At 63.0% G+C, this 63,672-nt stretch overlaps 8 non-coding genes and 1 pseudogene across 8 annotated transcripts; all 9 read left to right on the top strand.

Moving 5' to 3' along the window:
* Positions 1-1,864: 1,864 nt before the first annotated feature.
* On the top strand, positions 1,865-1,983 carry LOC142866978 (5S ribosomal RNA). The gene has a single exon (XR_012916710.1). It is a non-coding gene; the product is annotated as a 5S ribosomal RNA (ribosomal RNA).
* Positions 1,984-5,524: 3,541 nt separating this feature from the next.
* Positions 5,525-5,643, top strand: LOC142866977 (5S ribosomal RNA). Its single transcript, XR_012916709.1, has one exon. It is a non-coding gene; the product is annotated as a 5S ribosomal RNA (ribosomal RNA).
* Positions 5,644-9,187: 3,544 nt separating this feature from the next.
* Positions 9,188-9,306, top strand: LOC142866976 (5S ribosomal RNA). The gene has a single exon (XR_012916708.1). It is a non-coding gene; the product is annotated as a 5S ribosomal RNA (ribosomal RNA).
* Positions 9,307-12,838: 3,532 nt separating this feature from the next.
* Positions 12,839-12,957, top strand: LOC142866975 (5S ribosomal RNA). The gene has a single exon (XR_012916707.1). It is a non-coding gene; the product is annotated as a 5S ribosomal RNA (ribosomal RNA).
* Positions 12,958-16,489: 3,532 nt separating this feature from the next.
* LOC142867018 (5S ribosomal RNA) lies at positions 16,490-16,608 on the top strand. The gene has a single exon (XR_012916750.1). It is a non-coding gene; the product is annotated as a 5S ribosomal RNA (ribosomal RNA).
* A 3,534-nt stretch (positions 16,609-20,142) lies between these two features.
* On the top strand, positions 20,143-20,261 carry LOC142867007 (5S ribosomal RNA). Its single transcript, XR_012916739.1, has one exon. It is a non-coding gene; the product is annotated as a 5S ribosomal RNA (ribosomal RNA).
* A 3,535-nt stretch (positions 20,262-23,796) lies between these two features.
* LOC142866996 (5S ribosomal RNA) lies at positions 23,797-23,915 on the top strand. Its single transcript, XR_012916728.1, has one exon. It is a non-coding gene; the product is annotated as a 5S ribosomal RNA (ribosomal RNA).
* Positions 23,916-27,453: 3,538 nt separating this feature from the next.
* Positions 27,454-27,572, top strand: LOC142867009 (5S ribosomal RNA). The gene has a single exon (XR_012916741.1). It is a non-coding gene; the product is annotated as a 5S ribosomal RNA (ribosomal RNA).
* A 7,507-nt stretch (positions 27,573-35,079) lies between these two features.
* Positions 35,080-35,198, top strand: LOC142867022 (uncharacterized; annotated as a pseudogene).
* Positions 35,199-63,672: the final 28,474 nt, after the last annotated feature.

The following is a 63,672-nucleotide window of genomic DNA, read 5'->3' as shown; positions in this document are numbered from 1 at the left end:
GTTTGGAGGAGCAACTGATGCCCTTTGCACTTTGGGTAGCAAGTGTCTGAGGTGTCTCTGAGCCCTGCGCCATGTCGGGGGGTGGGGTGGGGGGGTGGGAGGTCGGGGGGGGGGTGGAGGAGCAGGAGGAGGAGGAGGAGGAGGTGGGAAGGGCCGTGGCCTGCAGTCGTGTTCCCGGGGTGGCTTCTTCCACAGGCTGCTTGGCCTGGGCTCCCTGCACCTGGGCCTTTGGAGGACTGGCCCTGTGCTTGCCAACGCTTCCCCTGCAGGGACCCAGAGCTGGGAGGTTGCATCTCTCAGCCCTGGGTCGGGCAGAGCCCCAGCGGGCCATGCCCACAACCTCTCTCAGCACGGGTCCCCCAGAAGGCTCCTTTGGGACCAGGATTCTCTTGCGGGTGACTCTTTAAGGTCTGGCCCCTGGATGGAGGGGCACCAGGAGTAGAGGAGCAGGAAGGGGAAGGGGGTGGCCATGCGAGGGGACACTTTCAGGCCAAGTCCCAGCTTCAGCCTGATCCTCCTGGGAACCCCGGGGTGTACGTCACACCTCCTGGTTGTCCCGCTCTGAGACAAGGGCTCTGAGACAAGGAGCCGGGCTGCGCATTCCCCCAGCAGCCAGTCGTGGGCTGAGGACACCTGGGGCGTTGGGAACTCCCTGGCTTCTCCTTGGCTTAACATCTGGAGCTGCTTGTGAATCGTGCCGCCACACACACCCGAGTGCAGGTGTCTTCTGCACAGACTGCGGGCCTCGCTCTTCTGAATGCCGCTAGCTCGCCACCCACCCACGGGTGAACCTGGTCAGGGTACTTTCTCTCGGGGGCAGACTCTGATCCTGGCGGGCTACCGGTGTTTCTGTTTGCTCGTTTCTTTCTTCCATTTCGGGAAAGGCTTCCTTACTGGGTGTGGAAATCTCCTATGCCTTTCCTCGCCTATTCTGTCAGCTTTAAAATTCTCTTTCAGTTGCCACCCTCACAGATGGATTAGGAAACTCTTTCCGGTGCACTCATTAGTGAAATGACCTCAATGAAGCTGGAATCCAATATCTAATCGCCGATTTTTAGCGAGTCCACACGCCAGGGTGGTCGGGGTCCAATGCAGCCCCGGCCAGGCCCAGGCCCCTTGGACTGGGCCACAGGAGGACACAGAGGAGGGTCCCGGCCCCCACGGTCGCGTTGCCGGCAGTTCTCCAAGGGCTTGGGCGTTTTCCAGAGGTAGGAGATGGAGGGGACTGATTTCTTCAGCGCCCCACAAACCACGCCACCCCACCCATGGGACACATCCCTAGAGAGAGAGAGAGACGCCCCATACACTCGCTCCCCTCCCCCATGCGCTGTGCCCCAGCCCGGGCCCGGGGGAATAGGCGGCAGCCCACCCACAGGGTGGGGGGCGCAGCTGAAAGGGGTTGTCGGGGATGGCGGACCCTGCCTGGGGTCAAAGGGCGGGCGACCCGCGCGTGCGCAATCGGCGGCGGCGGCGGCGGCGGCGGCGGCCACGAGCTGGGGGTGGGCCAGGCGAGGAGAGGAAGGGGGCTGGAAGGTCTCCACCTTGGCGAGTCCAGCCGTGGAGGCGCATCTTGTGTGAGTGTGAGTGAGTGAGTGTGAGTGTGAGTCTGTGTGTGTGTGTGTGTGTGTGTGTATAGAGAGACAGCCCCCCACCCCGGCCCGCCGCTCCCTGCCCGCCCCGCCCCGCCCCGCCCCGCCCCGCCTGTCACCCCCGTCCCTCGGAGCCCGCCGGACCCGGCCGGTGAACTCAACAGGCCCGGCCCGGTGCGGGTCAGCGCCGGCGCGGGGCCTGGGGCGGGGGGAGGAGGCGGCGGGGAAGCGCAGAGAGGCTCGGCTTCTTGAGCGGGGCAGGGGCGCCCTCCGCCGTCTAGGGCCACACCACCCTGAACGCGCCCGATCTCGTCTGGTCTCGGAAGCTAAGCAGGGTCGGGCCTGGTTAGTACTTGGATGGGAGACCGCCTGGGAATACCGGGTGCCGTAGGCTTCTTCTTTTTTTTTTTTTTTTGTTTTGCCTCTTGTTCTGTCCCCTTTCTGGGAGCGAGTCGGCGGCCCGGGGTGGGGGTCACCCCCACCCTCAGCGCCCGCCGCGGTGCCTGGCGCCCCAGCCCGCACCGTGGGGCCTCCTCTTGTCCCAAGCCGCGACACCGCCGTCACGCGGCAGCATGCGTGGCTTCTGGACTGTCAGGTCTCAGACCAAAGGTCTGCTCTGTGGGAACCGACACGCTGGAGGAAACCTTGAGAGTCTGAGAGGGGAGGGAGTTCCAGAAGAAGGCCAGGATGTCATTTTGAGGGAGTATGTGACCAGAACTCGTCCCGTTGCTTTTGGGGTTCTATGGGCTACACGTAGGAATCTTTGGTGGTGGCACCTGATGTTGGGGGATCCGGAGTCACACCCAGACCTGCTCCACAGGCCTCCTTTTACTTTTCTCTTCGGATTCATTATGTTTAAAAAGTGTCTCTTATCTCTATGATTGCATTTTCTTTTCTCTCTCTTTTCAAGCAGATGATGGGAGTCCAAGTATTAAGGTGACATGTGTTGCCCGTGCCCCCCTCCCCCCTGTGTTCTTATTCATTTACCTCTGATGTTGTTCCAGCGTATTGTGGGGGTACCAATGTTAAGGTCGGGTACGTTGCCCTCTCCCAGCCTCCCCCCTCGGGTCAGAGCCTCAAGTGCGCCCATCCCCCAGTCGGTGCGCACCCACCCCATTCCTAATGGAGGTGTATGCCCATCCCCTCCCCCCACCCGCCCGACACCCACCCGATGAAGGTGATTCCTCTGTGTCCACTTAGGTGTCCATCGGTTCGTACCCATTTGCTGGTGAGCGCGAGCACGTGGTGCTCGTGTGTCCATTCTTGGGCTACCTGGCTTACTGGAACGGGTTCCAGCTCTGGCCAGGAGAACCACGAGAGGTGCCCTCTCACCGCTGCTCCTCCTAGCTGAATAGCACTCCGTGGTGTCCACGCGCCACATTTCATTTACGCACTCGTGGGTCGATGGGCACTCGGGTCGCTTCCAGGTCTTTGCGATTGTGACTTGTGCCCTGACTCTAACCCTAACCCTTACCCAGCCCGTCTCCTCCTCGGCCCCTGCCTGACTGACTCCTTCCCGCCCGGCCTGTCACCTGTCACCGTCCTCTGCCCCTGCCTGACACGCTCCTCCCCGCCCGGGCCGTCACCGTCCTCGGCCCCTGCCTGACGGGGCTCCTCCGTCGCCTGGGCCTTCCAAGGGCTTGGTGTGGACGCTGGTTCCAGGACGCCCTCCCAGGGACCCGGTAGCAGGGCGGCCGCAGCGTCTCGCGCCACCCAACCGTCCGCCGGCCGGCGGCCGGCGCTAAGTGGCCTGCGGGGGACGTGCCCCCACTGTGGGGCGGGCGCCCAGCCTGGTGTCTTCTCTGAGGCCCCGTGGCTGCTTTTCCCCCCCGCAAGGGGAGAGCCGCGGAGGTGGGGACCGCCTCCTCGTGGGGACGTACACCCAGCTCTCCACGTCGGATTCCGGGGCTCTCTGTCCTGCCAGAAGGCCCAGCTGGCCTGCGGGTCCTTAGAGTGGCAAAAACATCCGAAAACTGAGATTGAGGGTCCGGTGGTTGTCTGCACTTTTGTGCTGGGCACCCCAGGGAGGCCCGGGGGCTGGCTGGACAACGCGGTCTGCTGGGCAGGGGGGGCGGTTTGGAGGAGCAACTGATGCCCTTTGCACTTTGGGTAGCAAGTGTCTGAGGTGTCTCTGAGCCCTGCGCCATGTCGGGGGGTGGGGTGGGGGGGTGGGAGGTCGGGGGGGGGTGGAGGAGCAGGAGGAGGAGGAGGAGGAGGTGGGAAGGGCCGTGGCCTGCAGTCGTGTTCCCGGGGTGGCTTCTTCCACAGGCTGCTTGGCCTGGGCTCCCTGCACCTGGGCCTTTGGAGGACTGGCCCTGTGCTTGCCAACGCTTCCCCTGCAGGGACCCAGAGCTGGGAGGTTGCATCTCTCAGCCCTGGGTCGGGCAGAGCCCCAGCGGGCCATGCCCACAACCTCTCTCAGCACGGGTCCCCCAGAAGGCTCCTTTGGGACCAGGATTCTCTTGCGGGTGACTCTTTAAGGTCTGGCCCCTGGATGGAGGGGCACCAGGAGTAGAGGAGCAGGAAGGGGAAGGGGGTGGCCATGCGAGGGGACACTTTCAGGCCAAGTCCCAGCTTCAGCCTGATCCTCCTGGGAACCCCGGGGTGTACGTCACACCTCCTGGTTGTCCCGCTCTGAGACAAGGGCTCTGAGACAAGGAGCCGGGCTGCGCATTCCCCCAGCAGCCAGTCGTGGGCTGAGGACACCTGGGGCGTTGGGAACTCCCTGGCTTCTCCTTGGCTTAACATCTGGAGCTGCTTGTGAATCGTGCCGCCACACACACCCGAGTGCAGGTGTCTTCTGCACAGACTGCGGGCCTCGCTCTTCTGAATGCCGCTAGCTCGCCACCCACCCACGGGTGAACCTGGTCAGGGTACTTTCTCTCGGGGGCAGACTCTGATCCTGGCGGGCTACCGGTGTTTCTGTTTGCTCGTTTCTTTCTTCCATTTCCGGAAAGGCTTCCTTACTGGGTGTGGAAATCTCCTATGCCTTTCCTCGCCTATTCTGTCAGCTTTAAAATTCTCTTTCAGTTGCCACCCTCACAGATGGATTAGGAAACTCTTTCCGGTGCACTCATTAGTGAAATGACCTCAATGAAGCTGGAATCCAATATCTAATCGCCGATTTTTAGCGAGTCCACACGCCAGGGTGGTCGGGGTCCAATGCAGCCCCGGCCAGGCCCAGGCCCCTTGGACTGGGCCACAGGAGGACACAGAGGAGGGTCCCGGCCCCCACGGTCGCGTTGCCGGCAGTTCTCCAAGGGCTTGGGCGTTTTCCAGAGGTAGGAGATGGAGGGGACTGATTTCTTCAGCGCCCCACAAACCACGCCACCCCACCCATGGGACACATCCCTAGAGAGAGAGAGAGACGCCCCATACACTCGCTCCCCTCCCCCATGCGCTGTGCCCCAGCCCGGGCCCGGGGGAATAGGCGGCAGCCCACCCACAGGGTGGGGGGCGCAGCTGAAAGGGGTTGTCGGGGATGGCGGACCCTGCCTGGGGTCAAAGGGCGGGCGACCCGCGCGTGCGCAATCGGCGGCGGCGGCGGCGGCGGCGGCGGCCACGAGCTGGGGGTGGGCCAGGCGAGGAGAGGAAGGGGGCTGGAAGGTCTCCACCTTGGCGAGTCCAGCCGTGGAGGCGCATCTTGTGTGAGTGTGAGTGAGTGAGTGTGAGTGTGAGTGTGTGTGTGTGTGTGTGTGTGTGTATAGAGAGACAGCCCCCCACCCCGGCCCGCCGCTCCCTGCCCGCCCCGCCCCGCCCCGCCCCGCCCCGCCTGTCACCCCCGTCCCTCGGAGCCCGCCGGACCCGGCCGGTGAACTCAACAGGCCCGGCCCGGTGCGGGTCAGCGCCGGCGCGGGGCCTGGGGCGGGGGGAGGAGGCGGCGGGGAAGCGCAGAGAGGCTCGGCTTCTTGAGCGGGGCAGGGGCGCCCTCCGCCGTCTAGGGCCACACCACCCTGAACGCGCCCGATCTCGTCTGGTCTCGGAAGCTAAGCAGGGTCGGGCCTGGTTAGTACTTGGATGGGAGACCGCCTGGGAATACCGGGTGCCGTAGGCTTCTTCTTTTTTTTTTTTTTTTGTTTTGCCTCTTGTTCTGTCCCCTTTCTGGGAGCGAGTCGGCGGCCCGGGGTGGGGGTCACCCCCACCCTCAGCGCCCGCCGCGGTGCCTGGCGCCCCAGCCCGCACCGTGGGGCCTCCTCTTGTCCCAAGCCGCGACACCGCCGTCACGCGGCAGCATGCGTGGCTTCTGGACTGTCAGGTCTCAGACCAAAGGTCTGCTCTGTGGGAACCGACACGCTGGAGGAAACCTTGAGAGTCTGAGAGGGGAGGGAGTTCCAGAAGAAGGCCAGGATGTCATTTTGAGGGAGTATGTGACCAGAACTCGTCCCGTTGCTTTTGGGGTTCTATGGGCTACACGTAGGAATCTTTGGTGGTGGCACCTGATGTTGGGGGATCCGGAGTCACACCCAGACCTGCTCCACAGGCCTCCTTTTACTTTTCTCTTCGGATTCATTATGTTTAAAAAGTGTCTCTTATCTCTATGATTGCATTTTCTTTTCTCTCTCTTTTCAAGCAGATGATGGGAGTCCAAGTATTAAGGTGACATGTGTTGCCCGTGCCCCCCTCCCCCCTGTGTTCTTATTCATTTACCTCTGATGTTGTTCCAGCGTATTGTGGGGGTACCAATGTTAAGGTCGGGTACGTTGCCCTCTCCCAGCCTCCCCCCTCGGGTCAGAGCCTCAAGTGCGCCCATCCCCCAGTCGGTGCGCACCCACCCCATTCCTAATGGAGGTGTATGCCCATCCCCTCCCCCCACCCGCCCGACACCCACCCGATGAAGGTGATTCCTCTGTGTCCACTTAGGTGTCCATCGGTTCGTACCCATTTGCTGGTGAGCGCGAGCACGTGGTGCTCGTGTGTCCATTCTTGGGCTACCTGGCTTACTGGAACGGGTTCCAGCTCTGGCCAGGAGAACCACGAGAGGTGCCCTCTCACCGCTGCTCCTCCTAGCTGAATAGCACTCCGTGGTGTCCACGCGCCACATTTCATTTACGCACTCGTGGGTCGATGGGCACTCGGGTCGCTTCCAGGTCTTTGCGATTGTGACTTGTGCCCTGACTCTAACCCTAACAACCCTTACCCAGCCCGTCTCCTCCTCGGCCCCTGCCTGACTGACTCCTTCCCGCCCGGCCTGTCACCTGTCACCGTCCTCTGCCCCTGCCTGACACGCTCCTCCCCGCCCGGGCCGTCACCGTCCTCGGCCCCTGCCTGACGGGGCTCCTCCGTCGCCTGGGCCTTCCAAGGGCTTGGTGTGGACGCTGGTTCCAGGACGCCCTCCCAGGGACCCGGTAGCAGGGCGGCCGCAGCGTCTCGCGCCACCCAACCGTCCGCCGGCCGGCGGCCGGCGCTAAGTGGCCTGCGGGGGACGTGCCCCCACTGTGGGGCGGGCGCCCAGCCTGGTGTCTTCTCTGAGGCCCCGTGGCTGCTTTTCCCCCCCGCAAGGGGAGAGCCGCGGAGGTGGGGACCGCCTCCTCGTGGGGACGTACACCCAGCTCTCCACGTCGGATTCCGGGGCTCTCTGTCCTGCCAGAAGGCCCAGCTGGCCTGCGGGTCCTTAGAGTGGCAAAAACATCCGAAAACTGAGATTGAGGGTCCGGTGGTTGTCTGCACTTTTGTGCTGGGCACCCCAGGGAGGCCCGGGGGCTAGCTGGACAACGCGGTCTGCTGGGCAGGGGGGGCGGTTTGGAGGAGCAACTGATGCCCTTTGCACTTTGGGTAGCAAGTGTCTGAGGTGTCTCTGAGCCCTGCGCCATGTCGGGGGGTGGGGTGGGGGGGTGGGAGGTCGGGGGGGGGTGGAGGAGCAGGAGGAGGAGGAGGAGGAGGTGGGAAGGGCCGTGGCCTGCAGTCGTGTTCCCGGGGTGGCTTCTTCCACAGGCTGCTTGGCCTGGGCTCCCTGCACCTGGGCCTTTGGAGGACTGGCCCTGTGCTTGCCAACGCTTCCCCTGCAGGGACCCAGAGCTGGGAGGTTGCATCTCTCAGCCCTGGGTCGGGCAGAGCCCCAGCGGGCCATGCCCACAACCTCTCTCAGCACGGGTCCCCCAGAAGGCTCCTTTGGGACCAGGATTCTCTTGCGGGTGACTCTTTAAGGTCTGGCCCCTGGATGGAGGGGCACCAGGAGTAGAGGAGCAGGAAGGGGAAGGGGGTGGCCATGCGAGGGGACACTTTCAGGCCAAGTCCCAGCTTCAGCCTGATCCTCCTGGGAACCCCGGGGTGTACGTCACACCTCCTGGTTGTCCCGCTCTGAGACAAGGGCTCTGAGACAAGGAGCCGGGCTGCGCATTCCCCCAGCAGCCAGTCGTGGGCTGAGGACACCTGGGGCGTTGGGAACTCCCTGGCTTCTCCTTGGCTTAACATCTGGAGCTGCTTGTGAATCGTGCCGCCACACACACCCGAGTGCAGGTGTCTTCTGCACAGACTGCGGGCCTCGCTCTTCTGAATGCCGCTAGCTCGCCACCCACCCACGGGTGAACCTGGTCAGGGTACTTTCTCTCGGGGGCAGACTCTGATCCTGGCGGGCTACCGGTGTTTCTGTTTGCTCGTTTCTTTCTTCCATTTCGGGAAAGGCTTCCTTACTGGGTGTGGAAATCTCCTATGCCTTTCCTCGCCTATTCTGTCAGCTTTAAAATTCTCTTTCAGTTGCCACCCTCACAGATGGATTAGGAAACTCTTTCCGGTGCACTCATTAGTGAAATGACCTCAATGAAGCTGGAATCCAATATCTAATCGCCGATTTTTAGCGAGTCCACACGCCAGGGTGGTCGGGGTCCAATGCAGCCCCGGCCAGGCCCAGGCCCCTTGGACTGGGCCACAGGAGGACACAGAGGAGGGTCCCGGCCCCCACGGTCGCGTTGCCGGCAGTTCTCCAAGGGCTTGGGCGTTTTCCAGAGGTAGGAGATGGAGGGGACTGATTTCTTCAGCGCCCCACAAACCACGCCACCCCACCCATGGGACACATCCCTAGAGAGAGAGAGAGACGCCCCATACACTCGCTCCCCTCCCCCATGCGCTGTGCCCCAGCCCGGGCCCGGGGGAATAGGCGGCAGCCCACCCACAGGGTGGGGGGCGCAGCTGAAAGGGGTTGTCGGGGATGGCGGACCCTGCCTGGGGTCAAAGGGCGGGCGACCCGCGCGTGCGCAATCGGCGGCGGCGGCGGCGGCGGCGGCGGCCACGAGCTGGGGGTGGGCCAGGCGAGGAGAGGAAGGGGGCTGGAAGGTCTCCACCTTGGCGAGTCCAGCCGTGGAGGCGCATCTTGTGTGAGTGTGAGTGAGTGAGTGTGAGTGTGAGTGTGTGTGTGTGTGTGTGTGTGTGTATAGAGAGACAGCCCCCCACCCCGGCCCGCCGCTCCCTGCCCGCCCCGCCCCGCCCCGCCCCGCCCCGCCTGTCACCCCCGTCCCTCGGAGCCCGCCGGACCCGGCCGGTGAACTCAACAGGCCCGGCCCGGTGCGGGTCAGCGCCGGCGCGGGGCCTGGGGCGGGGGGAGGAGGCGGCGGGGAAGCGCAGAGAGGCTCGGCTTCTTGAGCGGGGCAGGGGCGCCCTCCGCCGTCTAGGGCCACACCACCCTGAACGCGCCCGATCTCGTCTGGTCTCGGAAGCTAAGCAGGGTCGGGCCTGGTTAGTACTTGGATGGGAGACCGCCTGGGAATACCGGGTGCCGTAGGCTTCTTCTTTTTTTTTTTTTTGTTTTGCCTCTTGTTCTGTCCCCTTTCTGGGAGCGAGTCGGCGGCCCGGGGTGGGGGTCACCCCCACCCTCAGCGCCCGCCGCGGTGCCTGGCGCCCCAGCCCGCACCGTGGGGCCTCCTCTTGTCCCAAGCCGCGACACCGCCGTCACGCGGCAGCATGCGTGGCTTCTGGACTGTCAGGTCTCAGACCAAAGGTCTGCTCTGTGGGAACCGACACGCTGGAGGAAACCTTGAGAGTCTGAGAGGGGAGGGAGTTCCAGAAGAAGGCCAGGATGTCATTTTGAGGGAGTATGTGACCAGAACTCGTCCCGTTGCTTTTGGGGTTCTATGGGCTACACGTAGGAATCTTTGGTGGTGGCACCTGATGTTGGGGGATCCGGAGTCACACCCAGACCTGCTCCACAGGCCTCCTTTTACTTTTCTCTTCGGATTCATTATGTTTAAAAAGTGTCTCTTATCTCTATGATTGCATTTTCTTTTCTCTCTCTTTTCAAGCAGATGATGGGAGTCCAAGTATTAAGGTGACATGTGTTGCCCGTGCCCCCCTCCCCCCTGTGTTCTTATTCATTTACCTCTGATGTTGTTCCAGCGTATTGTGGGGGTACCAATGTTAAGGTCGGGTACGTTGCCCTCTCCCAGCCTCCCCCCTCGGGTCAGAGCCTCAAGTGCGCCCATCCCCCAGTCGGTGCGCACCCACCCCATTCCTAATGGAGGTGTATGCCCATCCCCTCCCCCCACCCGCCCGACACCCACCCGATGAAGGTGATTCCTCTGTGTCCACTTAGGTGTCCATCGGTTCGTACCCATTTGCTGGTGAGCGCGAGCACGTGGTGCTCGTGTGTCCATTCTTGGGCTACCTGGCTTACTGGAACGGGTTCCAGCTCTGGCCAGGAGAACCACGAGAGGTGCCCTCTCACCGCTGCTCCTCCTAGCTGAATAGCACTCCGTGGTGTCCACGCGCCACATTTCATTTACGCACTCGTGGGTCGATGGGCACTCGGGTCGCTTCCAGGTCTTTGCGATTGTGACTTGTGCCCTGACTCTAACCCTAACCCTTACCCAGCCCGTCTCCTCCTCGGCCCCTGCCTGACTGACTCCTTCCCGCCCGGCCTGTCACCTGTCACCGTCCTCTGCCCCTGCCTGACACGCTCCTCCCCGCCCGGGCCGTCACCGTCCTCGGCCCCTGCCTGACGGGGCTCCTCCGTCGCCTGGGCCTTCCAAGGGCTTGGTGTGGACGCTGGTTCCAGGACGCCCTCCCAGGGACCCGGTAGCAGGGCGGCCGCAGCGTCTCGCGCCACCCAACCGTCCGCCGGCCGGCGGCCGGCGCTAAGTGGCCTGCGGGGGACGTGCCCCCACTGTGGGGCGGGCGCCCAGCCTGGTGTCTTCTCTGAGGCCCCGTGGCTGCTTTTCCCCCCCGCAAGGGGAGAGCCGCGGAGGTGGGGACCGCCTCCTCGTGGGGACGTACACCCAGCTCTCCACGTCGGATTCCGGGGCTCTCTGTCCTGCCAGAAGGCCCAGCTGGCCTGCGGGTCCTTAGAGTGGCAAAAACATCCGAAAACTGAGATTGAGGGTCCGGTGGTTGTCTGCACTTTTGTGCTGGGCACCCCAGGGAGGCCCGGGGGCTAGCTGGACAACGCGGTCTGCTGGGCAGGGGGGGCGGTTTGGAGGAGCAACTGATGCCCTTTGCACTTTGGGTAGCAAGTGTCTGAGGTGTCTCTGAGCCCTGCGCCATGTCGGGGGGTGGGGTGGGGGGGTGGGAGGTCGGGGGGGGGGTGGAGGAGCAGGAGGAGGAGGAGGAGGAGGTGGGAAGGGCCGTGGCCTGCAGTCGTGTTCCCGGGGTGGCTTCTTCCACAGGCTGCTTGGCCTGGGCTCCCTGCACCTGGGCCTTTGGAGGACTGGCCCTGTGCTTGCCAACGCTTCCCCTGCAGGGACCCAGAGCTGGGAGGTTGCATCTCTCAGCCCTGGGTCGGGCAGAGCCCCAGCGGGCCATGCCCACAACCTCTCTCAGCACGGGTCCCCCAGAAGGCTCCTTTGGGACCAGGATTCTCTTGCGGGTGACTCTTTAAGGTCTGGCCCCTGGATGGAGGGGCACCAGGAGTAGAGGAGCAGGAAGGGGAAGGGGGTGGCCATGCGAGGGGACACTTTCAGGCCAAGTCCCAGCTTCAGCCTGATCCTCCTGGGAACCCCGGGGTGTACGTCACACCTCCTGGTTGTCCCGCTCTGAGACAAGGGCTCTGAGACAAGGAGCCGGGCTGCGCATTCCCCCAGCAGCCAGTCGTGGGCTGAGGACACCTGGGGCGTTGGGAACTCCCTGGCTTCTCCTTGGCTTAACATCTGGAGCTGCTTGTGAATCGTGCCGCCACACACACCCGAGTGCAGGTGTCTTCTGCACAGACTGCGGGCCTCGCTCTTCTGAATGCCGCTAGCTCGCCACCCACCCACGGGTGAACCTGGTCAGGGTACTTTCTCTCGGGGGCAGACTCTGATCCTGGCGGGCTACCGGTGTTTCTGTTTGCTCGTTTCTTTCTTCCATTTCCGGAAAGGCTTCCTTACTGGGTGTGGAAATCTCCTATGCCTTTCCTCGCCTATTCTGTCAGCTTTAAAATTCTCTTTCAGTTGCCACCCTCACAGATGGATTAGGAAACTCTTTCCGGTGCACTCATTAGTGAAATGACCTCAATGAAGCTGGAATCCAATATCTAATCGCCGATTTTTAGCAAGTCCACACGCCAGGGTGGTCGGGGTCCAATGCAGCCCCGGCCAGGCCCAGGCCCCTTGGACTGGGCCACAGGAGGACACAGAGGAGGGTCCCGGCCCCCACGGTCGCGTTGCCGGCAGTTCTCCAAGGGCTTGGGCGTTTTCCAGAGGTAGGAGATGGAGGGGACTGATTTCTTCAGCGCCCCACAAACCACGCCACCCCACCCATGGGACACATCCCTAGAGAGAGAGAGAGACGCCCCATACACTCGCTCCCCTCCCCCATGCGCTGTGCCCCAGCCCGGGCCCGGGGGAATAGGCGGCAGCCCACCCACAGGGTGGGGGGCGCAGCTGAAAGGGGTTGTCGGGGATGGCGGACCCTGCCTGGGGTCAAAGGGCGGGCGACCCGCGCGTGCGCAATCGGCGGCGGCGGCGGCGGCGGCGGCGGCCACGAGCTGGGGGTGGGCCAGGCGAGGAGAGGAAGGGGGCTGGAAGGTCTCCACCTTGGCGAGTCCAGCCGTGGAGGCGCATCTTGTGTGAGTGTGAGTGAGTGAGTGTGAGTGTGTGTGTGTGTGTGTGTGTGTATAGAGAGACAGCCCCCCACCCCGGCCCGCCGCTCCCTGCCCGCCCCGCCCCGCCCCGCCCCGCCCCGCCTGTCACCCCCGTCCCTCGGAGCCCGCCGGACCCGGCCGGTGAACTCAACAGGCCCGGCCCGGTGCGGGTCAGCGCCGGCGCGGGGCCTGGGGCGGGGGGAGGAGGCGGCGGGGAAGCGCAGAGAGGCTCGGCTTCTTGAGCGGGGCAGGGGCGCCCTCCGCCGTCTAGGGCCACACCACCCTGAACGCGCCCGATCTCGTCTGGTCTCGGAAGCTAAGCAGGGTCGGGCCTGGTTAGTACTTGGATGGGAGACCGCCTGGGAATACCGGGTGCCGTAGGCTTCTTCTTTTTTTTTTTTTTGTTTTGCCTCTTGTTCTGTCCCCTTTCTGGGAGCGAGTCGGCGGCCCGGGGTGGGGGTCACCCCCACCCTCAGCGCCCGCCGCGGTGCCTGGCGCCCCAGCCCGCACCGTGGGGCCTCCTCTTGTCCCAAGCCGCGACACCGCCGTCACGCGGCAGCATGCGTGGCTTCTGGACTGTCAGGTCTCAGACCAAAGGTCTGCTCTGTGGGAACCGACACGCTGGAGGAAACCTTGAGAGTCTGAGAGGGGAGGGAGTTCCAGAAGAAGGCCAGGATGTCATTTTGAGGGAGTATGTGACCAGAACTCGTCCCGTTGCTTTTGGGGTTCTATGGGCTACACGTAGGAATCTTTGGTGGTGGCACCTGATGTTGGGGGATCCGGAGTCACACCCAGACCTGCTCCACAGGCCTCCTTTTACTTTTCTCTTCGGATTCATTATGTTTAAAAAGTGTCTCTTATCTCTATGATTGCATTTTCTTTTCTCTCTCTTTTCAAGCAGATGATGGGAGTCCAAGTATTAAGGTGACATGTGTTGCCCGTGCCCCCCTCCCCCCTGTGTTCTTATTCATTTACCTCTGATGTTGTTCCAGCGTATTGTGGGGGTACCAATGTTAAGGTCGGGTACGTTGCCCTCTCCCAGCCTCCCCCCTCGGGTCAGAGCCTCAAGTGCGCCCATCCCCCAGTCGGTGCGCACCCACCCCATTCCTAATGGAGGTGTATGCCCATCCCCTCCCCCCACCCGCCCGACACCCACCCGATGAAGGTGATTCCTCTGTGTCCACTTAGGTGTCCATCGGTTCGTACCCATTTGCTGGTGAGCGCGAGCACGTGGTGCTCGTGTGTCCATTCTTGGGCTACCTGGCTTACTGGAACGGGTTCCAGCTCTGGCCAGGAGAACCACGAGAGGTGCCCTCTCACCGCTGCTCCTCCTAGCTGAATAGCACTCCGTGGTGTCCACGCGCCACATTTCATTTACGCACTCGTGGGTCGATGGGCACTCGGGTCGCTTCCAGGTCTTTGCGATTGTGACTTGTGCCCTGACTCTAACCCTAACCCTTACCCAGCCCGTCTCCTCCTCGGCCCCTGCCTGACTGACTCCTTCCCGCCCGGCCTGTCACCTGTCACCGTCCTCTGCCCCTGCCTGACACGCTCCTCCCCGCCCGGGCCGTCACCGTCCTCGGCCCCTGCCTGACGGGGCTCCTCCGTCGCCTGGGCCTTCCAAGGGCTTGGTGTGGACGCTGGTTCCAGGACGCCCTCCCAGGGACCCGGTAGCAGGGCGGCCGCAGCGTCTCGCGCCACCCAACCGTCCGCCGGCCGGCGGCCGGCGCTAAGTGGCCTGCGGGGGACGTGCCCCCACTGTGGGGCGGGCGCCCAGCCTGGTGTCTTCTCTGAGGCCCCGTGGCTGCTTTTCCCCCCCGCAAGGGGAGAGCCGCGGAGGTGGGGACCGCCTCCTCGTGGGGACGTACACCCAGCTCTCCACGTCGGATTCCGGGGCTCTCTGTCCTGCCAGAAGGCCCAGCTGGCCTGCGGGTCCTTAGAGTGGCAAAAACATCCGAAAACTGAGATTGAGGGTCCGGTGGTTGTCTGCACTTTTGTGCTGGGCACCCCAGGGAGGCCCGGGGGCTAGCTGGACAACGCGGTCTGCTGGGCAGGGGGGGCGGTTTGGAGGAGCAACTGATGCCCTTTGCACTTTGGGTAGCAAGTGTCTGAGGTGTCTCTGAGCCCTGCGCCATGTCGGGGGGTGGGGTGGGGGGGTGGGAGGTCGGGGGGGGGGTGGAGGAGCAGGAGGAGGAGGAGGAGGAGGTGGGAAGGGCCGTGGCCTGCAGTCGTGTTCCCGGGGTGGCTTCTTCCACAGGCTGCTTGGCCTGGGCTCCCTGCACCTGGGCCTTTGGAGGACTGGCCCTGTGCTTGCCAACGCTTCCCCTGCAGGGACCCAGAGCTGGGAGGTTGCATCTCTCAGCCCTGGGTCGGGCAGAGCCCCAGCGGGCCATGCCCACAACCTCTCTCAGCACGGGTCCCCCAGAAGGCTCCTTTGGGACCAGGATTCTCTTGCGGGTGACTCTTTAAGGTCTGGCCCCTGGATGGAGGGGCACCAGGAGTAGAGGAGCAGGAAGGGGAAGGGGGTGGCCATGCGAGGGGACACTTTCAGGCCAAGTCCCAGCTTCAGCCTGATCCTCCTGGGAACCCCGGGGTGTACGTCACACCTCCTGGTTGTCCCGCTCTGAGACAAGGGCTCTGAGACAAGGAGCCGGGCTGCGCATTCCCCCAGCAGCCAGTCGTGGGCTGAGGACACCTGGGGCGTTGGGAACTCCCTGGCTTCTCCTTGGCTTAACATCTGGAGCTGCTTGTGAATCGTGCCGCCACACACACCCGAGTGCAGGTGTCTTCTGCACAGACTGCGGGCCTCGCTCTTCTGAATGCCGCTAGCTCGCCACCCACCCACGGGTGAACCTGGTCAGGGTACTTTCTCTCGGGGGCAGACTCTGATCCTGGCGGGCTACCGGTGTTTCTGTTTGCTCGTTTCTTTCTTCCATTTCCGGAAAGGCTTCCTTACTGGGTGTGGAAATCTCCTATGCCTTTCCTCGCCTATTCTGTCAGCTTTAAAATTCTCTTTCAGTTGCCACCCTCACAGATGGATTAGGAAACTCTTTCCGGTGCACTCATTAGTGAAATGACCTCAATGAAGCTGGAATCCAATATCTAATCGCCGATTTTTAGCAAGTCCACACGCCAGGGTGGTCGGGGTCCAATGCAGCCCCGGCCAGGCCCAGGCCCCTTGGACTGGGCCACAGGAGGACACAGAGGAGGGTCCCGGCCCCCACGGTCGCGTTGCCGGCAGTTCTCCAAGGGCTTGGGCGTTTTCCAGAGGTAGGAGATGGAGGGGACTGATTTCTTCAGCGCCCCACAAACCACGCCACCCCACCCATGGGACACATCCCTAGAGAGAGAGAGAGACGCCCCATACACTCGCTCCCCTCCCCCATGCGCTGTGCCCCAGCCCGGGCCCGGGGGAATAGGCGGCAGCCCACCCACAGGGTGGGGGGCGCAGCTGAAAGGGGTTGTCGGGGATGGCGGACCCTGCCTGGGGTCAAAGGGCGGGCGACCCGCGCGTGCGCAATCGGCGGCGGCGGCGGCGGCGGCGGCGGCCACGAGCTGGGGGTGGGCCAGGCGAGGAGAGGAAGGGGGCTGGAAGGTCTCCACCTTGGCGAGTCCAGCCGTGGAGGCGCATCTTGTGTGAGTGTGAGTGAGTGAGTGTGAGTGTGTGTGTGTGTGTGTGTGTGTATAGAGAGACAGCCCCCCACCCCGGCCCGCCGCTCCCTGCCCGCCCCGCCCCGCCCCGCCCCGCCCCGCCTGTCACCCCCGTCCCTCGGAGCCCGCCGGACCCGGCCGGTGAACTCAACAGGCCCGGCCCGGTGCGGGTCAGCGCCGGCGCGGGGCCTGGGGCGGGGGGAGGAGGCGGCGGGGAAGCGCAGAGAGGCTCGGCTTCTTGAGCGGGGCAGGGGCGCCCTCCGCCGTCTAGGGCCACACCACCCTGAACGCGCCCGATCTCGTCTGGTCTCGGAAGCTAAGCAGGGTCGGGCCTGGTTAGTACTTGGATGGGAGACCGCCTGGGAATACCGGGTGCCGTAGGCTTCTTCTTTTTTTTTTTTTTGTTTTGCCTCTTGTTCTGTCCCCTTTCTGGGAGCGAGTCGGCGGCCCGGGGTGGGGGTCACCCCCACCCTCAGCGCCCGCCGCGGTGCCTGGCGCCCCAGCCCGCACCGTGGGGCCTCCTCTTGTCCCAAGCCGCGACACCGCCGTCACGCGGCAGCATGCGTGGCTTCTGGACTGTCAGGTCTCAGACCAAAGGTCTGCTCTGTGGGAACCGACACGCTGGAGGAAACCTTGAGAGTCTGAGAGGGGAGGGAGTTCCAGAAGAAGGCCAGGATGTCATTTTGAGGGAGTATGTGACCAGAACTCGTCCCGTTGCTTTTGGGGTTCTATGGGCTACACGTAGGAATCTTTGGTGGTGGCACCTGATGTTGGGGGATCCGGAGTCACACCCAGACCTGCTCCACAGGCCTCCTTTTACTTTTCTCTTCGGATTCATTATGTTTAAAAAGTGTCTCTTATCTCTATGATTGCATTTTCTTTTCTCTCTCTTTTCAAGCAGATGATGGGAGTCCAAGTATTAAGGTGACATGTGTTGCCCGTGCCCCCCTCCCCCCTGTGTTCTTATTCATTTACCTCTGATGTTGTTCCAGCGTATTGTGGGGGTACCAATGTTAAGGTCGGGTACGTTGCCCTCTCCCAGCCTCCCCCCTCGGGTCAGAGCCTCAAGTGCGCCCATCCCCCAGTCGGTGCGCACCCACCCCATTCCTAATGGAGGTGTATGCCCATCCCCTCCCCCCACCCGCCCGACACCCACCCGATGAAGGTGATTCCTCTGTGTCCACTTAGGTGTCCATCGGTTCGTACCCATTTGCTGGTGAGCGCGAGCACGTGGTGCTCGTGTGTCCATTCTTGGGCTACCTGGCTTACTGGAACGGGTTCCAGCTCTGGCCAGGAGAACCACGAGAGGTGCCCTCTCACCGCTGCTCCTCCTAGCTGAATAGCACTCCGTGGTGTCCACGCGCCACATTTCATTTACGCACTCGTGGGTCGATGGGCACTCGGGTCGCTTCCAGGTCTTTGCGATTGTGACTTGTGCCCTGACTCTAACCCTAACCCTTACCCAGCCCGTCTCCTCCTCGGCCCCTGCCTGACTGACTCCTTCCCGCCCGGCCTGTCACCTGTCACCGTCCTCTGCCCCTGCCTGACACGCTCCTCCCCGCCCGGGCCGTCACCGTCCTCGGCCCCTGCCTGACGGGGCTCCTCCGTCGCCTGGGCCTTCCAAGGGCTTGGTGTGGACGCTGGTTCCAGGACGCCCTCCCAGGGACCCGGTAGCAGGGCGGCCGCAGCGTCTCGCGCCACCCAACCGTCCGCCGGCCGGCGGCCGGCGCTAAGTGGCCTGCGGGGGACGTGCCCCCACTGTGGGGCGGGCGCCCAGCCTGGTGTCTTCTCTGAGGCCCCGTGGCTGCTTTTCCCCCCCGCAAGGGGAGAGCCGCGGAGGTGGGGACCGCCTCCTCGTGGGGACGTACACCCAGCTCTCCACGTCGGATTCCGGGGCTCTCTGTCCTGCCAGAAGGCCCAGCTGGCCTGCGGGTCCTTAGAGTGGCAAAAACATCCGAAAACTGAGATTGAGGGTCCGGTGGTTGTCTGCACTTTTGTGCTGGGCACCCCAGGGAGGCCCGGGGGCTAGCTGGACAACGCGGTCTGCTGGGCAGGGGGGGCGGTTTGGAGGAGCAACTGATGCCCTTTGCACTTTGGGTAGCAAGTGTCTGAGGTGTCTCTGAGCCCTGCGCCATGTCGGGGGGTGGGGTGGGGGGGTGGGAGGTCGGGGGGGGGGTGGAGGAGCAGGAGGAGGAGGAGGAGGAGGTGGGAAGGGCCGTGGCCTGCAGTCGTGTTCCCGGGGTGGCTTCTTCCACAGGCTGCTTGGCCTGGGCTCCCTGCACCTGGGCCTTTGGAGGACTGGCCCTGTGCTTGCCAACGCTTCCCCTGCAGGGACCCAGAGCTGGGAGGTTGCATCTCTCAGCCCTGGGTCGGGCAGAGCCCCAGCGGGCCATGCCCACAACCTCTCTCAGCACGGGTCCCCCAGAAGGCTCCTTTGGGACCAGGATTCTCTTGCGGGTGACTCTTTAAGGTCTGGCCCCTGGATGGAGGGGCACCAGGAGTAGAGGAGCAGGAAGGGGAAGGGGGTGGCCATGCGAGGGGACACTTTCAGGCCAAGTCCCAGCTTCAGCCTGATCCTCCTGGGAACCCCGGGGTGTACGTCACACCTCCTGGTTGTCCCGCTCTGAGACAAGGGCTCTGAGACAAGGAGCCGGGCTGCGCATTCCCCCAGCAGCCAGTCGTGGGCTGAGGACACCTGGGGCGTTGGGAACTCCCTGGCTTCTCCTTGGCTTAACATCTGGAGCTGCTTGTGAATCGTGCCGCCACACACACCCGAGTGCAGGTGTCTTCTGCACAGACTGCGGGCCTCGCTCTTCTGAATGCCGCTAGCTCGCCACCCACCCACGGGTGAACCTGGTCAGGGTACTTTCTCTCGGGGGCAGACTCTGATCCTGGCGGGCTACCGGTGTTTCTGTTTGCTCGTTTCTTTCTTCCATTTCGGGAAAGGCTTCCTTACTGGGTGTGGAAATCTCCTATGCCTTTCCTCGCCTATTCTGTCAGCTTTAAAATTCTCTTTCAGTTGCCACCCTCACAGATGGATTAGGAAACTCTTTCCGGTGCACTCATTAGTGAAATGACCTCAATGAAGCTGGAATCCAATATCTAATCGCCGATTTTTAGCGAGTCCACACGCCAGGGTGGTCGGGGTCCAATGCAGCCCCGGCCAGGCCCAGGCCCCTTGGACTGGGCCACAGGAGGACACAGAGGAGGGTCCCGGCCCCCACGGTCGCGTTGCCGGCAGTTCTCCAAGGGCTTGGGCGTTTTCCAGAGGTAGGAGATGGAGGGGACTGATTTCTTCAGCGCCCCACAAACCACGCCACCCCACCCATGGGACACATCCCTAGAGAGAGAGAGAGACGCCCCATACACTCGCTCCCCTCCCCCATGCGCTGTGCCCCAGCCCGGGCCCGGGGGAATAGGCGGCAGCCCACCCACAGGGTGGGGGGCGCAGCTGAAAGGGGTTGTCGGGGATGGCGGACCCTGCCTGGGGTCAAAGGGCGGGCGACCCGCGCGTGCGCAATCGGCGGCGGCGGCGGCGGCGGCGGCGGCCACGAGCTGGGGGTGGGCCAGGCGAGGAGAGGAAGGGGGCTGGAAGGTCTCCACCTTGGCGAGTCCAGCCGTGGAGGCGCATCTTGTGTGAGTGTGAGTGAGTGAGTGTGAGTGTGAGTGTGTGTGTGTGTGTGTGTATAGAGAGACAGCCCCCCACCCCGGCCCGCCGCTCCCTGCCCGCCCCGCCCCGCCCCGCCCCGCCCCGCCTGTCACCCCCGTCCCTCGGAGCCCGCCGGACCCGGCCGGTGAACTCAACAGGCCCGGCCCGGTGCGGGTCAGCGCCGGCGCGGGGCCTGGGGCGGGGGGAGGAGGCGGCGGGGAAGCGCAGAGAGGCTCGGCTTCTTGAGCGGGGCAGGGGCGCCCTCCGCCGTCTAGGGCCACACCACCCTGAACGCGCCCGATCTCGTCTGGTCTCGGAAGCTAAGCAGGGTCGGGCCTGGTTAGTACTTGGATGGGAGACCGCCTGGGAATACCGGGTGCCGTAGGCTTCTTCTTTTTTTTTTTTTTGTTTTGCCTCTTGTTCTGTCCCCTTTCTGGGAGCGAGTCGGCGGCCCGGGGTGGGGGTCACCCCCACCCTCAGCGCCCGCCGCGGTGCCTGGCGCCCCAGCCCGCACCGTGGGGCCTCCTCTTGTCCCAAGCCGCGACACCGCCGTCACGCGGCAGCATGCGTGGCTTCTGGACTGTCAGGTCTCAGACCAAAGGTCTGCTCTGTGGGAACCGACACGCTGGAGGAAACCTTGAGAGTCTGAGAGGGGAGGGAGTTCCAGAAGAAGGCCAGGATGTCATTTTGAGGGAGTATGTGACCAGAACTCGTCCCGTTGCTTTTGGGGTTCTATGGGCTACACGTAGGAATCTTTGGTGGTGGCACCTGATGTTGGGGGATCCGGAGTCACACCCAGACCTGCTCCACAGGCCTCCTTTTACTTTTCTCTTCGGATTCATTATGTTTAAAAAGTGTCTCTTATCTCTATGATTGCATTTTCTTTTCTCTCTCTTTTCAAGCAGATGATGGGAGTCCAAGTATTAAGGTGACATGTGTTGCCCGTGCCCCCCTCCCCCCTGTGTTCTTATTCATTTACCTCTGATGTTGTTCCAGCGTATTGTGGGGGTACCAATGTTAAGGTCGGGTACGTTGCCCTCTCCCAGCCTCCCCCCTCGGGTCAGAGCCTCAAGTGCGCCCATCCCCCAGTCGGTGCGCACCCACCCCATTCCTAATGGAGGTGTATGCCCATCCCCTCCCCCCACCCGCCCGACACCCACCCGATGAAGGTGATTCCTCTGTGTCCACTTAGGTGTCCATCGGTTCGTACCCATTTGCTGGTGAGCGCGAGCACGTGGTGCTCGTGTGTCCATTCTTGGGCTACCTGGCTTACTGGAACGGGTTCCAGCTCTGGCCAGGAGAACCACGAGAGGTGCCCTCTCACCGCTGCTCCTCCTAGCTGAATAGCACTCCGTGGTGTCCACGCGCCACATTTCATTTACGCACTCGTGGGTCGATGGGCACTCGGGTCGCTTCCAGGTCTTTGCGATTGTGACTTGTGCCCTGACTCTAACCCTAACCCTTACCCAGCCCGTCTCCTCCTCGGCCCCTGCCTGACTGACTCCTTCCCGCCCGGCCTGTCACCTGTCACCGTCCTCTGCCCCTGCCTGACACGCTCCTCCCCGCCCGGGCCGTCACCGTCCTCGGCCCCTGCCTGACGGGGCTCCTCCGTCGCCTGGGCCTTCCAAGGGCTTGGTGTGGACGCTGGTTCCAGGACGCCCTCCCAGGGACCCGGTAGCAGGGCGGCCGCAGCGTCTCGCGCCACCCAACCGTCCGCCGGCCGGCGGCCGGCGCTAAGTGGCCTGCGGGGGACGTGCCCCCACTGTGGGGCGGGCGCCCAGCCTGGTGTCTTCTCTGAGGCCCCGTGGCTGCTTTTCCCCCCCGCAAGGGGAGAGCCGCGGAGGTGGGGACCGCCTCCTCGTGGGGACGTACACCCAGCTCTCCACGTCGGATTCCGGGGCTCTCTGTCCTGCCAGAAGGCCCAGCTGGCCTGCGGGTCCTTAGAGTGGCAAAAACATCCGAAAACTGAGATTGAGGGTCCGGTGGTTGTCTGCACTTTTGTGCTGGGCACCCCAGGGAGGCCCGGGGGCTAGCTGGACAACGCGGTCTGCTGGGCAGGGGGGGCGGTTTGGAGGAGCAACTGATGCCCTTTGCACTTTGGGTAGCAAGTGTCTGAGGTGTCTCTGAGCCCTGCGCCATGTCGGGGGGTGGGGTGGGGGGGTGGGAGGTCGGGGGGGGGTGGAGGAGCAGGAGGAGGAGGAGGAGGAGGTGGGAAGGGCCGTGGCCTGCAGTCGTGTTCCCGGGGTGGCTTCTTCCACAGGCTGCTTGGCCTGGGCTCCCTGCACCTGGGCCTTTGGAGGACTGGCCCTGTGCTTGCCAACGCTTCCCCTGCAGGGACCCAGAGCTGGGAGGTTGCATCTCTCAGCCCTGGGTCGGGCAGAGCCCCAGCGGGCCATGCCCACAACCTCTCTCAGCACGGGTCCCCCAGAAGGCTCCTTTGGGACCAGGATTCTCTTGCGGGTGACTCTTTAAGGTCTGGCCCCTGGATGGAGGGGCACCAGGAGTAGAGGAGCAGGAAGGGGAAGGGGGTGGCCATGCGAGGGGACACTTTCAGGCCAAGTCCCAGCTTCAGCCTGATCCTCCTGGGAACCCCGGGGTGTACGTCACACCTCCTGGTTGTCCCGCTCTGAGACAAGGGCTCTGAGACAAGGAGCCGGGCTGCGCATTCCCCCAGCAGCCAGTCGTGGGCTGAGGACACCTGGGGCGTTGGGAACTCCCTGGCTTCTCCTTGGCTTAACATCTGGAGCTGCTTGTGAATCGTGCCGCCACACACACCCGAGTGCAGGTGTCTTCTGCACAGACTGCGGGCCTCGCTCTTCTGAATGCCGCTAGCTCGCCACCCACCCACGGGTGAACCTGGTCAGGGTACTTTCTCTCGGGGGCAGACTCTGATCCTGGCGGGCTACCGGTGTTTCTGTTTGCTCGTTTCTTTCTTCCATTTCGGGAAAGGCTTCCTTACTGGGTGTGGAAATCTCCTATGCCTTTCCTCGCCTATTCTGTCAGCTTTAAAATTCTCTTTCAGTTGCCACCCTCACAGATGGATTAGGAAACTCTTTCCGGTGCACTCATTAGTGAAATGACCTCAATGAAGCTGGAATCCAATATCTAATCGCCGATTTTTAGCGAGTCCACACGCCAGGGTGGTCGGGGTCCAATGCAGCCCCGGCCAGGCCCAGGCCCCTTGGACTGGGCCACAGGAGGACACAGAGGAGGGTCCCGGCCCCCACGGTCGCGTTGCCGGCAGTTCTCCAAGGGCTTGGGCGTTTTCCAGAGGTAGGAGATGGAGGGGACTGATTTCTTCAGCGCCCCACAAACCACGCCACCCCACCCATGGGACACATCCCTAGAGAGAGAGAGAGACGCCCCATACACTCGCTCCCCTCCCCCATGCGCTGTGCCCCAGCCCGGGCCCGGGGGAATAGGCGGCAGCCCACCCACAGGGTGGGGGGCGCAGCTGAAAGGGGTTGTCGGGGATGGCGGACCCTGCCTGGGGTCAAAGGGCGGGCGACCCGCGCGTGCGCAATCGGCGGCGGCGGCGGCGGCGGCGGCGGCCACGAGCTGGGGGTGGGCCAGGCGAGGAGAGGAAGGGGGCTGGAAGGTCTCCACCTTGGCGAGTCCAGCCGTGGAGGCGCATCTTGTGTGAGTGTGAGTGAGTGAGTGTGAGTGTGAGTCTGTGTGTGTGTGTGTGTGTATAGAGAGACAGCCCCCCACCCCGGCCCGCCGCTCCCTGCCCGCCCCGCCCCGCCCCGCCCCGCCCCGCCTGTCACCCCCGTCCCTCGGAGCCCGCCGGACCCGGCCGGTGAACTCAACAGGCCCGGCCCGGTGCGGGTCAGCGCCGGCGCGGGGCCTGGGGCGGGGGGAGGAGGCGGCGGGGAAGCGCAGAGAGGCTCGGCTTCTTGAGCGGGGCAGGGGCGCCCTCCGCCGTCTAGGGCCACACCACCCTGAACGCGCCCGATCTCGTCTGGTCTCGGAAGCTAAGCAGGGTCGGGCCTGGTTAGTACTTGGATGGGAGACCGCCTGGGAATACCGGGTGCCGTAGGCTTCTTCTTTTTTTTTTTTTTGTTTTGCCTCTTGTTCTGTCCCCTTTCTGGGAGCGAGTCGGCGGCCCGGGGTGGGGGTCACCCCCACCCTCAGCGCCCGCCGCGGTGCCTGGCGCCCCAGCCCGCACCGTGGGGCCTCCTCTTGTCCCAAGCCGCGACACCGCCGTCACGCGGCAGCATGCGTGGCTTCTGGACTGTCAGGTCTCAGACCAAAGGTCTGCTCTGTGGGAACCGACACGCTGGAGGAAACCTTGAGAGTCTGAGAGGGGAGGGAGTTCCAGAAGAAGGCCAGGATGTCATTTTGAGGGAGTATGTGACCAGAACTCGTCCCGTTGCTTTTGGGGTTCTATGGGCTACACGTAGGAATCTTTGGTGGTGGCACCTGATGTTGGGGGATCCGGAGTCACACCCAGACCTGCTCCACAGGCCTCCTTTTACTTTTCTCTTCGGATTCATTATGTTTAAAAAGTGTCTCTTATCTCTATGATTGCATTTTCTTTTCTCTCTCTTTTCAAGCAGATGATGGGAGTCCAAGTATTAAGGTGACATGTGTTGCCCGTGCCCCCCTCCCCCCTGTGTTCTTATTCATTTACCTCTGATGTTGTTCCAGCGTATTGTGGGGGTACCAATGTTAAGGTCGGGTACGTTGCCCTCTCCCAGCCTCCCCCCTCGGGTCAGAGCCTCAAGTGCGCCCATCCCCCAGTCGGTGCGCACCCACCCCATTCCTAATGGAGGTGTATGCCCATCCCCTCCCCCCACCCGCCCGACACCCACCCGATGAAGGTGATTCCTCTGTGTCCACTTAGGTGTCCATCGGTTCGTACCCATTTGCTGGTGAGCGCGAGCACGTGGTGCTCGTGTGTCCATTCTTGGGCTACCTGGCTTACTGGAACGGGTTCCAGCTCTGGCCAGGAGAACCACGAGAGGTGCCCTCTCACCGCTGCTCCTCCTAGCTGAATAGCACTCCGTGGTGTCCACGCGCCACATTTCATTTACGCACTCGTGGGTCGATGGGCACTCGGGTCGCTTCCAGGTCTTTGCGATTGTGACTTGTGCCCTGACTCTAACCCTAACCCTTACCCAGCCCGTCTCCTCCTCGGCCCCTGCCTGACTGACTCCTTCCCGCCCGGCCTGTCACCTGTCACCGTCCTCTGCCCCTGCCTGACACGCTCCTCCCCGCCCGGGCCGTCACCGTCCTCGGCCCCTGCCTGACGGGGCTCCTCCGTCGCCTGGGCCTTCCAAGGGCTTGGTGTGGACGCTGGTTCCAGGACGCCCTCCCAGGGACCCGGTAGCAGGGCGGCCGCAGCGTCTCGCGCCACCCAACCGTCCGCCGGCCGGCGGCCGGCGCTAAGTGGCCTGCGGGGGACGTGCCCCCACTGTGGGGCGGGCGCCCAGCCTGGTGTCTTCTCTGAGGCCCCGTGGCTGCTTTTCCCCCCCGCAAGGGGAGAGCCGCGGAGGTGGGGACCGCCTCCTCGTGGGGACGTACACCCAGCTCTCCACGTCGGATTCCGGGGCTCTCTGTCCTGCCAGAAGGCCCAGCTGGCCTGCGGGTCCTTAGAGTGGCAAAAACATCCGAAAACTGAGATTGAGGGTCCGGTGGTTGTCTGCACTTTTGTGCTGGGCACCCCAGGGAGGCCCGGGGGCTGGCTGGACAACGCGGTCTGCTGGGCAGGGGGGGGGTTTGGAGGAGCAACTGATGCCCTTTGCACTTTGGGTAGCAAGTGTCTGAGGTGTCTCTGAGCCCTGCGCCATGTCGGGGGGTGGGGTGGGGGGGTGGGAGGTCGGGGGGGGGTGGAGGAGCAGGAGGAGGAGGAGGAGGAGGTGGGAAGGGCCGTGGCCTGCAGTCGTGTTCCCGGGGTGGCTTCTTCCACAGGCTGCTTGGCCTGGGCTCCCTGCACCTGGGCCTTTGGAGGACTGGCCCTGTGCTTGCCAACGCTTCCCCTGCAGGGACCCAGAGCTGGGAGGTTGCATCTCTCAGCCCTGGGTCGGGCAGAGCCCCAGCGGGCCATGCCCACAACCTCTCTCAGCACGGGTCCCCCAGAAGGCTCCTTTGGGACCAGGATTCTCTTGCGGGTGACTCTTTAAGGTCTGGCCCCTGGATGGAGGGGCACCAGGAGTAGAGGAGCAGGAAGGGGAAGGGGGTGGCCATGCGAGGGGACACTTTCAGGCCAAGTCCCAGCTTCAGCCTGATCCTCCTGGGAACCCCGGGGTGTACGTCACACCTCCTGGTTGTCCCGCTCTGAGACAAGGGCTCTGAGACAAGGAGCCGGGCTTCGCATTCCCCCAGCAGCCAGTCGTGGGCTGAGGACACCTGGGGCGTTGGGAACTCCCTGGCTTCTCCTTGGCTTAACATCTGGAGCTGCTTGTGAATCGTGCCGCCACACACACCCGAGTGCAGGTGTCTTCTGCACAGACTGCGGGCCTCGCTCTTCTGAATGCCGCTAGCTCGCCACCCACCCACGGGTGAACCTGGTCAGGGTACTTTCTCTCGGGGGCAGACTCTGATCCTGGCGGGCTACCGGTGTTTCTGTTTGCTCGTTTCTTTCTTCCATTTCGGGAAGGGCTTCCTTACTGGGTGTGGAAATCTCCTATGCCTTTCCTCGCCTATTCTGTCAGCTTTAAAATTCTCTTTCAGTTGCCACCCTCACAGATGGATTAGGAAACTCTTTCCGGTGCACTCATTAGTGAAATGACCTCAATGAAGCTGGAATCCAATATCTAATCGCCGATTTTTAGCGAGTCCACACGCCAGGGTGGTCGGGGTCCAATGCAGCCCCGGCCAGGCCCAGGCCCCTTGGACTGGGCCACAGGAGGACACAGAGGAGGGTCCCGGCCCCCACGGTCGCGTTGCCGGCAGTTCTCCAAGGGCTTGGGCGTTTTCCAGAGGTAGGAGATGGAGGGGACTGATTTCTTCAGCGCCCCACAAACCACGCCACCCCACCCATGGGACACATCCCTAGAGAGAGAGAGAGACGCCCCATACACTCGCTCCCCTCCCCCATGCGCTGTGCCCCAGCCCGGGCCCGGGGGAATAGGCGGCAGCCCACCCACAGGGTGGGGGGCGCAGCTGAAAGGGGTTGTCGGGGATGGCGGACCCTGCCTGGGGTCAAAGGGCGGGCGACCCGCGCGTGCGCAATCGGCGGCGGCGGCGGCGGCGGCGGCGGCCACGAGCTGGGGGTGGGCCAGGCGAGGAGAGGAAGGGGGCTGGAAGGTCTCCACCTTGGCGAGTCCAGCCGTGGAGGCGCATCTTGTGTGAGTGTGAGTGAGTGAGTGTGAGTGTGAGTGTGTGTGTGTGTGTGTGTGTGTGTATAGAGAGACAGCCCCCCACCCCGGCCCGCCGCTCCCTGCCCGCCCCGCCCCGCCCCGCCCCGCCCCGCCTGTCACCCCCGTCCCTCGGAGCCCGCCGGACCCGGCCGGTGAACTCAACAGGCCCGGCCCGGTGCGGGTCAGCGCCGGCGCGGGGCCTGGGGCGGGGGGAGGAGGCGGCGGGGAAGCGCAGAGAGGCTCGGCTTCTTGAGCGGGGCAGGGGCGCCCTCCGCCGTCTAGGGCCACACCACCCTGAAGGCGCCCGATCTCGTCTGGTCTCGGAAGCTAAGCAGGGTCGGGCCTGGTTAGTACTTGGATGGGAGACCGCCTGGGAATACCGGGTGCCGTAGGCTTCTTCTTTTTTTTTTTTTTGTTTTGCCTCTTGTTCTGTCCCCTTTCTGGGAGCGAGTCGGCGGCCCGGGGTGGGGGTCACCCCCACCCTCAGCGCCCGCCGCGGTGCCTGGCGCCCCAGCCCGCACCGTGGGGCCTCCTCTTGTCCCAAGCCGCGACACCGCCGTCACGCGGCAGCATGCGTGGCTTCTGGACTGTCAGGTCTCAGACCAAAGGTCTGCTCTGTGGGAACCGACACGCTGGAGGAAACCTTGAGAGTCTGAGAGGGGAGGGAGTTCCAGAAGAAGGCCAGGATGTCATTTTGAGGGAGTATGTGACCAGAACTCGTCCCGTTGCTTTTGGGGTTCTATGGGCTACACGTAGGAATCTTTGGTGGTGGCACCTGATGTTGGGGGATCCGGAGTCACACCCAGACCTGCTCCACAGGCCTCCTTTTACTTTTCTCTTCGGATTCATTATGTTTAAAAAGTGTCTCTTATCTCTATGATTGCATTTTCTTTTCTCTCTCTTTTCAAGCAGATGATGGGAGTCCAAGTATTAAGGTGACATGTGTTGCCCGTGCCCCCCTCCCCCCTGTGTTCTTATTCATTTACCTCTGATGTTGTTCCAGCGTATTGTGGGGGTACCAATGTTAAGGTCGGGTACGTTGCCCTCTCCCAGCCTCCCCCCTCGGGTCAGAGCCTCAAGTGCGCCCATCCCCCAGTCGGTGCGCACCCACCCCATTCCTAATGGAGGTGTATGCCCATCCCCTCCCCCCACCCGCCCGACACCCACCCGATGAAGGTGATTCCTCTGTGTCCACTTAGGTGTCCATCGGTTCGTACCCATTTGCTGGTGAGCGCGAGCACGTGGTGCTCGTGTGTCCATTCTTGGGCTACCTGGCTTACTGGAACGGGTTCCAGCTCTGGCCAGGAGAACCACGAGAGGTGCCCTCTCACCGCTGCTCCTCCTAGCTGAATAGCACTCCGTGGTGTCCACGCGCCACATTTCATTTACGCACTCGTGGGTCGATGGGCACTCGGGTCGCTTCCAGGTCTTTGCGATTGTGACTTGTGCCCTGACTCTAACCCTAACCCTTACCCAGCCCGTCTCCTCCTCGGCCCCTGCCTGACTGACTCCTTCCCGCCCGGCCTGTCACCTGTCACCGTCCTCTGCCCCTGCCTGACACGCTCCTCCCCGCCCGGGCCGTCACCGTCCTCGGCCCCTGCCTGACGGGGCTCCTCCGTCGCCTGGGCCTTCCAAGGGCTTGGTGTGGACGCTGGTTCCAGGACGCCCTCCCAGGAACCCGGTAGCAGGGCGGCCGCAGCGTCTCGCGCCACCCAACCGTCCGCCGGCCGGCGGCCGTCGCTAAGTGGCCTGCGGGGGACGTGCCCCCACTGTGGGGCGGGCGCCCAGCCTGGTGTCTTCTCTGAGGCCCCGTGGCTGCTTTTCCCCCCCGCAAGGGGAGAGCCGCGGAGGTGGGGACCGCCTCCTCGTGGGGACGTACACCCAGCTCTCCACGTCGGATTCCGGGGCTCTCTGTCCTGCCAGAAGGCCCAGCTGGCCTGCGGGTCCTTAGAGTGGCAAAAACATCCGAAAACTGAGATTGAGGGTCCGGTGGTTGTCTGCACTTTTGTGCTGGGCACCCCAGGGAGGCCCGGGGGCTGGCTGGACAACGTGGTCTGCTGGGCAGGGGGGGGGGTTTGGAGGAGCAACTGATGCCCTTTGCACTTTGGGTAGCAAGTGTCTGAGGTGTCTCTGAGCCCTGCGCCATGTCTGGGGGGGGTGGGAGTTCGGGGGGGTGGAGGAGCAGGAGGAGGAGGAGGAGGAGGTGGGAAGGGCCGTGGCCTGCAGTCGTGTTCCCGGGGTGGCTTCTTCCACAGGCTGCTTGGCCTGGGCTCCCTGCACCTGGGCCTTTGGAGGACTGGCCCTGTGCTTGCCAACGCTTCCCCTGCAGGGACCCAGAGCTGGGAGGTTGCATCTCTCAGCCCTGGGTGGGGCAGAGCCCCAGCAGGCCATGCCCACAACCTCTCTCAGCACGGGTCCCCCAGAAGGCTCCTTTGGGACCAGGATTCTCTTGCGGGTGACTCTTTAAGGTCTGGCCCTTGGATTGAGGGGCACCAGGAGTAGAGGAGCAGGAAGGGGAAGGGGGTGGCCATGCGAGGAGACACTTTCAGGCCAAGTCCCAGCTTCAGCCTGATCCTCCTGGGAACCCCGGGGTGTACGTCACACCTCCTGGTTTCCCGCTCTGAGAAAAGGAGCCGGGCTTCGCATTCCCCCAGCAGCCAGTCGTGGGCTGAGGACACCTGGGGCGTTGGGAACTCCCTGGCTTCTCCTTGGCTTAACATCTGGAGCTGCTTGTGAATCGTGCCGCCGCACACACCCGAGTGCAGGTGTCTCCTGCACAGACTGCGGGCCTCGCTCTTCTGAATGCCGCTAGCTCGCCACCCACCCACGGGTGAACCTGGTCAGGGTACTTTCTCTCGGGGGCAGACTCTGATCCTGGCGGGCTACCGGTGTCTCTGTTTGCTCATTTCTTTCTTCCATTTCGGGAAAGGCTTCCTTACTGGGTGTGGAAATCTCCTATGCCTTTCCTCGCCTATTCTGTCAGCTTTAAAATTCTCTTTCAGTTGCCACCCTCACAGATGGATTAGGAAACTCTTTCCGGTGCACTCATTAGTGAAATGACCTCAATGAAGCTGGAATCCAATATCTAATCGCCGATTTTTAGCGAGTCCACACGCCAGGGTGGTCGGGGTCCAATGCAGCCCCGGCCAGGCCCAGGCCCCTTGGACTGGGCCACAGGAGGACACAGAGGAGGGTCCCGGCCCCCACGGTCGCGTTGCCGGCAGTTCTCCAAGGGCTTGGGCGTTTTCCAGAGGTAGGAGATGGAGGGGACTGATTTCTTCAGCGCCCCACAAACCACGCCACCCCACCCATGGGACACATCCCTAGAGAGAGAGAGAGACGCCCCATACACTCGCTCCCCTCCCCCATGCGCTGTGCCCCAGCCCGGGCCCGGGGGAATAGGCGGCAGCCCACCCACAGGGTGGGGGGTGCAGCTGAAAGGGGTTGTCGGGGAGGGCGGCCCCTGCCTGCGGTCAAAGGGCAGGCGACCCGCGCGTGCGCAATCGGCGGCGGCGGCCACGAGCTGGGGGTGGGCCAGGCGAGGAGAGGAAGGGGGCTGGAAGGTCTCCACCTTGGCGATTCCAGCCATGGAGGCGCATCTTGTGTGAGTGTGAGTGAGTGAGTGTGAGTGTGTGTGTGTGTGTGTGTGTATAGAGAGACAGCCCCCCACCCCGGCCCGCCGTTCCCTGCCCGCCCCGCCCCGCCCCGCCCCGCCCCGCCTGTCACCCCCGTCCCTCGGAGCCCGCCGGACCCGGCCGGTGAACTCAACAGGTACGCCCGGTGCGGGTCAGCGCCGGCGCCGGGCCTGGGGCGGGAGGAGTCGGCGGGGAAGCGCAGAGAGGCTCGGCTTCTTGAGCGGGGCAGGGGCGCCCTCCGCCGTCTAGGGCCACACCACCCTGAACGCGCCCGATCTCGTCTGGTCTCGGAAGCTGTTAACGGAAAAAAATCTAAACTCTGTAAAATAATTTTAAAGAGATTTATTCTGAGCCAAATTTGAGGACCATGACCCGGAGCCACTGCCAAGAGGCCTTGGGCTAGTGGACTCGCTGTGGCTGGGTTACAGTTTGGTTTTTATACATTTTAGAGACAAGGGTTATGGGTAAAGCCATCAATCAATGTGTGGGAGGTATACATTGGTTTGGCCCAAAAAGGAGGGCCATCTCGAAGCGGGGGGGCTTACAGGTTATAGGTGGGTTTAAAGATTCTTTATATTGTAATTGGCTAAAGACACATGCTTTGTCTAAAGAGGTGGAATGTTTTAACATAAACTGTTTACCAGAGGTAAGCCACCATTTGTTGCAAATAGAAGGCCTGCAGGTTTGTCTTGCATACCCTCAGGCCTATTAATGGGTTACAAAGGAAATCTCCAAGAAGGGAGGGGGGCATGATAAGGCCTGTCTGACCTCCCTCCTCCTGGCAGGCAACTTTGCCCTTGAATATTCCTCTGGCCACGAGGGGGTCCATTCAGTCAGCCGGTAGGGGTTGAGGATTTTAGTTCACAAAGCTAAGCAGGGTCGGGCCTGGTTAGTACTTGGATGGGAGACCGCCTGGGAATACCGGGTGCCGTAGGCTTCTTTTTTTTTTTTTTTTTGTTTTGCCTCTTGTTCTGTCCCCTCTCTGGGAGCCAGGCGGCGGCCCGGGGCGGGGGTCACCCCCACCCTCAGCGCCCGCCGCGGTGCCTGGTGCCCCAGCCCGCACCGTGGGGCCTCCTCTTGTCCCAAGCCGCGACACCGCCGTCACGCGGCAGCATGCGTGGCTTCTGGACTGTCAGGTCTCAGACCAAAGGTCTGCTCTGTGGGAACCGACACGCTGGAGGAAACCTTGAGAGTCTGAGAGGGGAGGGAGTTCCAGAAGAAGGCCAGGATGTCATTTTGAGGGAGTATGTGACCAGAACTCGTCCCGTTGCTTTTGGGGTTCTATGGGCTACACGTAGGAATCTTTGGTGGTGGCACCTGATGTTGGGGGATCCGGAGTCACACCCAGACCTGCTCCACAGGCCTCCTTTTACTTTTCTCTTCGGATTCATTATGTTTAAAAAGTGTCTCTTATCTCTATGATTGCATTTTCTTTTCTCTCTCTTTTCAAGCAGATGATGGGAGTCCAAGTATTAAGGTGACATGTGTTGCCCGTGCCCCCCTCCCCCCTGTGTTCTTATTCATTAACCTCTGATGTTGTTCCAGCGTATTGTGGGGGTACCAATGTTAAGGTCGGGTACGTTGCCCTCTCCCAGCCTCCCCCCTCGGGTCAGAGCCTCAAGTGCGCCCATCCCCCAGTCGGTGCGCACCCACCCCATTCCTAATGGAGGTGTATGCCCATCCCCTCCCCCCACCCGCCCGACACCCACCCGATGAAGGTGATTCCTCTGTGTCCACTTAGGTGTCCATCGGTTCGTACCCATTTGCTGGTGAGCGCGAGCACGTGGTGCTCGTGTGTCCATTCTTGGGCTACCTGGCTTACTGGAACGGGTTCCAGCTCTGGCCAGGAGAACCACGAGAGGTGCCCTCTCACCGCTGCTCCTCCTAGCTGAATAGCACTCCGTGGTGTCCACGCGCCACATTTCATTTACGCACTCGTGGGTCGATGGGCACTCGGGTCGCTTCCAGGTCTTTGCGATTGTGACTTGTGCCCTGACTCTAACCCTAACCCTTACCCAGCCCGTCTCCTCCTCGGCCCCTGCCTGACTGACTCCTTCCCGCCCGGCCTGTCACCTGTCACCGTCCTCTGCCCCTGCCTGACACGCTCCTCCCCGCCCGGGCCGTCACCGTCCTCGGCCCCTGCCTGACGGGGCTCCTCCGTCGCCTGGTCCTTCCAAGTGCTTGGTGTGGACGCTGGTTCCAGGACGCCCTCCCAGGAACCCGGTAGCAGGGCGGCCGCAGCGTCTCGCGCCACCCAACCGTCCGCCGGCCGGCGGCCGGCGCTAAGTGGCCTGCGGGGGACGTGCCCCCACTGTGGGGCGGGCGCCCAGCCTGGTGTCTTCTCTGAGGCCCCGTGGCTGCTTTTCCCCCCCGCAAGGGGAGAGCCGCGGAGGTGGGGACCGCCTCCTCGTGGGGACGTACACCCAGCTCTCCACGTCGGATTCCGGGGCTCTCTGTCCTGCCAGAAGGCCCAGCTGGCCTGCGGGTCCTTAGAGTGGCAAAAACATCCGAAAACTGAGATTGAGGGTCCGGTGGTTGTCTGCACTTTTGTGCTGGGCACCCCAGGGAGGCCCGGGGGCTGGCTGGACAACGCGGTCTGCTGGGCACGGGGGGGGGGGGGGGGTTTGGAGGAGCAACTGATGCCCTTTGCACTTTGGGTAGCAAGTGTCTGAGGTGTCTCTGAGCCCTGCGCCATGTCGCGGGGGGGCGGGGGGGGGGTGGGAGGTCGGGGGGGGGGGGTGGAGGAGCAGGAGGAGGAGGAGGAGGTGGGAAGGGCTGTGGCCTGCAGTCGTGTTCCCGGGGTGGCTTCTTCCACAGGCTGCTTGGCCTGGGCTCCCTGCACCTGGGCCTTTGGAGGACTGGCCCTGTGCTTGCCAACGCTTCCCCTGCAGGGACCCAGAGCTGGGAGGTTGCATCTCTCAGCCCTGGGTCGGGCAGAGCCCCAGCGGGCCATGCCCACAACCTCTCTCAGCACGGGTCCCCCAGAAGGCTCCTTTGGGACCAGGATTCTCTTGCGGGTGACTCTTTAAGGTCTGGCCCCTGGATGGAGGGGCACCAGGAGTAGAGGAGCAGGAAGGGGAAGGGGGTGGCCATGCGAGGGGACACTTTCAGGCCAAGTCCCAGCTTCAGCCTGATCCTCCTGGGAACCCCGGGGTGTACGTCACACCTCCTGGTTGTCCCGCTCTGAGACAAGGAGCCGGGCTTCGCATTCCCCCAGCAGCCAGTCGTGGGCTGAGGACACCTGGGGCGTTGGGAACTCCCTGGCTTCTCCTTGGCTTAACATCTGGAGCTGCTTGTGAATCGTGCCGCCACACACACCCGAGTGCAGGTGTCTTCCGCACAGACTGCGGGCCTCGCTCTTCTGAATGCCGCTAGCTCGCCACCCACCCACGGGTGAACCTGGTCAGGGTACTTTCTCTCGGGGGCAGACTCTGATCCTGGCGGGCTACCGGTGTCTCTGTTTGCTCGTTTCTTTCTTCCATTTCGGGAAAGGCTTCCTTACTGGGTGTGGAAATCTCCTATGCCTTTCCTCGCCTATTCTGTCAGCTTTAAAATTCTCTTTCAGTTGCCACCCTCACAGATGGATTAAGAAACTCTTTCCGGTGCACTCATTAGTGAAATGACCTCAACGAAGCTGAGGGGTCCAATGCAGCCCCACAAACCACGCCCCACAAACCACGCCACCCCACCCATGGGACACATCCCTAGAGAGAGAGAGAGACGTCCCATACACTCGCTCCCCTCCCCCATGTGCTTTGCCCCAGCCCTGGCCATGGAGAATAGGCGGCAGCCCACCCACAGGGTTGGGGGCGCAGCTGAAAGGGGTTGTGGGGGAGGGCGGCCCCTGCCTGGGGTCAAAGGGCGGGCGACCCGCGCGTGCGCAATTGGCGGTGGCGGTGGCGGCGGCCAGGAGCTGGGGGTGGGGGGCGGGTAGGTGAAGGAGGCCAGGCGAGGAGAGGAAGGGGGCTGGAAGGTCTCCACCTGGCGAGTCCAGCCGTGGAGGCGCATCTTATGTGAGTGTGAGTGAGTGAGTGTGAGTGTGAGTGTGTGTGTGTGTGTGTGTATAGAGAGAGACAGCCCCCCACCCCGGTCCGCCGCTCCCTACCTGCCCCGCCCCTCCCTGCCTGTCACCCCCGTCCCTCAGAGCCCGCAGGACCTGGCCTGTGAACTCAACAGACCGGCCCGGCGCGGGGCCTGGGGCGGGAGGAGGCAGCGGGGAAGCGCAGAGAGGCTCGGCTTCTTGAGCGGGGCAGGGGCGCCCTCCGCCGTCTGGGGCCACACCACCCTGAACGCGCCCGACCTCGTCTGATCTCGGGAGCTAAGCAGAGTCTGGCCTGGTTAGTACTTGGATGCGAGACCGCCTGGGAATACCGGGTGCTGTAGGCTGCTTCTTTTTTGTTGTTGTGGTTTTGCCTCTTGTTCTGTCCCCTTTCTGGGAGCGAGGCGGCGGCCCGGGGTGGGGGTCACCCCCACCCTCAGCGCCCGCCGCGGTGCCTGGCGCCCCAGCCCGCACCGTGGGGCCTCCTCTTGTCCCAAGCCGCGACACCGCCGTCACGCGGCAGCATGCGTGGCTTCTGGACTGTCAGGTCTCAGACCAAAGGTCTGCTCTGTGGGAACCGACACGCTGGAGGAAACCTTGAGAGTCTGAGAGGGGAGGGAGTTCCAGAAGAAGGCCAGGATGTCATTTTGAGGGAGTATGTGACCAGAACTCGTCCCGTTGCTTTTGGGGTTCTATGAGCTACACGTAGGAATCTTTGGTGGCGGCCATCGCTAAGTGGCCTGCGGGGGACGTGCCCCCGCTGTGCCGTGGGCGCCCAGCCTGGTGTCTTCTCTGAGGCCCAGCGGCTGCTTTTCCCCCCCCAAGGGGAGAGCCGCGGAGGTGGGGACCGCCTCCTCGTGGGGACGTACACCCAGCTCTCCACATCGGATTCCGGGGCTCTCTGTCCTGCCAGAAGGCCCAGCTGGCCTGCGGGTCCTTAGAGTGGCAAAAACATCCGAAAACTGAGATTGAGGGTCCGGTGGATGTGGCTGCTTGGCCTGGGCTCCCTGCACCTGGGCCTTTGGAGGACTGGCCCTGTGCTTGCCAACGCTTCCCCTGCAGGGACCCAGAGCTGGGAGGTTGCATCTCTCAGCCCTGGGTCAGGCAGAGCCCCAGCGGGCCATGCCCACAACCTCTCTCAGCACGGGTCCCCCAGAAGGCTCTTTTGGGACCAGGATTCTCTTGCGGGTGACTCTTTAAGGTCTGGTCCCTGGATGGAGGGGCACCAGGAGTAGAGGAGCAGGAAGGGGAAGGGGGTGGCCATGCGAGGGGACACTTTGAGGCCAAGTCCCAGCTTCAGCCTGATCCTCCTGGGAACCCCGCTCTGAGACAAGGAGCCGGGCTTCGCATTCCCACAGCAGCCAGTCGTGGGCTGAGGACACCTGGGGGGTTGGGAACTCCCTGGCTTCTCCTTGGTTTAACATCTGGAGCTGCTTGTGAATTGTGCCGCCACACACACCCGAGTGCGGGTGTCTTCCGCACAGACTGCGGGCCTCGCTCTTCTGAATGCCGCCAGCTCGCGACCCACCCACAGGTGAACCTGGTCAGGGTACTTTCTCTCAGGGGCAGACTCTGATCCGGGCGGGCTAACTGTGTCTCTGTTTGCTCGTTTCTTTCTTCCATTTCGGGAAAGTCTTCCTTTTTGGGTGTGGAAATCTCCTATGCCTTTCCTCGCCTATTCTGTCTGCTTTAAAATTCTCTTTCAGTTGCCACCCTCAGAGATGGATTAGGAAACTCTTTCCGGTGCACTCATTAGTGAAATGACCTCAATGAAGCTGGAATCCAATATCTAATCACCGATTTTTAGCGAGTCCACACGCCAGGGTGGTCGGGGTCCAATGCAGCCCCGGCCAGGCCCAGGCCCCTTGGACCGGGCCACAGGAGGACACAGAGGAGGGTCCCAGCCCCCAGGAAGCGGTGCCGGCATTTCTCCACGGGCTTGGGCGTTTTCCAGAGGTAGGAGATGGAGGGGACTGATTTCTTCAGCGCCCCACAAACCACGCCACCCCACCCCACCCATGGGACACATCCCCAGAGAGAGTCCCCATACACTGGCTCCCCTCCCCCTTGCGCTGTGCCCCAGCCCTGGCCCGGGGGAATAGGCGGCAGCCCACCCACAGGGCGAGGGGGGGCGCAGCTGAAAGGGGTTGTCGGGGAGGGCGGCCCCTGGCTGTGGTCAAAGGGCGAGCATCCGGCGCTGTGCGTAGTCAGTGGTGGCGACGGGCTGGGGGTGGGCAGCGGGTAGGTGATGGAGGCCGGGGGAGGAGACGAGGGGGGCTGGAAGGGCTCCACCTTGGCGAGTCCAGCCATGGAGGCGCATCTTGTGTTAGTGTGAGTGTGTGTGTGTGTATAGAGAGACAGCCCGCCACCCTGCCCCGCCCCGCCCATCACCCCCTTCCTTCCCTGGGAGCCCACGGGGCCTGGGGCGGGAGGAGGCGGGGGGGGGGGGGGGGGAAGCACAGAGGGTGGCCACACCACCCTGAACGCCCCGTATCTCGTCTGGTCTTAGAAGCTAAGCAGGGTTGGGCCATCGTTAGTACCTGGATGGGAGAACGCCTGGGCATACCGGGTGCCACAGGCTTCTTCTTCTTCTTCTTCTTTTTTTTGCCTCTTGTTCTGTCCCCTTTCTGGGAGCGCAGCAGCGGCCGGGGTGGGGGTGACCCCCACCCTCGGCGCCCGCCGTGGTGCCTGGCGCGCCAGCCCTCACCGTGGGGCCTCCTCTTGTCCCAAGCCGCGACACCGCTGCCACGCGGCAGCATGCGTGGCATCTGGACTCTCAGGTCTCAGACCAAAAGTCTGGCACCCTGTCTGACCGTCCCCCATGGGTGTGTGGACACAGCCAGATCCACACCGCGCCCTGCCTGCCCGTCTCCGGTGGGTGTGTGGACACAGCCAGATCTACACAGTGCCCTGCCTGCCCGTCTCCGGTGGGTGAGTGGACACAGCCACATCCACACAGCACCCTTTCTGGCCAGATCCAAACAGCACACTCTCTGCCCGTCTCCCGTGGGTGTGTTGACACAGCCACATCCACACAGCACCCTTCCTGCCCGTCTCCCATGGGTGAGTGGACACAGCCAGATCCACACCGCGCCCTGCCTGCCCATCTCTGGTGGGTGTGTGGACACAGCCAGATCCACACAGCGCCCTGCCTGCCCGTCTCCGGTGGGTGAGTGGACACAGCCACATCCACACAGCACCCTTTCTGACCATCTCCCATGGATGTGTGGACACAGCATGTTCCACACAGCGCCCTGCCTGCCCATCTGCCGTGGGTGAGTGGACAGAGCCAGATCCACATAGCGCCCTCCCTGCCCGTCTCCCGTGCGTGAGTGGACACAGCCACATCCACACAGCGCCCTGCCTGCCCATCTACCGTGGGTCAGTGGAAACAGCCAGATCTACACTGCGCCCTGCCTGCTCATCTCCCGTGGGTGAGTGGACACAGCCACATCCACACTGCAACCTGCCATCCCGTCTCCCATGGGTGTGTGGACACGGCAAGATCCACACTGCGCCCTGCCTCCCCGTCTCCCGTGGCTGTGTGGACACGGCAAGATCGACACTGCACCCTGCCTCCCTGTCTCCTGTGGGTGAGTGGACACAGCCAGTTCCACACAGCGCCCTGCCTGACCATATCCCATGGGTAAGTGGACACACCCAGATCCAAACAGCGCCCTGCCTTCCCGTCTCCATTGGGTGTGTGGACAAAGCCAGATCCACACAGAGCTCTGCCTGCCCATCACCCATGGGTGAGTGGACACAGTCAGATCCACACTGCGCCCTGCCTGCCCGTCTCCCGTGGTTGAGTGGAAACAGCAGGATCCACACTGCGCGCTGCCTGCCCATCTCCAGTGGGTGAGTGGACAGAGCCAGATACACACGGCGCCCAGCCTGCCCGTCTCCCATTGGTGAGTGGACACAGCCACATCCACAAAGCACCTTGCCTGACCATCTCCCATGGGTGTGTGGACACAGCAAGTTCCACACTGCGCTCTGCCTGCCCATCTCCCGTGGGTGAGTGGACACAGCCACATCAACACTGCGCCCTGCCTCCCGTTTCCCGTGGGTGTGTGGACACACCAGTTCCACACTGCACCCTGTCTGCCTGACACCCCTGGGTGAGTGGAACCAGCCAGTTCAACACTGGGCCCTGCCTGCCCGTCTCCCATGAGTGTGTGGACACGGCAAGATCCACACTGTGCCCTACCTGCCCGTCTCCTGTGGTGGAGTGGACACAGCCAGTTCCACACTGCGCCCTGCCTGCCCGTCTCCCGTGGGTGAGTAGACACAGGCAGATCCACACAGTGCCCTGCCTGTCCGTCTCTCATGAGTGTGTCGACACAACCAGATCCACACGGCGCCCAGCCTGCACGTCTCCCATGGGTGTGTGGACACAGCCAGATACAGCGCCCTGTCTGCCCGTCTCCCGTGGGTGAGTGGACACAGCCAGATCCACACTGCACCCTGCCTGCCCGTCTCCCGTGGGTGAGTGGACACAGCCAGATCGTCACGGTGCCCAGCCTGCCCATCTCGTGTGGGTGAGTGGACACAGCCACATCCACACAGCGCCCTGCCTGAACGTATCCCATGGGTGTGTGGAAACAGCCAGATCCACACAGCGCCCTGCCTGCCCGTCTCCCGTGGGTAAGTAGACACAGCTAGTTCCACACTGCGCCCTGCCTGCCCATCTTCCGTGGGTGAGTGAGGACATCCACATCCACACAGCGCCCTGCCTGCCCGTCTCCGGTGGGGGTGTGTACACAGCCAGTTCCACACTGGGCCCTGCCTGCCCATCACGCATGGGTGAGTGGACACAGCCAGATGTACACTGCGCCCTGCCTGCAAGTCTCCCGTGTGTGTGAGGACACAGCCAGATCCACACTGCGACCTGCCTGCCCGTCTCCCATGGGTGAGTGGACACAGCCACATCCACACTGCGCCCTGCCTGCCCGTCTCCCATGGGTGAGTGGACACAGCCACATCCACACTGCGCCCTGCCTGCCCGTCTCCCGTGGGTGTGTGGACACGGCAGGATCCAAACTGCGCCCTGCCTGCCCATCTCCCATGGGTGTGTGGACACAGCCAGTTCCACACTGCGCCCTGCCGGCCCGTCACCCATTGGAGATTGGACAAGCCAGATCCACACTGCACCCTGCCTGCCCGTCTCCCGTGGTTGAGTGGACACAGCCAGTTCCACACTGCACCCAGACTGCCCGTCTCCCGTGGGTGAGTGGACACAGCCAGTTCCACACTGCGCCCTGCCTGCCAGTCTCCTGTGGGTGAGTGGAGATCGCCACATCCACACAGCGCCCTGCCTGCCCGTCTCTTGTGGCTGTGTGTACACAGCCATTTCCACACTGCGCCCTGCTTGCCCGTCAACCATGTGTAAGTGGACACAGCCAGATCCACACAGCACCCTGCCTGCCTGTCTCCGGTGGGTGTGTGGACACAGCCATATCCACACAGCGCCCTGCCTGCCCGTCTCCCATGGGTGAGTGGACACAGCCAGATCCACACAGCGCCCTGCCTGCCCGTCTCCGGTGGGTGTGTGGACACAGTCAGATCCACACAGCGCCCTGCCTGCCCATTTCCGGTGGGTGAGTGGACACAGCCACATCCACACAGCACCCTTTCTGACCATCTCCCATGGATGTGTGGACACAGCATGTTCCACACAGCGCCCTGCCTGCCCATCTGCCGTGGGTGAGTGGACAGAGCCAGATCCACATAGCGCCCTCCCTGCCCGTCTCCCGTGAGTGTGTGTACACGGCAACATCCACACAGCGCCCAGCCTGCCCGTCTCCCGTGCGTGAGTGGACACAGCCACATCCACACAGCGCCCTGCCTGCTCGTCTACCGTGAGTCAGTGGAAACAGCCAGATCTACACTGCGCCCTGCCTACCCGTCTCCCGTGGGTGAGTGGACACAGCCACATCCACACTGCAACCTGCCATCCCGTCTCCCGTGGGTGTGTGGACACGGCAAGATCCACACTGCGCCCTGCCTCCCCGTCTCCCGTGGCTGTGTGGACATGGCAAGATCGACACTGCGCCCTGCCTCCCTGTCTCCTGTGGGTGAGTGGACACAGCCAGTTCCACACAGCGCCCTGCCTGACCATATCCCATGGGTAAGTGGACACACCCAGATCCAAACAGCGCCCTGCCGTCCCGTCTCCCGTGGGTAAGTAGACACACCATGTTCCACACAGCGCCCTGCCTGACCATATCCCATGGGTAAGTGGACACACCCAGATCCAAACAGCGCCCTGCCTGCCCGTCTCCCATGGGTGAGTGGACACAGCCACATCCACACAGCGCCCTGCCTGCCCGTCTACCGTGAGTCAGTGGAAACAGCCAGATCTACACTGCGCCCTGCCTACCCGTCTCCCGTGGGTGAGTGGACACAGCCACATCCACACTGCAACCTGCCATCCCGTCTCCCGTGGGTGTGTGGACACGGCAAGATCCACACTGCGCCCTGCCTGCCCGTCTCCCGTGGGTGTGTGGACACGGCAAGATCCAAACTGCGCCCTGCCTGCCCATCTCCCATGGGTGTGTGGACACAGCCAGTTCCACACAGAGTCCTACCTGCACGTCTCCGGTGCCTGTGTTGACATAGCCAGTTCCACACTGTGCCCTGCCTGTTCATCACCCATGGGTGAGTGGACACAGCCAGATCCACACGGCGAACAGCCTGCCCGTCTCCGATGGTTGAGTGGACACAGCCACATCCACACTGCGCCCTGCCTGACCGTCTCCCTTGGGTTTTTGGACACAGCCACATCCACACGACGCACTGCCTGCCCGTCTCCCGTGAGTAAGTGGACACAGCCAGTTCCACACAGAGCCCTGCCTGCCCATCTCCCTTTGGTGAGTGGACACCTCCACATCCATAATGCGCCCTGCATGCCCGTCTCCCGTGGGTGAGTGGACACAGCCAGTTCCACACTGTGCCTAGCCTGCCCGTTACCCATGGGTGAGTGGACACAGCTAGATCCACACTGCGCCCGGCCTGCTCATCTCCCGTGCTTGTGTGGACAGAGTCAGTTCCACACAGAGCACTGCCTGACCGTCTCCCGTAGGTGTGTGGACATAGCCAGTTCCACACTGTGCTCTGCCTTCTCGTCACCCATGCGTGAGTGGACACAGCCAGATGCACACTGCGCCCTGCATGCCCGTCTCCCGTTTGTGTGTGGACACAGCCAGATCCACACGGCTCCCAGCCTGCCCGTCTCCCGTGGGTGTGTTGACACAGCCACATCCACACAGCACCCTGCCTGACCGTCTCCCGTGGGTGAGTAGACACAGCCAGTTCCACACTGCGCCCTGCCTGCCCGTCTCCCGTGGGTGAGTGGAGACAGCCACATCCACACATGCCCTGCCTGCCCGTCTCTGGTGGGTGTGTGGACACAGCCATTTCCACACTGCGTCCTGCTTGCCCGTCACCCATGGGTGAGTGATCACAGCCAGATCCACACTGCACCCTGCCTGCCCGTCTTCCGTGGGTGAGTGGACACAGCCAGTTCCACACTGCGCCCTGCCTGCCCGTCACCCATTGGAGATTGGACAAGCCAGATCCACACTGCACCCTGCCTGCTCGTCTCCCGTGGTTGAGTGGACACAGCCAGTTCCACACTGCACCCAGACTGCCCGTCTCCCGTGGGTGAGTGGACACAGCCAGTTCCACACTGCGCCCTGCCTGCCAGTCTCCTGTGGGTGAGTGGAGATAGCCACATCCACACAGCGCCCTGCCTGCCCGTCTCTTGTGGCTGTGTGTACACAGCCATTTCCACACTGCGCCCTGCTTGCCCGTCAACCATGTGTAAGTGGACACAGCCAGATCCACACAGCACCCTGCCTGCCTGTCTCCGGTGGGTGTGTGGACACAGCCATATCCACACAGCACCCTGCCTGCCCGTCTCCGGTGGGTGTGTGGACACAGCCAGATCCACACAGCGCCCTGCCTGCCCGTCTCCGGTGGGTGTGTGGACACAGCCCGATCCACACAGCGCCCTGCCTGCCCGTCTCCGGTGGGTGAGTGGACTCAGCCACATCCACACAGCACCCTTTCTGACCATCTCCCATGGATGTGTGGACACAGCATGTTCCACACAGCGCCCTGCCTGCCCATCTGCCGTGGGTGAGTGGACAGAGCCAGATCCACATAGCGCCCTCCCTGCCCGTCTCCCGTGAGTGTGTGTACATGGCAACATCCACACGGCGCCCAGCCTGCCCGTCTCCCATGGGTGAGTGGACACAGCCAGTTCCACACAGCGCCCTGCCTGACCGTATCCCATGGGTAAGTGGACACACCCAGATCCAAACAGCGCCCTGCCTTCCCGTCTCTAGTGGGTGTGTGGACAAAGCCAGATCCACACAGAGCTCTGCATGCCCATCACCCATGGGTGAGTGGACACAGTCAGATCCACACTGCGCCCTGCCTGCCCGTCTCCCGTGGGTGAGTGGAAACAGCAGGATCCACACTGCGCGCTGCCTGCCCATCTCCCGTGGGTGAGTGGACAGAGCCAGATACACATGGCGCCCAGCCTGCCCGTCTCCCATTGGTGAGTGGACACAGCCACATCCACAAAGCACCTTGCCTGACCATCTCCCATGGGTGTGTGGACACAGCAAGTTCCACACTGCGCTCTGCCTGCCCATCTCCCGTGGGTGAGTGGACACAGCCACATCCACACTGCGCCCTGCCTCCCGTTTCCCGTGGGTGTGTGGACACACCAGTTCCACACTGCACCCTGTCTGCCCGACACCCCTGGGTGAGTGGAACCAGCCAGTTCAACACTGGGCCCTGCCTGCCCGTCTCCCATGAGTGTGTGGACACGGCAAGATCCACACTGTGCCCTACCTGCCCGTCTCCTGTAGTTGAGTGGACACAGCCAGTTCCACACTGCGCCCTGCCTGCCCGTCTCCCGTGGGTGAGTAGACACAGCCAGATCCACACAGCGCCCTGCCTGCCCGTCTCCCATGGGTGAGTAGGCACAGCCAGATCCACACAGTGCCCTGCCTGTCCGTCTCTCATGAGTGTGTCGACACAACCAGATCCACACGGCGCCCAGCCTGCACGTCTCCCATGGGTGTGTGGACACAGCCAGATACACACAGCGCCCTGCCTGCCCGTCTCCCGTGGGTGAGTGGACACAGCCAGATCCACACTGCACCCTGCCTGCCCGTCTCCCATGGGTGAGTGGACACAGCCAGATACACACAGCTCCCTGCCTGCACGTCTCCCATGGGTGTGTGGACACGGCCAGAACCACACTGCACTCTGCATGCCCGTCTCCCGTGGGTGTGTGGACACAGCGAGTTCCACACAGAACCCTGCCTGGCAGTCTCCCATGGGTGTGTGCACACAGCCGGATCCACACGTCGCCCAGCCTGCCCGTCTCCCATGAGTGTGTGGACACAGTCAGATGCACACGGCACCCTACCTGCCCGTCTCCCGTGTGTGAGTGGGCACAGCCACATCTATACTGCGCCCTGCCTGCCCGTCTCCGGTGGGTGTGTGGACACAGCACATTCCATACTGCGCCCTGTCTGCCCATCACCCATGGGTGAGTGGACATAGCCAGTTCCACACTGCGCCCTGCCTGTCTGTCTCGTGAGTGAGTGGACACAGCCAGTTCCACACAGCGCCCTACCTGACGTCTCAGGTGGTTGTGTGGACACAGCAAGTTCCACACTGCACCCTGCCTGCCCTTCTCCCGTGGGTGAGTGGACACAGCCACATTCACACTGCGCTGTGCCTGCCCGTCTCCCATGCGTGTGTGGACACAGCAAGATCCACTCTGTGCCCTGCCTATGCGTCTCCCGTCGGTGAGTGGACACAGCCAGTTCCACACAGAGCCCTTACTGCCCGTCTCCCATGGGTGAGTGGACATAGCCAGTTCCACACTGTGCCCTGCATGCCCATTTCCCGTGGGTGAGTGGACACAGCCACATCCACTCTGCGACCTTCCTGTACGTCTCCCGTGTGTGAGTGGACACAGACAGTTCCACACTGTGCCCTGCCTGCCCTCTCCCATGGGTGTGTGGACAAAGCCACATCCACAAAGCGCCCGGCCTGCCCATCTCCCGGGGGTGTTTGGATATGGCCAGTTCCAGACTGCACCCTACCTGCCCGTCTCCCGTTGGTGAGTGGACACAGCCATATCCACCGTGCGCCCTGCCTGCCCATCTCCCGAAGGTGTGTGGACACAGCCAGATCCACACGGCGCCCAGCGTGCCTGTCTCCCGTGGGTGTGTAGACACAGCCACATCCACAGAGCACCCTGCCAGACCGTCTCCCATGTGTGTGTGGAAACAGACAGATACACACAGCGCCCTGCCTGCCCGTCTCCCGTGGGTGAGTAGACACAGCCAGTTCCACACTGCGCCCTGCCTACGCATTTTCTGTGGGTGTGTGGAGACAGCCACTTCCACACAGAGCCCTGCCTGCCCATCTCCGGTGGGTGTGTGGACACAGCAAGTTCCAAAGTGTGCCCTGCCTGCCCATCACCCATGGGTGTGTGAACACAGCCAGATCCACACGGGGCCCAGCCTGCCCGTCTCCCGTGGGTGATTGGACACAGCCAGATCCACATGGCGACCAGCCTGCCCATATCCCGTGGGTGTGTGGACACACCAAGATCCACACTGCGCCCTGCCTGCCCCTCTCCCATGGGTGAGTGGACACAGCCACATCAACACTGCGCCCTGCCTGCCCGTCACCCGTGGGTGTGTGGATACGGCAAGATCCACACTGCGCCCTGCCTGCCCGTCTCCCGTTGGTGTGTGGACACAGCCACATCTATATTGGGCCCTGCCTACCCATCTCCGGTGGGTGTGTGGACACAGCCAGTTCCATACCGCGCCCTGTCTGCCCATCACCCATGGGTGAGTGGACACAGCCAGTTCCACACTGCGCCCTGCCTGCCCGTCTCCCGTGGATGTGTGGACACGGCAATATCCACACTGCACCCTACCTGCCCGTCGCCCGTGTGTGAGTGGACACAGCCAGATCCACACTGCGCCCTGCCTGTCCACCCCGTGGGTGTGTGGACAAAGCCACATCCACACAGCGCACTGCCTGCCCATCTCCCTGGGGTGTTTAGACAAGGCCAGTTTCACACTGCGCCCTACCTGCCCGTCTCCGGTTGGTGAGTGGACACAGCCACATCCACACTGCGCCCTGCCTACCCATCTCCCGTGGGTGTGTGTACACAACCAGGTCCACACGGCGCCCAGCGTGCCTGTCTCCCGTGGGTGTGTGGACACAGCCACAACCACACTGCGCCCTGCCTGCCTGTCTCCCATGGGTGTGTGAACACGGCAAGATCCACACGGTGCCCTGCCTCCCCGTTTACCGTGGGTGAGTGGACACAGCCTTTTACACACTGCACCCTACCTGCCCGTCTTCCGCGGGTGAGTGGAGACAGCCACATCCACACAGCGCCTGCCTGCCCGTCTACTGTGGATGAGTGGACACCGCCAGATCCACACGGCACCCAGCCTGCCCGTCTCTCGTGGGTGAGTGGACACAGCCACATCCACACAGCACCCTGCCTGACCGTCTCCCATGGGTCTGTGGACACAGCCAGTTCCACAAAGCGCCGTACCTGACGTCTCCGGTGGGTGTGTGGACACAGCAAGTTCCACACTGCACCCTGCCTCCCCGTTCCCGTGGGTGAGGGGACAGAGCCACATTCACACTGCGCCGTGCCTGCCCGTCTCCCATGGGTGTGTGGACACAGCAAGATCCACACTGCGCCCTGCCTGTACGTCTCCCGTGGGTGAGTGGACACAGCCAGTTCCACACAGAGCCCTTCCTGCCCGTCTCCCTTGGGTGAGTGGACACAGCCACTTCTACACTCTGCCCTGCCTGCCCGTCTCCTGTAGGTGAGTGGACACAGCCACATCCACATACGACCTTCCTGTACGTCTCCTGTGGATGAGAGGACACAGACAGTTCCACACTGCGACCTGCTTGCCCGTCTGACTTGGGTGTGTGAACACGGCAAGATCCACACTGCGCCCTGCCTGCCCGTCTCCCGTGGGTGTGTGGACACAGAAAGTTCCACACAGCGCCCTTCATGCCAGTCTCCGTTGTGTATGTGGACACAGCCAGATCCAAACAGCGCCCTGCCTGACCGTATCCATGGGTGTGTGGAAACAGCCAGATCCACACTGCACCCTGCCTGCCCATGTTCCGTGGGTGACTGAGAACAGCTACATCCACACAGAGCCCTTCCTGCCCGTCTCCGGTGGGTGTGTGGACACTGCCAGTTCCACACTGCGCCCTGCCTGCCCATCACCCATGGGTGAGTGGACACAACCAGATCCACACGGCGCCCAGCCTGCCTGTCTCCGGTGGGTGTGTGGACACAGCCATTTCCACTCTGTCCCCTGCCTGCCCGTCACCCATGGGTGAGGGGACACGGCCACCTCCACACTGCGCCCTGCCTGCCCATCTCCCGTGGGTGTGTGGACACGGCCAGATCTACACAGCGCCCTGCCTGCCCGTCTCCCGTGGGTGAGTGTACACGGCCAGATCCACTCAGCGCCCTGCCTGCCCATCTCCCGTGGGTGTGTGGACAGAGCCAGATCCACACAGCGCCCTGCCTGCCCGTCACCCATGGGTAATTGGACACAGCCAGATCCACACAGCGCCCTGCCTGCCCGGCTCTCATGGGTGTGTGGACACGGCAAGATCCACACTGCGCCCTGCCAGCCTGTCTCTCATGGTTGTGTGGACACAGCCAGATCCACACAGCGCCCTGCCTGCCCGTCTTCCGTGGGTTAGTGGACACAGCCTAATCCACACTGCGCCCTGCCTGCCCGTCTCTCGTGGGTGTGTGGACACAGCCAGATCTACACAGCGCCCTGCCTGACCGTCCCCCATGGGCTGTGGACACAGCCAGTTCCACACTGCGCCCTGCCTGCCCATCTCCTGTGGGTGAGTGGACAAGCCAGATCCACAGAGCGCCCTGCCTGCCCGTCTACCGTGAGTGGCCACAGCCAGTTCCACACAGCGCCCTGCCTGACTGTATCCCTTGGGTGTTTGGAGACAGCCAGATCCACACAGCGCCCTGCCTGCCCGTCTCCGGTGGCTGTGTGGACACAGGCAGATCCACACAGAGCTCTGCCTGCCCGTAACCCATGGGTGAGTGGAAACAGTCAGATCCAAACTGCGCCCTGCCTGCCCATCTCCTGTGGGTGAGTAGACATAGCCAGATCCACACTGCGCCCTGCCTGCCCGTCTACCGTGGGTGTGTGGACACGGCCACATCCAGACTGCCCCCTGCCTGCCCGTCTCCTGAGGGTGTGTGGACAAGCCAGATCCACACTGCGCCCTGCCTGTCCATCTCCCGTGGGTGTTTGGACACGACAAATCCACACTGCGTCCTGCCAGATCATCTCCCGTGGGTGAGTGGACACAGCCAGATCCACACTGCGCCCTGCGTGCCCGTCTCCCGTGGGAGTGTGGACACGACAAGATCCACACTGCGCTCTGCCAGCCCATCTCCCGTGGGTGAGTGGACACAGCCAGATCCACAGAGCGCCCTGCCCGACCATATCCCTTGGGTGTGTGGAAACAGCCATGTCCACACAGCGTCCTTCCTGCCCGTCTCCCATGGGTGAGTAGAAACAGCCAGTTCCACGCTGCGCCCTGCCTGCCCGTCTCCCGTGGGTGAGTGGAGACAGCCACAAGCACACAGCGCCCTGCCTTCCCGTCTCTGGTGGGTGTTTGGACACAGCCATTTCCACACTGCGCCATGCCTGCTTGTCACCCATGGGTGAGTGATCACAGCCAGATCCACACTGCCCCTGCCTGCCCGTCTCCCGTGGGTGTGTTGACACTGCCAGTTCTACACAGAGCCCTGCCGGCCCTTCTCTGGTGGGTGTGTTGACACAGCCTGTTCCACACTGCGCCCTGCCTGCCCGTCTCCCGTGGGTGTGTGGTCACAGCCAGATCCACACAGAGCCCTGCCTGCCCGTCTCCGGTGCGTGTGTGGACACAGCCAGTTCCACACTGCACCTTTCCTGCCCATCACTCATGGGTGTGTGGACACAGCAAGATCCACACTGCGCCCTGCCTGCCCGTCGCCCATGTGTGAGTGGACACAGCCAGTTCTACACAGAGACCTGCCTGCCCGTCTCCCGTGGGTGAGTGGACACAGCCAGTTCCTCACTATGCCCAGCCTGCCTGTCTCACGTGGCTGAGTGGACACAGCCACATCCACACAGCGCCCTGCCTCCCCGTCTCCCGTGGGTGAGTGGACACAGCCACATCCACACTGCGCCCTGCCTGCCCATCTCCCGTGGGTGAGTGGACACAGCCAGTTCCACACAGAGCCCTGACTGCCTGTCTCCCATGGATGAGGGGACACAGCAATATCTACACTGAGTCCTGCCTGCCCGTCTCGTGGGTGAGTGGACACAGCCGGATCCACACCGCGCCCGGCCTGACCGTATCCCATGGGTGTGGGGAAACAGCCAGATCCACACCGCACCCATCCTGCAAGTCTCCCGAGGGTGAGTGGACACAGCCAGTTCCAAACTGTGCCCTACCAGCCCGTCTCCCGTGGGTGAGTGGACACAGCCACATCCACACTGCGCCCTGCCTGCCCCTCTTTTGTGGGTGTGTGGACACGGCAAGATCCACACTGCGCCCTGCCTGCCCATCTCCCATGGGTGAGTGGACACAGCCAGTTGCACACTGCGCCTACCTGCCCGTCTCCCGTGGGTGAGTGGACACAGACACAACCACACAGTGCACTGCCTGCCCCTCTTCGTGGGTGAGTGTAAACGGCCAGATCCACACTGCGCCCTGCCTGCCCGTCTCCCGTGGGTGTGTGGACATGGCCAGATCCACACAGCGCCCTGCCTGCCCGTCTCCCGTGGGTGAGTGGACACAGCCAGATCCACACAGCGCTCTGCCTGACCGTATCCCATTTGTGAATGTACACAGCCAGATCGACACGGTGCCCAGCCTGGTCATCTCCGGTGGGTGAGTGGATACAGCCACATCCACACAGCACCCTGCGTAACAGTCTCCCATGGGTGTGTGGACACAGCCAGTTCCACACTATGCCCCGCCTGCCCCTCTCCGGTGGGTGTGTGGACACAGCAAGTTCCACACAGCGCCCTTCCTGCCCATCTTCGTTGTGTATGTGGACACCGCCAGATCCAAACAGCGCCCTGCCTGACCGTATCCATGGGTGTGTGGAAACAGCCAGATCCACACTGCGCCCTGCCTGCCCATGTTCCGTGGGTGACTGAGGACAGGCACATCCACACAGAGCCCTTCCTGCCCGTCTCCCGTGGGTGTGTGGACACTGCCAGTTCCACACTGTGCCCTGCTTGTCTCCCGTGGATGTGTGGACAAGGCCACATCCACACTGCGCCCTGCCTGCCCAACTCCCGTGGGTGTGTGGACAGAGCCAGATCCACACAGCGCCCTGCCTGCCCGTCACCCATGGGTAATTGGACACAGCCAGACCCACACAGCGCCCTGCCTGCCCATCTCCCGTGGCTGTGTGGACACAGCAAGATCCACACAGCGCCCTGCCTGCCCATCTCCCGTGGGTTAGTGGACACAGCCAGATCCACACTGCGCCCTGCCTGCTTGTCTCTGGTGAGTGTGTGGACACAGCAAGTTCCACACAGCGCCCTGCCTGCCCGACTCCCGTGGGTGTGTGGACACAGCCAGATCCACACACCGCCCTGCCTGACCGTCTCCCATGGGGTGTGTAGACAGCCAGTTCCACACAGAGCCCTGCTTGCCCGTCTCCCGTGGGTGAGTGGACACTGCCAGTACAAAACAGCGCCCTGCCTGCCCGTACCCCGTGGGTGAGTGGAGAAAGCCACTTCCACACAGTGCCTTACCTACCCGTCACCCGTGGGTCAGTGGACACAGCCCGTCCCACAGAGCGCCCTACCTGCCTCTCTACCATGGGTGAGTGGACAGCGCCATTTCCACACCGCGCCCTGCCTGCCGGTCTCCCGTGGGTGAGTGGACATTGCCAGTTCCACACAGCACCCTACCTGCCCATCACCCATGGGTCAGTGGACACTGCCAGTTCCACACCACGCCCTGCCTGCCCGTGTCCCGTGGGTGAGTTGACACTGCCAGTACAAAACAGCGCACTGCCTGCCCATCCCCCGTGGGTGAGTGGAGAAAGCCACTTCCACACAGTGCCTTACCTACCCATCACCCATGGGTCAGTGGAAACAGCCCGTCCCACAGAGCGCCCTACCTGCCTCTCTACCATGGGTGAGTGGACAGCACCAGTTCCACACCGTGGCCTGCCTGCCCGTCTCCCGTGGGTGAGTGGACACTGCCAGTTCCACACAGCACCCTGCCTGCCCGTCACCCGTGGGTCAGTGGACACAGCCAGTTCCACACAGCCCCCTACCTGCCAGTCACCCGTGGGTCAGTGGACAGAGCCAGTTACACACAGTGCCCTACCTGCCCGTCAGCTGTGGGTGAGTGGACACTGCCAGTTCCACACCACGCATTGCCTGCCCGTGTCCCGTGGGTGAGTGGACACTGCCAGGAAAAAACAGCGCCCTGCCTGCCCGTTCCCCGTGGGTGTGTGGACAAAGCCACTTCCACACAGTGCCTTACCTACCCGTCACCCGTGTGTCAGTGGACACAGCCCGTCCCACAGAGCGCCCTACCTGCCTCTCTACCATGGGTGAGTGGACAGCGCCAGATCCACACCGTGCCCTGCCTGCCCGTCTCCTGTGCATGAGTGGACACTGCCAGTTCCACACAGCGCCCTACCTGCCCGTCACCCATGGGTCTGTGGACACAGCCAGTTCCACACAGCGCCCTACCTGCCCGTCAACCGTCGGTAAGTGGACACTGCCAGTTTCACACCTCCCCCTTACTGCTCGTGTCCCGTGGGTGAGTGGACACAGCCAGGTCAACACAGTGAACTGCCTTCCCGTCTCTCGTGGGTGAGTGGACACTGCCAGTTCAACACAGCGCCCTGCCTGCCCGTCTCCCGTGTGTGAGTGGACACAGCCAGTTCAAGACAGTGACCTGCCTGCCCGTCTCCCATGGGTGAGTGGACAATGCCAGTTCCACACAGCGCCCTACCTGCCCATCACCCGTGAGTCTGTGGACACAGCACGTCCCACAGAGCACCCTACCTGCCTCTCTACCATGGGTGAGTGGACAGCGACAGTTCCACACCGTGCCCTTCCTGCCCGTCTGCCGTGGGTGAGTGGACACTGCCAGTTCCAAACAGCGCCTTACCTGCCCGTCACCCATGGGTCAGTGGACACAGCCAGTTCCACACAGCACCCTACCTGCCCGTCAACCGCGGGTGAGTGGACACTGCCAGTACCAAACAGCGCCCTGCCTGACCGTCCCCCGTGGGTGAGTGGACAAAGCCAGTTCCACACAGTGTCTTAACTACCCGTCACCCGTGGGTCAGTGGACACAGCCCGTCCCACAGAGCGCCCTACCTGCCTCTCTACCATGGGTGAGTGGAAGGGGCCAGTTCCACACCGTGCCCTGCCTGCCCGTCTCCCTTGGGTGAGTGGACACAGCCAGTTCCAGACAGCGCCCTACCTGCCCGTCACCTGTGGGTCAGTGGACACAGCCAGTTCCACACAGCGCCCTACATTCCTCTCTACCATGGGTGAGTGGACAGCGCCAGATCCACACTGCGCCCTGCCTGCCCGTGTCCCGTACGTGAGTGGACACAGCCAGGTCAACACAGTGACCTGCCTGCCCGTCTCCCGTGGGTGAGTGGACACTGCCAGTTCAACACAGCGCCCTGCCTGCCCGTCTCCCGTGTGTGAGTGGACACAGCCAGTTCAACACAGCGATCTGCCTGCCAGTCTCCCATGGGTGAGTGGACACTGCCAGTTTCACACTGCGCCCTACCTGCCTGTCACCCGTCAGTCAGTGGACACAGCCAGTTCCACACAGCGCCCTACCTTCCCTTCAGCCGTAGGTGAGTGGACACTGCCAGTTCCACACCACGCCCTGCCTGCCCGTGTCCTGTGGGTGAGTGGACACTGCCAGTACAAAACACCACCCTGCCTGTCCATCCCCCGTGGGTGAATGGACAAAGCCAGTTCCACACAGTGCCTTACCTACCCGTCACCCGTGGGTCAGTGGACATAGTCCGTCCCACAGAGCGCCCTACCTGCCTCTCTACCATGGGTGAGTGGACAGTGCCAGTTCCACACCGTGCCCTGCCTGACCGTCTCCCGTGGGTGAGTGGACACTGCCAGTTCCACACAGCGCCCTACCTGCCCGTCACCCGTGGGTCTGTGGACACAGCCAGTTCCACACAGCGCCCTACCTGCCCGTCAACCATCAGTGAGTGGACACTGCCAGTTCCACACCACGCCCTGCCTGCCCGTCTCCCGTCCGTGAGTGGACACAGGCAGTTCCACACAGCTCCCTATCTGGCCGTCTCCCGTGGGTCAGTGGACACAGCCAGGTCAACAGAGTGACCGTCCTGCCCGTCTACCGTGGGTGAGTGGACACAGCCAGTTCAACACGGCGCCCTGCCTGCCCGTATCCCGTGGGTGAGTGTACAAAGCCAGTTCCACACAGTGCCTTACCTACCCGTCACCCGTGGGTCAGGGGACCTAGCCCTTCCCACAGAGCGCCCTACCTGCCTCTCTACCATGGGTGAGTGGACAGCGCCTGTTCCACACCGCGCCCTGCCTGCCCATCTCCCGTGAGTGAGTGGACACTGCCAGTTGCACACAGCGCCCTACCTGCCCATCACCCGTGGGTCAGTGGACACAGCCAGTTCCACAGAGCGCCCTACCTGCCCGTCAGCCTTGGGTGAGTGGACACTGCCAGTTCCACACCACTCCCTGCCTGCCCGTGTTCCGTGGGTCAGTGGACACTGCCAGGTCAACACAGCGCCCTGCCTGCCCATCTCCCGTGTGTGAGTGGACTCAGCCAGTTCAACACAGCGACCTGCCTGACTGTCTCCCGTGGCTGAGTGGACACTGCCAGTTCCACACAGCGCCCTACCTGCCTGTCACCCATGGGTCAGTGGACAGAGCCAATTCCACACAGCGCCCTAACTGCCATCAGCCGTGGGTGAGTGGACACTGCCAGTTCCACACAGCGCCCTACCTGCCTGTCACCCATGGGTCAGTGGACAGAACCAATTCCACACCGCGCCCTACCAGCCATCAGCTGTGGGTGAGTGGACACTTCCAGTTTAACACAGCGCCCTGCCTTCCCGTCCCGCGTGGGTGAGTGGACAAAGCAAGTTCTACACAGTGCCTTGCCTACACGTCACCCATGGGTCAGTGGACACAGCCCGTCCCACAGAGCGCCCTACCTGCCTCTCTACCATGGGTGAGTGGACAGCGCCAGTTCCACACCGCACTCTGTCTGCCCGTCTCCCGTGGGTGAGTGGACACTGCCAGTTCCACACAGCGCCCTACCTGCCCATCACTCGTGGTCAGTGGACACAGCAAGTTCCACACAGCGCCCTACCTGCGCGTCAACCGTGGGTGAGTGGACACTGCCAGTTCCACACAGCGCACTACCTGCCCGTCAACCGTGGGTGAGTGGACACTGCCAGTTCCACACAGCGCCCTACCTGCCTGTCACCCGTGGGTCAGTGGACACAGCCAGTTCCACACAGCACCCTACCTGCCCGTCAGCCGTGGGGGAGTGGACACTGCCAGTTCCACACCGTGCCCTGCCTGCCCATCTCCCATGTGTGAGTGGACACAGCCAGTTCAACACAGCGACCTGCCTGCCCGTCTCCCGTGGGTGAGTGGACACTGCCAGTTCAACACAGCGCCCTACTTGCCTGTCACCTGTGGGTCAGTGGACAGAGCCAGTTCCACACAGCGCCCTACCTGTCCGTCAGCCGTGGGTGAGTGGACACTGCCAGTTCCACACCGTGCCCTGAATGCCCGTGTCCCGTGGGAGAGTGGACACTGCCAGTACAAAACAGCGCCCTGCCTACCCGTGTCTTGTGGGAGAGTGGACACTGCCAGTAGAAAACAGCGCCCTGCCTGCCCGTCCCCCGGGGGTGAGTGGACAAAGCCAGTTCCACACAGTGCCTTACCTGCCCGTCAACTGTGGGTGAGTGGACACTGCCAGTTCCACACCATGCTCTGCCTGCCCGTGTCCCATGGGTGAGTGGACACAGCCAGGTCAAGACAGTGACCTGCCTGCCCGATACCGTTGGTGAGTGGACACTGCCAGTTCAACATAGCGCCCTGCCTGCCTGTCTCCCGTGTGTGAATGGACTCAGCCAGTTCAACACAGCGACCTGCCTGCCTGTCTCCCGTGGGTGAGTGGACACTGCCACTTCCACACAGCGCCCTACTTGCCTGTCACCCATGGGTCAGTGGACAGAGCCAATTCCACACAGCGCCCTAACTGCCATCAGCCGTGGGTGAGTGGACACTGCCAGTTCAACACTGCGCCCTACCTGCCCGTCCCGCGTGGGTGAGTGGACAAAGCCAGTGTCACACAGTGCCTTATCTACCCGTCACCCGTGGGTCAGTGGACACAGCCCATCCCACAGAGCGCCCTAAGTGCCTCTCTACCATGGGTGAGTGGACAGCGCCAGTTCCAAACCGCACCCTGCCTGCCCGTCTCCCGTGGGTGAGTGGACACTGCCAGTTCCACACAGCGCCCTACCTGCCCATCACCCGTGGGTCAGTGGACACAGCGAGTTCCACACAGCGCCCTACCTGCGCGTCAACCGTGGGTGAGTGGACACTGCCAGTTCCACACAGCGCCCTACCTGCCTGTCAACCGTGGGTGAGTGGACACTGCCAGTTCCACACTGCGCCCTACCTGCCCGTCAGCCGTGGGTGAGTGGACACTGCCAGATCCACACCACGCCCTGCCTGCCCGTGTCCCGTGGGTGAGTGAACACTGCCAGTATAAAACAGCGCCCTGCCTGCCCGTCCCCCGTGGGTGAGTGGACACAGCCATATCCACACTGCGCCCTGCCTGCCTGTATCCCGTGGGTGAGTGGACACAGCCGGTTCCACACTGCGCCCTTCCTGCCCATCTCTTGTGGGTGAGTGGACACAGCCACATCCACAACGTGCCCTGCCTGTCCGTCTCCCGGGAGTGTTGGACACAGCCAGATCCACACGGCGCCCAGCCTGCCCGTCTCCCGTGGGTGTGTGGACACAGCCACATCCACACAGCACCCTGCCTGCCCGTCTCCCGTGGGTGTGTAGACACAGCCAGTTCCACACTGAGCCCTGCCTGCCTGTCTCCAGTGGGTGAGTGGAGACAGCCACATCAACGCAGCGCCCTGCCTGCCTGTCTCTGGTGGGTGTGTGGACACAGCCATTTCCACACTGCGCCCTGCCTGCCCATCTCCCATGGGTGTGTGGACACAGCCAGATCCACACAGCGCCCGGCCTGCCCGTCTCCCGTGGGTGTGTGGACACGGCCACATCCACACTGCGCCCTCCCTGCCTGTCTCCCGTGGGTGTGTGTATACGGGCAGATCTACACAGCGCCCTGCCTGCCTGTCTCCCGTTGGTGTGTGGACACAGCCAGATCCAACACTGCCCTGCCTGACCGTCTCCCATGAGTGTGTGGACAGAGCCAGGTCTACACAGCGCCCTGCCTGCCTGTCCCCCATGGGTAATTGGACACAGGCAGACCCACACAGCACCCTGCCTGCCCATCTCCCGTGGCTGTGTGAACACGGCAAGATCCACACAGCGCCCTGCCTGCCCGTCTCCCGTGGGTTAGTGGACACAGCTAGATCCACACTGCGCCCTGCCTGCTTGTCTCTGGTGAGTTTGTGGACACAGCAAGTTCCACACAGCGCCCTGCCTGCACGACTCCCGTGGGTGTGTGGACACAGCCAGATCCACACACCGCCCTGCCTGACCGTCTCCCATGGGATGTGTAGACAGCCAGTTCCACACAGAGCCCTGCTTGCCCGTCTCCCGTGGGTGAGTGGACACAGCCAGTTTCACACTGCGCCCTGCCTGCCCGTCTCCCGTGGGTGTGTGGACATGGCAAGATCCACACTGCGCCCTGCCTGCCAGTCTCCCGTGGGTGTGTGGACACAGCCAGTTCCACAATGCGCCCTGCCTGCCCGTCACCCATGGGTGAGTGGACACAGCCAGATCCACAATACTCCCTGCTTGCCCATCTCCCTTTGGTGTGTGCACACAGCCTGTTTCACACTGCGCCCTGACTGCCCGTATCTCGTTGGTGAGTGGACACAGCCAGTTCCACACTGCGCCCTGCCTGCCCATCTCCCGTGGGTGTGTGTATACGGGCAGATCTACACAGCGCCCTGCCTGCCCGTCTCCCGTGGGTGTGTGGACACAGCCAGATCCAACACTGCCCTGCCTGACCGTCTCCCATGGGTGTGTGGACAGAGCCAGATCTACACAGCGCCCTGCCTGCCTGTCCCCCATGGGTAATTGGACACAGGCAGACCCACACAGCGCCCTGCCTGCCCATCTCCCGTGGCTGTGTGAACACGGCAAGATCCACACAGCGCCCTGCCTGTCCGTCTCCCGTGGGTGGGTGGTCACGGCCAGATCCATACTGCGCCCTGCCTGCCCGTCTCCCGTGGGTGATTGGACACAGCCAGATCCACACAGCGCCCTGCCTGCCCATCTCCCGAGGGTGTGTGGACACTGCCATTTCCACACTGCGCCCTGCCTGCCGGTCTCCCGTGGGTGTTTGGACACGACAAGATCCACACTGCGCCCTGCCTGCCCATCTCCCGTGGGTGTGTGCACACGGCCACATCGAATCTGCGCACTGCCTGCCCGTCTCCCGTGGGTGTGTGGACATGGCAAGATCCACACTGCGCTCTGCCAGCCCGTCTCCCGTGAGTGAGTGGACACAGCCACATCCACTCAGCCCCCTGCCTGACTGTCTCCCATGGGTGAGTGGACACACCCAGATCCACACAGCGCCCTACCTTCCCTTCTCCGGTGGGTGTGTGGACACAGCCAGATTTACACAGAGCTCTGCCTGCCCATCACCCATGGGTGAGTGGACACAGTCATATCCACACTGCGCCCTGCCTTCCCGTCTCCCGTGGGTGAGTGGACACAGCCAGTTCTACACTGTGCCCTGTGTGCCCGTCACCCATGGGTGAGTGGACACAGCCAGTTCCACACTGTGCCTTGCCTGCCCGTCTCCCGTGGGTGTGTGGACACGGCAAGATCCACACTGCACCCTACCTGCCTGTATCCCGTGGGTGAGTGGACACAGCCGGTTCCACACTGCGCCCTTCCTGCCCATCTCTTGTGGGTGAGTGGACACAGACACATCCACAATGTGCCCTGCCTGTCTGTCTCCCGGGGGTGTGTGGACACAGCCAGATCCACACGGCGCCCAGCCTGCCCGTCTCCCGTGGGTGTGTGGACACAGCCACATCCACACAGCACCCTGCCTGACCGTATCCCATGGTTGTGTGGAAACATCTAGATCCACAAAGCACCGTGCCTGCCCGTCTCCTGAGGGTGTGTAGACACAGCCAGTTCCACACTGCTCCCTGCCTGCCCGTCTCCCGTGGGTGTGTGGACACAGCCAGATCCACACAGCGCCCTGCCTGCCCGTCCCACATGGGTAATTGGACACAGCCAGACCCAGACAGCGCCCTGCCTGCCCATCTCCCGTGGCTGTGTGGACACGGCAAGATCCACACAGCGCCCTGCCTGCCCGTCTCCCGTGGGTTAGTGGACACAGCCAGATCCACACTGCGCCCTGCCTGCTTGTCTCTGGTGAGTGTGTGGACACAGCAAGTTCCACACAGCGCCCTGCCTGACCGTCTCCCATGGGCTGTGTAGACAGCCAGTTCCACACAGAGCCCTGCTTGCCCGTCTCCCGTGGGTGAGTGGACACAGCCAGTTCCACACTGCGCCCTGCCTGCCCGTCTCCCGTGGGTGTGTGGACACACCCAGATCAACACAGCACACGGCCTGCCAGTCTCCCATGGGTGTGTGGACACACCCAGATCAACACAGCGCACGGCCTGCCGTCTCCCATGGGTGTGTGGTCACAGCCAGTTCCACACTGCGCCCTGCCTGCCTGTCACCCATGGGTGAGTGGACACAGCCAGATCCACACTGCGCCCTGCCTGCCCGACTCCCGTGGGTGTGTGGACACACCCAGTTCCACACTGCGCCCTTCATGCCCATCTCTAATCGGTGTGGGGACACATCCAGATCAACTCAGCGCCCAGCCTGCCCATCTCCAGTGGGTGAGTGGACACAGCCAGATCAACACAGCGCACGGCCTGCCCGTCTCCCATGGGTGTGTGGACACAGCCAGTTCCACACTGCGCCCTGCCTGCCCATCACCCATGGGTGAGTGGACACAGCCAGATCCACACTGCACCCTGCCTGCCCGTCTCCCGTGGTTGAGTGGACACAGCCAGATCCACACTGCACCCTGCCTGCCCGTCTCCCGTGGGTATGTGGACATAGCCATTTCTACACAGAGCCCTGCCTGCCCCTCTCCGGTGGGTGTGTGGACACAGCCAGTTCCAAATTGTGCCCTGCCGGCCCATCACCCATGTTTGAGTGGACACAGCTAGTTCCACACTGCGCCCTACCTGCCCGTCTCCCAAGGGTGAGTGGATACAGCCACATCCACACTGCGCCCCGACTGCCCGTCTCCCGTGGGTGTATGGACACAGCAAGATGCACACTGCGCCCTGCCTGCCCGTCTCCTGTGGGTGTGTGGACACAGCCAGATCCACACGGCACCCAGCCTGCCCGTCTCCCGTGAGTGAGTGGACACAGCCAGATCCACACTGCGCCCTGCCTGCCCGTCTCGCGTGCGTGTGTGGTCACAGCAAGTTCCACACAGAGCTCTGCCTGCCCGTCTCCTGTGCTTGTGTGGACACAGCTAGTTCACTCTGTGCCCTGCCTGCCCATCACCCATGGGTGAGTGGACACAGCCAGATCCACACGGCACCCAGCTTGCCCGTCTCCCATGTGTGAGTGGACACAGCCACATCCACACAGCGCCCTGCCTGCCCGTCTCCCATGGGTGAGTGGACACAGCCACATCCACACAACGCCCTGCCTGCCCGTCACCCATGGGTGAGTGGACAAAGCCAGTTCCACACTGCGCCCTGCCTGCCCATCCTCGGTGGGTGTGTGGACACGGCAAGATCCACACTTTGCCCTACTTGCCCGTCGCCCATGTGTGAGTGGACATAGCAAGTTCCACACTCTGCCCTACCTTCCCGTCTCCCGTGGGTGAGTGGAAACAGCCACATCCACACTGCGCCCTGCCTGCCCGTCTCCCGTGGGTGTGTGGACACAGCAAGATCCACACTGCACACTGCCTTCCTGTCTCCCGTGGGTGAGTGGACACAGGCACATCCACACTGCGCCCTGCCTGCCTCTCTCCTTTGGGAGAGTGGACACAGCCACGTCCACAGAGCGCCCTGCCTGCCTGTCTCCCGTGGGTCAGTGGAAACAGCCATGTACACAAAGCGCCCTTCCTGCCAGTCTCCAGTGGGTATGTGGACACAGCAAGTTCCACACTGTGCCCTGACTGCTCGTCTCCCGTGGGTGTGTGGACACGGCCAGATCCACACAGCACCCTGCCAGACCGACCCCCATGGGTGCGTGGACACAGCCAGTTCCTTACTGAGCCATGCCTGCCCGTCTCCTGTGGGTGAGTGGACACAGCCAGTTCCACACAGCGCCCAGCCTGCCCATCTCCCTTGGGTGTGTGGACACAGCCAGATCCACACAGCAACCTGCCTGACCGTTTTCCAAGGGTTTGTGGACACAGCCTGTTCCAACTGCGCCCTGCCTGCCCGTCTCCCGTTGGTGTGTGGACACACCCAGATCCACACAGCGCCCTGCCTGCCTGTCTCCTTTGGGTGAGTGGACACAGCCAAGTCCACAGAGCGCCCTGCCTGCCCATCTCCTGTGGGTCAGTGGAAAAAGCCATGTCCACACAGCGCCCTTCCTGCCAGTCTCCGGTGGGAGTGTGGACACAGCAAGTTCCACACTGTGCCCTGCCTGCCCGTCACCCATGGGTGTGTGGACACAGCCAGTTACACACAGCGTCCTGCCTGCCCGTCACCCGTGGGTGTGTGGACTCAGCCAGATCAACACAGCGCACGGCCTGCCAGTCTCCCAAGGGTGTGTGGACACACCCAGATCAGCACAGTGCACGGCCTGCCCGTCTCTCATGGGTGTGTGGACACAGCCAGTTCCACACTGAGCCCTGCCTGCTCATCTCTCGTGAGTGTGTGGACACAGCCAGTTCCACACTGCGCCCTGCGTGCCCGTCACCCATGGGTGAGTGGACACAGCCAGGTCCACAATGCGCCCTGCTTGCCCGTCTCCCTTTGGTGTGTGCCGACAGCCAGTTTCACACTGCGCCCTGACTGCCCGTATCTCGTGGGTGAGTGGACACAGCCAGTTCAACACTGCGCCCTACCTGCCAGTCTCCCGTGGGTGAGTGGACACAGCCACATCCACACTGCGCCCGGCCTGCCCGTCTCACTTGGGTCATTGGACACAGCCAGTTCCACACTGCACCCAGCCTGCCGGTCTACCGGGGGTGAGTGGACACAGTCACATCCACACTGTGCCCTACCTGCCCGTCTCCCTTGGGTGTGTGGACTCAGCCCGATCCACTAGGCGCCCAGCCTGCCCATCTCCCGTGGGTGTGTGGACAAGCCACATCCACACAGCATTCTGCCTGACCGTCTCCCGTGGGTGTGTGGATACAGCCACATCCACACTGCGCCCTGCCTGCCCATCTCCCGTGGGTGAGTGGACACAGCCAGTTCCACTCAGAGCTCTGCCTGCCCGTCTCCCATGGGTGAGTGGACACAGCAACATCCACACTGAGTCCTGCCTGCCCGTCTCATGGGTGAGTGGACACAGCCGGATCCACACCGCGCCCGGCCTGACCGTATCCCATGGGTGTGGGGAAACAGCCAGTTCCAACTGCGCCCTGCCTGCCCGTCTCCCGTGGGTGTGTGGACACACCCAGATCCACACAGCGCCCTGCCTGCCCATCTCCCGTGAATCAGTGGAAACAGCCATGTCCACACAGCGCCCTTCCTGCCCATCTCCAGTGGGTGTGTGGACACAGCAAGTTCCACACTGTGCCCTGCCTGACCATCACCCATAGGTGTGTGGACACAGCCAGTTCCACACACGACCCCGCCTGCCTGTCTCCCGTGGGTGTGTGGATACGGGAAGATCCTCACAGCGTCTGCTCTTTGGGAACCGACACGCTGGAGGAAACCTTGACAGTCTGAGAGGGGACGGAGTTCCAGAAGAAGGCCAGGAGGTCATTTTGAGGGAGTATGTGACCAGAACTCGTCCCATTGGTTTTGGGGTTCTATGGGCTACACGTAGGATTCTAGAGTGGTGGCACCTGATGGTGGGGGATCCGGAGTCACACCCAGACCTGCTCCACAGGCCTCCTTTTACTTTTCTCTTCGGATTCATTATTTTTAAAAAGTGTCTCCACCTCTATCATTGCATTTTCTTTTCTCTCTGTTTCAAGAAGATGATGGGAGTACAAGTATTCAGGTGACATGTGTTGCCCGTGCCCCCCTCCCCCCTGTGTTCTTACTCATATACCTCTGATGTCGTTCCAGCATATTGTGGGGGTACCAATGTTAAGGTCGGGTACATTGCCCTCTCCCAACCTCCCCCCTCAGGTCAGAGCTTCAAGTGTGCCCATCCCACAGTCGGTGCACACCCACTCCATACCTAATGGAGGTGTATGCCCATCCCCTCCCCCCACCCGCCCGAAACCCACCCGATGAAGGTGATTCCCCTCTGTCCACTTAGGTGTCCATCCATTCCTACCAATTTGCTGGTGAGCGCGCTCACGTGGTGCTCGTGTGTCCATTCTTGGGATACTTGGCTTACTGGAACGGGTTCCAGCTCTGGCCAAGAGAGCACGAGAGGTGCCCTCTCACCGCTGCTCCTCCTAGCTGAATAGCACACCGTGGTGTCCACGCGCCACATGTTATTAATGCACTCCTTGATGGATGGGCACTCGGGTCGCTTCCACATCTTTGTGATTGTGAATTGTGCCCTAACTGTAACCCTAACCCTTACCCAGCCCGTCTCCTCTGCCCCTGCCTGACGCGCTCCTCCCCGGCCAGGCCCGTCACTGTCCTGGGCCCCTGCCTGACCGGCTCCTTCCCGCCCGGCCTGTCACCATCCTCTGCCCCTGCCTGACACCTTCCTCCCCGCCCGGCCCCTCAACTCGGCCCCTGCCTGACTCGCTCCTCCCCACCCGGCCTGTCACCGTCCTGCGCCCCTGCCTGACCGGCTCCTTCCCGCCCGGCCTGTCTCCCTCCTCTGCCCCTGCCTTACACGCTCCTCCCCGCCCGTCACCCTCCTAGGACCCTGCCTGACCAGCTCCTCCATCGCCTGGGCCTTCCAAGGGCTTGGTGTGGACGCTGCTTCCAGGAAGCCCTCCGGGAACCCGGCAGCAGGGCGGCCTCAGCAGTCTGGCTCAGGTGCCCCGCTGTGCCGCGGGGGCCCAGCCTGGTGTCTTCCCTGAGGCCCTGCAGCTGCCGCTCCCCGCAAGGGGAGAGCCGGGGAGGTGGGGACCGCCTCCTGATGGGGACGTACACGCAGCTCTCCACGTCGGATTCCGGGGCTCTCTGTCCTGCCCGAAGGCCCAGCTGGCCTGCGGGTCCTTAGAGTGGCAGAAACATCCTCAAACTGACATTGCGAGTCCGGTGGTTGTCTGCACTTTTGTGTGGGCACCCCAGGGAGGCCCAGGGGCTGGCTGGACAACGCGGTCTGCTCGGGTGCTTTGGAGTAGCAACCGATGCCCTGTGGACTTTGGTAGCAGCGTCTGAGG

This window comes from Microcebus murinus, unplaced genomic scaffold, assembly GCF_040939455.1.
Source record: "Microcebus murinus isolate Inina unplaced genomic scaffold, M.murinus_Inina_mat1.0 scaf009_hap2_Mmur4.0, whole genome shotgun sequence".
NCBI lineage: Eukaryota > Metazoa > Chordata > Mammalia > Primates > Cheirogaleidae > Microcebus > Microcebus murinus.
The sequence above is the reverse complement of the archived record's forward strand: the minus strand, read 5'-3'. Positions and strand labels throughout refer to the sequence as shown.